This window comes from Medicago sativa, chromosome 6 (assembly GCF_051527215.1).
Source record: "Medicago sativa cultivar Bolivia chromosome 6, Bolivia_mono, whole genome shotgun sequence".
NCBI classification, from domain to species: Eukaryota; Viridiplantae; Streptophyta; class Magnoliopsida; order Fabales; family Fabaceae; genus Medicago; species Medicago sativa.
In genome coordinates, this window is record NC_140754.1 from 76654936 (window position 1) to 76720591 (window position 65656).

General features: G+C 34.2%; 4 protein-coding genes, 1 long non-coding RNA gene and 1 pseudogene across 6 annotated transcripts; 3 read left to right on the forward strand and 3 right to left on the reverse strand.

Moving 5' to 3' along the window:
• Nucleotides 1-9249: 9249 nt before the first annotated feature.
• On the reverse strand, nt 9250-11178 carry LOC146916927 (ENTH/ANTH/VHS superfamily protein). Its single transcript, XM_085718791.1, has one exon. It carries the CDS (start codon nt 10823-10825, stop codon nt 9632-9634), a length of 1194 nt encoding a protein of 397 aa, XP_085574917.1. The 5' UTR covers nt 10826-11178; the 3' UTR covers nt 9250-9631.
• A 5850-nt stretch (nt 11179-17028) lies between these two features.
• LOC146916928 (Class I peptide chain release factor) lies at nt 17029-25014 on the reverse strand. Of its 2 annotated transcripts, none has more exons than XM_085718793.1 (6): nt 24627-25014; nt 23900-23975; nt 23109-23239; nt 22952-23022; nt 22553-22634; nt 17029-17447 (listed from the first exon to the last, which is right to left on the reverse strand). In XM_085718793.1, exons 1-6 carry the CDS (start codon nt 24948-24950, stop codon nt 17427-17429), a joined length of 705 nt encoding a protein of 234 aa, XP_085574919.1. In that variant the 5' UTR covers nt 24951-25014; the 3' UTR covers nt 17029-17426. The 2 variants fall into 2 exon arrangements, with proteins under 2 accessions (XP_085574919.1, XP_085574918.1); XM_085718792.1 differs by lacking the exon at nt 17029-17447 and adding an exon at nt 19718-19946 and having other exon boundaries at nt 24627-24997.
• A 10055-nt stretch (nt 25015-35069) lies between these two features.
• Nucleotides 35070-36346, forward strand: LOC146916929 (protein FAR1-RELATED SEQUENCE 5-like; annotated as a pseudogene).
• Nucleotides 36347-36698: 352 nt separating this feature from the next.
• LOC146916930 (uncharacterized) lies at nt 36699-37441 on the forward strand. Its single transcript, XM_085717154.1, has 2 exons — nt 36699-37176; nt 37311-37441. The coding sequence occupies exons 1-2, from the start codon at nt 36897-36899 to the stop codon at nt 37439-37441; spliced, it is 411 nt and encodes a 136-aa protein (XP_085573280.1). The 5' UTR covers nt 36699-36896.
• An 847-nt stretch (nt 37442-38288) lies between these two features.
• On the reverse strand, nt 38289-39509 carry LOC146916931 (uncharacterized). Its single transcript, XR_015014086.1, has 3 exons — nt 39344-39509; nt 38787-38860; nt 38289-38703 (listed from the first exon to the last, which is right to left on the reverse strand). It is a non-coding gene; the product is annotated as an uncharacterized LOC146916931 (long non-coding RNA).
• A 125-nt stretch (nt 39510-39634) lies between these two features.
• On the forward strand, nt 39635-45209 carry LOC146916932 (oxidoreductase). Its single transcript, XM_085718794.1, has 7 exons — nt 39635-39894; nt 40203-40263; nt 41236-41274; nt 43064-43176; nt 43556-43796; nt 44287-44333; nt 44427-45209. The coding sequence occupies exons 1-7, from the start codon at nt 39775-39777 to the stop codon at nt 44604-44606; spliced, it is 801 nt and encodes a 266-aa protein (XP_085574920.1). The 5' UTR covers nt 39635-39774; the 3' UTR covers nt 44607-45209.
• The last annotated feature ends 20447 nt before the right edge of the window (nt 45210-65656 follow it).

The following is a 65656-nucleotide window of genomic DNA, read 5'->3' on the forward strand; positions in this document are numbered from 1 at the left end:
GAATGTACAAAATATCTATTATTTATATCTAGGGATGGCAAAAAGAGTCAACCCGTCCGTCCCGTCAATAACTTGTCTAAAAAGGGACAGAGCGGGACGGGCCAACTAGAGATGTAAGGTTGAAAATTTCACCCACTCCATTTTATGGCGGATGGGTTGACCTGTCAAAGTTTTTTTTTTAATATTAACAAAAAACTTTACATCAACAATATAAAAATATAAAAATTTAAATTCAATTTAAGGAAATTTAAAAATATAACTAATGACTACATTTTTCTTTCAAAAAAAAAACTAATGACTACATTTAATAAATAAAAAATAATAACTCAAGCATATAAATTACATCATCTAAAAATTTATAATAATTCAATAAGACATTCAAAATAAAAACTCCATGAGTTATCAATGGACTAATTATTAAAATTATGAAGCAGAAAATTGACCGTGACTTGTAAATAAAAGAGAGTTTCCTTTTAAGATATCAACCCAACGAGTCAACCCGCCAAGCTACGTCATCGTCACACTTTTTAGCTAGTTGGATGACGTGGGTACCCTACTAATGGCGGGTTATAAAATATCAACCCACCCCGCTAAAGAGCCGGTTAAACCGGTCAACCCGATGGGTCCAACTAGGACTGAGCACAAATACCAGACCCGCCCGAAACCCGAAAAAACCGAGTGAAAAATGAGTGTTGCGGGCGGGTACGGGCGGGCATCGGGTCTTAAAATGATTAAAAACGAGTTAGAATGGTTTGTCTCGGTCGAGTTCGGTATTTGATCCTGAGACCTAACGGTAACTGTGTCCGACCGACAGTATCTATTATGCTACTTTCTTCACACAGTGATTAGTAATACAATTGTTTTCATCATCATTTATTCCTGTTTTTTCTCTCTCACTCAGTCTGTACATGTCAAACACACTGTCCCACATTTACTTTACTTGCATTGGGAGTAGTTGCATAATAAAAAAAGAGTGAGATAATATGGGAACATTGAGATTTGAGATGGAAATCGTGACCCTACATCAATTAGAATCTTATGTCTTCTTTTTTTTATTATTTTTCTTTATCCAATTCTTTTCGTAATTCTTCAAGGAGCCCCATCTTTTTCTCTTACTAGTGTTTCTTCTTCCTTTCACACCAACAGAACACACAAGACAAAGATAACATTTCTTTCACATACCACACCCAACATTAGCATTTAGCGCATCATCATCATCAACGTAAATCTTTGTTATTCCCTCCATCGCGTATCCCTTACCAACCACCACGCACTATACACGCCCGTAACATCCTCTGTTTTTTTCTTGTTTGTTCAACCAAACAAACCGAACCGCTTAACCCGCGCTCCGCACAAACCGTCAACCGCTTAACCCGCACAGTCTGACGGTCGGAGATGGGCTTGTTGTAACCTTACTCAGTTGTGTTTCGGTTGGGAGGTTTACGGTCCGAACCCGACCGAACCCGACCAGTGCTCACTCCTAGGTCCAACCCATTTTTCTATCCCTATATATACCTATAATTTTAATCAAAATCTAAATAATTTTAACCAAAATTTCATGGAAAATGTTGTTCGTAATTTACATGCATTAGCGCAATAAAAAGAAAGACTTAATAAAAAAAATTCTAGACAGTAGGGGATAAGGTTTATTCGTTGTTCTGAAAGGATCCTTTGGTTGGAAGGTGTATCTTTAGAAGTTAGATATGCTAGGTTGTTTGATCTTGTTGTTAATAAATTTGTCACTGTTGCGGAGATGTTCTATTTGGGATGGGAGGTTAATAGTGAGACGTGGAAGTGAAAAAGGTTGTTTGCATGTGTGAGTGCGTTGAGCAACTTTGACTTGTTGTTTTGTAGGTTGGTGTGATTGATAGGTGGATTTGGAAGCTTAATTCTTCCCAAAAGTACATGGTCAAAAGCGCCAATAATCACTTGAGTAGTTCGGATGTGGCAATTGATGATCGCTGCAATCATCTTCAATGGCTTAGGAAAATTCCACTTAAGGTCAATATTTTTATTTGGCGTTTGTTCCTGAATAGATTTGCAACAAAGGTGATTCTATTAAGGAGAAATATTTTGGATTATAATGATTCTATTTTTTCGGCAGCTTGCGAATTGGTAGAGGATCAAGATCATTTGTTCTTTTCTTGTGGTTTTTATTTTAACCTTTGACTTTTGATATCGGGTTGGTTAGGCATCTCAACGACTCTTCAAGGTTCCTTATTTGGAGGTTTTGAGGGTTTTTCCAGCAAGACTCGTTTGAATTTTAATATAATTTAGAGTTAAGCTCTTTTTACTATTTGGAAGGTTCGCAATATGAGACATTTTCACAATAAATCCGAACATATTCAATCTTTTTTTTTTTTTTGGTTACAAGAGGAAAGAAAAAGCAAAACAACATACATATTCACTCTTTACTCAAAAAGGTTAATCTCCAAGAATTATGATGGCCCAAATCTTATTATGTTATTTTTTATTTTGAGTATTGGTTTTCTCAAAAAAAAAAAAAATTTGAGTATTGGTTTGGATGTTTTCGTTTATTATGTTTTCAGGTTATAGCGTGATTTTATTTTTCTTGCCTACTTTCTGGTAGCTTGTGGATTTTCATTTGTAATTTTTGGATACTTTAACATCCTTTGATACACCTTGTATTAGAGGATTTTGTACTGGTTTTTATTATATTTGTTTAGCTTCTAAAAAAAAAAAATATGAGTGAAGCTATAACAAACCATATGGGAGGCCTGATTTCATATGAACATTGGATTCCAACTAAATATTTTATTTTGATGCATTGTATCTATAGATTTATAAATAAATTTAAACAAAAAAAAAAACTCAATTGAATGATTTCTTTGTTCTTCGAACAAGTCGGTAAGTATATGAAGGTTGGAGTCCTGTATGACCATGATAATTAAAAAAGAATCACTTGTGTAATCTATTTTATAAAGGGTCTTTTAGGTATGTTCCATTAGCACTACAAGAAATCGGCCTTTTAGATATCGAATGTTCGGTCGCTATATTATCAAGATCGGTCACTAACAAATTTAGTGACCAAAATAGTCACAAAAAATAAGACGACTATGCATGCACTAAGGGAGCTATGACCGAAACACAAAGCTTGAGATACAACGAACTGACGCAAATCCGGTGGTTCAGGCGGCGGTTCTGGATCTAGAGGTGAAACTGCAACTTTTTCCGATGGCGATTTGAGATCTGGTGGTTCTGGAGGCGGGGTGAGATTGATATCCCTCGTAACTTTGGGACTCATATGGAGACACCGATCTGATAATTCCAGCAAGGGTTGCGGTGATAAGCTAGTGAACGGTGGATTTGACGAGTACGGTGGCACCGGAGGTGGAGACCGTGGTTGTGGTGTTAAGAACAAACAGAAGACTTTATCCGGAGGTTTTCGCGGCGGTGACGGTGCCGGAGTGACGTTGAATTCTGGTGGTGGTATAGACTGTGTTGGATTTGCGAGCGTTGTTTCTTCCATCGGGCTTTTGATGCTCTTGTGTTGTTGTTGAAGATTCGTAGCTGCAATTGCATCGGTTTCTTCATTTGCAGAAACATATTCTAGGATTTCTGCATCTGCATCTGATTCTTCTTCTTCTTTTAGTGGCTCTTTTGAATCTTCATCAATAAGTGTCTTTTGCAAATTCTCTCTCAATGATTTAAGTGAATCAGAGAGCTTTTGAGATATTTCTTTCAGAGATTGACTTGAAGCTTGGTCTATAACTTTGAAGTCATTTGTTGATTTTGTTGAAGCTTCTAAAAATTCATCCATAGATTTTTGAATAAGCTGTGCTTTTGGAAATTATTCAACAGGTTCTGAATAAGGGTATTGAGGTTGGTCTTTGTAGTTATTGCAGTAGTTTGTGTATGGGTTTGAATATGTGCAGGTGGTGTGTAGTCGTGACTGTATGGGTTAGAAGAAGTTGAATATGGAGGGTAAGGGTTAAGTGGTGATGGAGAAGAAATGGTGTTGGTGTATCCATAAATTTCTGGGTAAAAAGTGGTTGAATAGGAAGGGTTTGGGTTTGGTGATGGTGGTTGCTGTTGAAGAAGGTTGTGGTTGTAGCTGGAATTTCCATACCCGTAAGGATTTGAACAATTTGTGTATGGGTTAGGTGATGGAGTGGAAGATGGCACTGTTGAATAAGATGGATGGGTTGAATATGCATATGGATTGGGATAAGTTGAGTTTGTTGAATATGGGTTGGGTAGGGGAACCGAATATGGTGGTTAAGGTTGGAGAATGGAGTTGTATTCCCAGTGGTTGTGAGGGTCGAGTGATACTGTTGGAGGGAAGGGTAATAAGCCATGGGAGGGTTTTAAGATCAAGAATGAAAGCACCAATTGATAGGAACCTAAAACCTATCACTAACAAACTATGATAAAACTAGAGTTCTAAACTAAAGAGAAGAAGATAAAATTAACTAAGATAAAATAAAATAACAATTTCATTCATTTTTCTTCATTCCTTTCTAATGGGACAATACAATGCTTATATAGGTTGATGCATACACATGGTAAGATAAGTACATCAACCACATAATAACAATACTACCAAACAATACTACCAATTAAACTAATAGAATATGCTTAAAAGATCCCTTCTAGAATAAACTAGAAGATTCATTATTCTAGCAACCTCCATGATCGTATCATTACCGAAGGGTTCACTTGAACCTTGTCCTCAAGGTTCAGAACAAGTCCGGAGGTTTACGAGTTGGGCGAATGTGGGGCGGCTCAATAGGATAATGTTGTCGTGAGAGTTGACACATACATGAATTTTTTTTCCATATAAAAATAGTCCACGCAGGATATTTGACCCATTACTCCTAAGCTTAAATTTAGAGGTCCATTGAAATACTCCTTCTGTACTACTAGCAATTGTGATTTGCACCAACGTGGTGGGACCAAGGAAGTAGTTGTTTGTGGGAATGTTAAGGACAGTGAGTCAAAGTTCAACAACCACATGAAAAGGACCAGACTTCTTGGCCGCTTGCATTTAAATGAATCGAGCACAAATTCAGGAGAATAAATTAGGGACGTGGATGGTGCAGGCACGTGAACAGATACACCATGCAACATATATGATGAAAGAAGCACTTGGCGCGTGAAAGGATAAGGAATGCATGTCGCCATGTGGCGACTTTCTGTTGGTGGGATCAGTTTGGTAGGGATTATGATTCTTTTGAACGACCCTGATGCATTCGTACAATAAGATGTTGATCTAACGGTGCAAATGTTTAAACCCCCATGATGCACTTGTTTAGTTTGGAATAGGGAAGACGTAGCCGGAATCACAGAAACACACCAGAAGCTTTTGATATGTCCGAATACGGAACAATGGCATACGACGGAGAAGGCGACGACTGCGAGCGTTCCACTAGGGTCAAAGACGACTATGCATGTACTAAGGGAGCTATGACCGAAACACAAAGCTTGAGATACAACGAACTGACGCAAATCCGGTGGTTCCGGTGGCGGTTCTGGATCTAGAGGTGAAACTGGAACTTTTTCCGATGGCGATTTGAGATCTGGTGGTTCTGGAGTCGGGGGAGGGAGGGTGAGATTGAGATCCCTCGTAACTTTGGGACTCATATGGAGACGCCGATCTGATGACTCCAGCAAGGGTTGCGGCGATAAGCTAGTGAACGGTGGATTTGACGAGTACGGTGGCGCCGGAGGTGGAGACCGTGGTTGTGGTGTTAAGAACAAACAGAAGACTTTATCCGGAGGTTTTCGCGGCGGTGACGGTGCTGGAGTGACGTTGAATTCTGGTGGTGGTATAAACTGTGTTGGATTTGCGAGCGTTGTTTCTTCCATCGGGCTTTTGATGCTCTTGTGTTGTTGTTGAAGATTCGTAGCTGCAATTGCATCGGTTTCTTCATTTGCAAAAACATATTCTAAGATTTCTGCATCTGCATCTGATTCTTCTTCTTCTTCTTTTAGTGGATCTTTTGAATCTTCATCAACAAGTGTCTTTTGCAAATTCTCTCTCAATGATTTAAGTGAATCAGAGAGCTTTTGAGATATTGCTTTCAGAGATTGACTTGAAGCTTAGTCTATAACTTTGAAGTCATTTGTTGATTTTGTTGAAGCTTCTAAAAATTCATCCATAGATTTCTGAATAAGCTGTGCTTTTGGAAATGATTCAACAGGTTCTGAATAAGGGTATTGAGGTTGGTCTTTGTAGTTGTTGCAGTAGTTTGTGTATGGGTTTGAATATGGAACGGGTGCAGGTGGTGTGTAGCCGTGACTGTATGGGTTAGAAGAAGTTGAATATGGAGGGTAAGGGTTAAGTGGTGATGGAGAAGAAATGGTGTTGGTGTATCCATAAATTTCTGGGTAAAAAGTGGTTGAATAGGAAGGGTTTGGGTTTTGTGATGGTGGTTGCTGTTGAAGAAGGTTGTGGTTGTAGCTGGAATTTCCATACCCATAAGGATTTGAACAATTTGTGTATGGGTTAGGTGATGGAGTGGAAGATGGAATTGTTGAATAAGATGAATGGGTTGAATATGCATATGGATTGGGATAAGTTGAGTTTGTTGAATATGGGTTGGGTAGGGGAACCGAATATGGTGGTTGTGGGTTAGAGAATGGAGTTGTATTCCCAGTGGTTGTGAGGGTCGAGTGATACTGTTGGAGGGAAGGGTAATAAGCCATGGGAGGGTTTTGAGATCAAGAATGAAAGCACCAATTGATAGGAACCTAAAACCTATCACTAACAAACTATGATAAAACTAGAGTTCTAAACTAAAGAGAAGAAGATAAAATTAACTAAGATAAAATAAAATAACAATTTCATTCATTTTTCTTCATTCCTTTCTAATGGGACAATACAATGCTTATATAGGTTGATGCATACACATGGTAAGATAAGTACATCAACCACATAATAACAATACTACCAAACAATACTACCAATTAAACTAATAGAATATGCTTAAAAGATCCCTTCTAGAATAAACTAGAAGATTCATTATTCTAGCAACCTCCATGATCGTATCATGGGGCTAATTTAGTTTGTTGATAGAGAGTTTTATCTATCTATGAGTTTTCTTTCAGGCTTGTTGAATGGTTGTTCGTGGGGGGATTTGTTTGCGGACAGTCTGTTGTTTTTGGCCTACCTTCTATGGCGAAATATAGTTATTTATATGTACGATGTGATCCAGTTGAAATTGTTTCTCTCTAAACCTATTTACTTTATTTGATATGAAATATGAACCTTTAATATTGTTGTTACTTATGTTGAAAGTTGAAATGGCAAAAGGTTGAAACAATTGTTACAAATAGCGGCAGTTACATAAATAGGGAGATATAGTAATTTAGGAGATACACTATTTTCTTTATATGATATGAAATATGAAACTTCATTGTTACTTAGGTTGAAAGTTGATTGTCCTTTTCAAAATACACAACTTCATGATTTTTTTTTTAAGGCTAAATTCAAGTTGCTTGCTAATGATGAAGCTATTACTAAAAAAAAGCTTTAATAGTAGGTGGTCTTTGGCATCGAAAAATGCCTTGTTCAAGTTAAGATAGTTGTATACACCTGTCTTTGGCGTTAAAAGTTGTTGCTATGGAGGTTATGCTTGAAGCATTAACTGTTGAACTTGAGAAGAAAATTATATGACAACATTATATTTTAATATCATGTGATGTTTTGTTGTATGATTGTACTTTCATTTCACTTTTGCAAATTTGATGTTTATCAAAATATAATTTTGACATTCTTGAGAGTTTGATAAACATAACGAATATTATAAACATTATTTTATCACTAAATAGTTAAAATATTGAGGCACAATTTATAATATATATATATATATATATATTATATTGTTTTTAGAGACGGAATTTATAAATTTTGCGACGGAGGTTAGAGATGGATTGTGCTTATTTGAGATGGTGGTTTCAGTCTCTAATTGCGACGGATTTATCTCTTCCTTCATTTAATATTTAGCGAAGGAATTTATAAACTAGAGACGACTTTATTCCGTCTCCATCAAAGACAGAAATTAAAATTTCGTCTTTAAAGGCTTTAGCGACCACGAAAATAATGACGGACCTAGCTCCGTCTCTTATTCCATCTCAGATATGTTTAGAGACAAATTTTTCTTGTTTTAAAGACGGATTTTGCCTGTCTCTATTCCCAATTTTTCTAGTAGTGAAAGTGTGACATATTTCATGTAAGTACATATGAAAAGAAAATTAGAGAAATTGAAGGGAGTGTGTGCATTATAGAGTGTCAAAGGCATGTACTTGATCTTGTATTGTTCCTCATCAAAGTAAAATTTCTATGTACTCTCATATGTGGAATAGGTCTATAAGACTGAACCACATAACACTTCTCATAATTGATAAGAAAAAATTATAATGTTAACTTTCCTTAAAATTTAAACTGATGTACTTATATATTTGAAAATTAAAATGAGTGTTTTCTCAACAAAATAATTTTCTTTAAATCAGATTATAACATCTACTATAGCATTGGAGTTTGCGGCCTCTCATGGTTGGGGGCATCTTTGGTTATAGCTGTGACTCCACTTCTGTTGTGCATGCTTTTCATCATCCAGATGTTATTCCGTTTCGTTTGAGAAATTGTTGGCATAATTGTTTACTTTTGGGAATTAATTCAGTTTGCTCTCTTATTTTCCGTGAGGGAAATTGTTGTCTGGACAAATTAGCAAACTATGGTCACTTTATTTCTCGCACTATTTGGTTGGATTCTTTACCTCGGTTCCTGTTGCAGGACTTCTCCCGACACCGCATAGGTTTACCTAATTATAGATTTCCATAGGTTTTTTTTGCTTCTTTTTGCTTGTCTTTTGAGGGTTTTGGTTTGGTCCCTCCTCTTGTATATATTTTCCCTCCATTTTTTTAATAATATATATGGAGTGAGTGGTAGAGGATGGAGGTTTCCGCGGGGTGGCAACCTAGTTGGGATGTTGTGAATTCCTCTTGATGCCCTCCCTATCTCTTTCCTTATAAAAAGTAATAGAGTAATTAGCTAAAGGATAATTTGAAAAATATAACTAAAATAAAAATCGTTGAAGACTTATTAGCAATAATTTCCTCCATGTAATTATGTTGGATTGCCTAAATTTTGTATACAGAAATTAATTGAAATATGAAAATAATATAACAAAGGCTTAAAAATAACCTATTCTATTTGTGTTTTCTTATAAATGCATAGGTTACCAAATCTATAGTAGCACCATATACTTCCATTGATATATGTTGTAAAACAGAGAAAGTGGTTAACAATACTATTTAATCTACCAAAACTAAATTTTGGTTAATGTTGATTTTTTACTAGTATGACTCTAAGTTAGACTTTATTTACCTCTGAGTCGAACTCTGGAATATTAGGGACTCTTTTCTATTGGAATCGGTTGCTTAAAAACAAAAAACAAACAAAAAAAGCTACCAAAATTATACCGAAAAACTCATCAAAACTTAATTGATTCAACAGCTCATGCCTCACGAGAACATGCATCTAAAATGGATAAGGAAATGCACTTGTCCTACAATATTAACTTTCAACATCACTTTCAAATCAAAAATAAAAATTAAACTTTCTACATCACTTATAGCATAATTAACACTTCCAATTTCCAAGCCTTTATTGTGTTGGAAGCATTTGTGATTTATTAGGAACTTCATCTTCAAATACCACCCAAACCTTGCTAATTTTAGTCTCTAGAGTCCATGAAGAAAGAGTTTGTGTTGTTGAAAAAATTAAATCATCTTTTTCTTCATCTTTTTTTATTTCTTTTGTTGTTACTTCCAACTCTAACTCTGATGATCTATTCAAAAGGCTTGAAATTTGAGGCAACTTTGAGATACTTGATATAGAGACATGTGAAGCTTCAACTTTATTTTCTTGAAAACCAATTTGATCTAATGCCATTACATGATTCATACTAATAATTTGAACAAAAGGGTATTCCAAATTCTTGTTTTCAATCAATTTTTTGCAAGTTTGATACAAATCATGAAGCTTTTGACTTTGAATAGAACCTTTCTTGAGTATTTCACAAGCTAAGCTTTTAGCCGATGATTCCAAGTCAAAGAACATGTTAACAAGAGCTTCAATGCCTTCACAAAATGTCATGTAAACTTGGAAACTTTCTCTCAAAGTATTGCTCATAGCAACATGAGCAAGACTATGATAATTTGACCTCAAAATATCATATGGTGAACATTCCAAAACCTTATCAATAAGAATTTGACATTTAGGTAAAATTCTAAATGCCATATCAAAGGATTTCCCATCATATCTCCTAAATCCTAACCCTTTAGACATAATAGGTTCAAGTTTTCCACCTTGATTTACATGCCAACTCATCCTTTCTTCAAGATAAGATGCATACTTGTGTAAGAAACAAACTAAAGGATCAGAAAAATTCCTTGCAACACAAGCATACCTTATTATGCTGATTTGTAAATGGCCAGAAACATGTGCTTTGCATAATTCTTGTTCAAAAGTTCTGTTTCCACCTCTAAGAAGTCTATGAATCAAGACAAGAGTCTTTAGGGAAACAAGATTGTCTTTAGTTTTGCATAGGCGGCGCGAAATCTTTTCGGCTAGAAAAGGGATTGACCCTTTTGAGTTTGATACATGAAAAAGGATTTCATGCATGTATTTGTTATCAATGGTGCTATTACCATGACTAGTTGCACGAAGAATTGCAATCTCTATGTTGGAAAAGCCTTCATGTTGTTGATGGTTATGCATCATGGCTTTGCCAATTGAAGCTTGATCTTTCATTGTGCCCAGAGCTAAACGAAGTTTGGTTTGTATATCCATACCCATTATTCTTGTTTTAAAGAATTTAAAAGGAGAAGAAATTCACCAATACAAGAAGAGTAATTAATGGAACAATTTTGATGTGTAGAATTAAGGATTTGTAGGAGTATGCACATATAAAGGTGAGTGGGGATAAGTGTGAGAAAAAGATAGGTCTTGATTAAACAATTTGAAGCATAGTACAAACTAACAATAGAATCAAATCTTTCAAATTTTAAACATAAAATCTTTTTTTTCCTCCTCCACACGCCTTATTGTTGGAATTTCAGTGTGGGTGGTTAATCTCACATCGTTTAGGAATATATTAATTGGAGAATAATTAGACTATCGTTGTTCTCGCTCTTCCATACTCTCCAACAAATGGTACCGTATAACCATTTGTGGATGAGTGAGACTGAATATAGATAAAATAGATCGACGTATGTTGTCTTCTTTCTGTGGAGTTAGACTGAATATAGATAAAATAGTTTGACGGAGTTAGACGGAGTTAGACGGAATTGTTGGAATTTCAGTGTGAGTGGACAAGAACATTCATCATGAAAAATATTTTATAAATTGTTGTTTTATTCTGTGACTAATTATTGCTTTGCTGTGTACGAACCATATGCAAACTATTACTATGTGACTAAAATAGTTTATAAATGCTTATGGTATATATCAAAAGGCAATAATACACATGTAAAGTCAACGGGTATAATCAAAAAGCCTATGCTTTTCTTTTGTTCCTTTTGAAGTGACTAGAATTGAAAGATTAATGACAAATGTCAAATTTACTTTTCTAATGGCTCTTTGCCTAACCACATACATGATCACAATGGGAAAAAAGAAAAGAGAAAGAAAGAAAAAAAGCAAAGCATTAGAGGATCAAAGATGCTTACTTGCTAAACTAACAAAACACAAAATATCATTGTAAAACGAGGATTAAACGTGTCATATTCATAAGCAAAAAATAACATTTTAGGTTTATTGAATAACTAATGTATCTGACCTATATATAGATTGGATACTTTAGTTATTCAAGAAACCTAAAAAGTTGTTTTTTGCTAATAAACGTGATCTAAAGGAGTATGTTTTAAATGAATTATGTCAACTAATTAATGTGGGGACTCTTATAAAATACGATGGAGAGAGTACTTGTGCAAACCTCTTCAATAAAATAAATATTAGTGACATTTTTCTTAAAACAAGATATCATAGTGACATTGAAGTCACAAAAAAGTACATAATTGGTGTTTTATTTTGAGTATATTTTGACTTATTACAAAACTAAGATAAGGTGATTTTGTTAAGTTTAAAGTTTTTTTACACACTTAATGTGAAACTTCACTCTTTTGGTCTCCCACAATTATACAAATTGTTCGGTTCGTAACTATCAAACAATATTTTTGTATTTTAAAGGTTTATCGGTATGTAACTATCGAGCTGTTTTTTAAGATTTATAAATAAATCTACCAAAAAAAAAAAGATTTATAAATAAACATGAGAGCCAAAAGAGTAAACTTTCTTAATGTGTGATAGGGACTTATAAACAAGCTAGTAAGAATTAACCCTAGTGCGTATCAAAGGTCAACCAAAATGTTGTGTTTTCGATGCAAATCTTCTGATTTGTTCCCTCTATCTCACGATAAATGAGAAATGATATTTGTACAACCATTTTTAGATAACTTTTAGGACAACTCTCTCTTTCATACTCACTTGATGTTTTCATTCTATCTCTCCTTCTTTCTCTCTCTCTGTTGTTTTTGTCCAATAAAAAAAAGGAAAAATGGTTGTCACAAAAGTTGTTTAAAAATAATTGTCCATGCATCGTTACTCTGATAAGTAAGTGTCACAACCTTTTATTTGTGGCCCATTAATTTTTCAACATTAGATACTATATCTCTTAATGAGAACAATTGGGATCTTGAACAATATTGAGAAGTCGATAGCAATGTCATCATTATGTAGTATGTACTATTATGAATTGAAGAGATTATGCTAAAATAGTTAATATCATGTAGCAATTATTTGAAACAATCCATTGGAGTGGGCATATGCTTGCATATTTAAGAGTATATCCTTCCTATTCGATCAATTTGTGTCAAGATATAAAGGAATTTGTTTTTGCTTTAATTTAATGTTAAGTAACACCACTGATTTAAAGAAGTTCATGACTTGTTGAATTCTTGGATTTGTTTCTTCTCCTTATTCCTTTTTGTGTATATAGTTTTTACCTTTTAAAGAGTATTTTATTTCCTTGATCAGTACCATTTGTGGATGGTACTTGCATGACCCCTTTATCCGTTTTTTTACCCTCCCATGTTTCAAAAAATATCCATTTTCTATTTAAAAATAATAATAATAATAATCATGTAGCAAAATGTTAGATATATTCTAGATTCATTGTAGTGAGTAAATATAGTAGTTTAACGTCCATTAACATATCTGGATCACCAATTTTAAATCAATCTCAACTTGCATTACATTTTTAATACTTGCTTTTGATTATAAGAAAACCCAAAAACAACATAAAAATGAATTAAGTTATTAATTGCGGTGACTTTTTTTAATATTTTTATAAATATATTCTCATAGAAAATTGTGACATATTGAATTACTCAACAAATATTAAAAAGACAAACATTTTATAAATGATAAAAAAAAAATTAAACATTAAATCTATCCTAAAATTTGTGTAATTTTCTTATAATTAAGAATAAAAAAAAAAAAAACTCTTAAAATATTCTCTTATAATAAAGAGAAGAGAGACCGTACTAATTTTATCATTGATTTGATCAAACTCGATAATTTGTGAAGTAGATTCCTTTGGAACTAATTCTCAAAATTTCATAGATAAGCACGAAGTAACTTAGGTTTTGTTTGTGAGTTTGGAGTGGAAGGGAGAGGAGGGTTTTGGAAAGGAATAAAAAGAGCAAGTGGAAGAAATAGAAGACATTGAGAGGAGAGGGCTTTGAGAGGTTCATTGATCTTCATAATACAAAATCATTCTCATTTAGGGGAACTAAAAAATTGTATTAGTGAAGGGTTTGGGGGGAGGGGGTGTGTGTTTGGAGGGTTTATATGAATTCTTCAGTTTTAATCTATGAATCAAAAATATATCAATCATAACATTAATTTATATTCTTTAAAAAAAAAATACTCTTTCAAAAACAAAAACAAAAATATCCATTTTTCCCTATATTTGCCATCCCGCGAAAACCCTATCTTCCCTATAGTAAAATGCACGGCTTTTAGCTAATCAAATCAATAATTGTTATCATGGTATTCATTGTTAAAGATTGAAATGATTGCTATCCAAATCATAACAAGCATGGAATAATAGTTTTTATCTTAGAAGGCTTTCAACTGTCTTTGGGTTCTTGGGTTAGGACTATGGTGCATATTTAGACTAAATTTATTTGTCATTTTATAAGAGTCAACGAGTAAAAAAAAAGTTGAAAAAGTGAAGGATGGTGGAAGGTGAAAAAAGAATCTTATTCTCTAAGAATATGATTCTGTCGTATCTAACTCCCTTGCCATTCGCAACATACAAAATAATTTGACTTTGTGAAATATTTCATCTCATCCACAGGTTCATCAATATAATCATGCAACTTTTTCATATTTCTTTTTGTAGGAGAGAGTTATAAAGCCCTAGCCCCCACCCACTAGCATAGAGATCCTATGGAGAAAAGTTTTGTTGAAATATTCTATTCTACCAATAATAAAATATCTTATAGTATATGTTAATTTCTGCCTCAAGGAATTCTTGGTAGTTAGGACATCCATGCTATAATTTGAATTTGAAGTAAAATCATATGCAATGCAACCTTGAAAACAAATATCCAAGTCAAAGGAAAGAAAATTTAATTATGCCCCCAATTTGTCAAAAACAAAAATTGATGCTCCCTCTGAATCTAACCTTTGGAAGACCTTGAAAGCTAAAGTTACATTATATATACTAGCATAAAATCGGCATTAATGTGCCCGTCTTTCCACTTTTATTAATAAGAAATAATAAAATGATAAAATTAATTAAGCGAAGGATAAAATTGAAGAGAAAGAAAATGTTACACGAAACACGGTAGTTTTTTATGTAATATCAAAATAATGTTTTCATAGTTTCTGATATCATTCCTATTGATGTGGATTGTTGTTCATATTGTTGTAGACTGTTCCTCTTTTAATAGGATTTAACTAATTTTTTAATTGGAAATTTAAATAGAAATTTAAAATTGTTAAAATAGTTTAAATGAATGGGTAAAATTTGAAAGGAAAAATCCAAATCAAAAGGGTGTATTTTTTTATATATACTTGCATAGATATTGAAGGTCTATTACATTTACATCAATTTTTTAATCTAAATCTTCCCTAAAAAAAAAAATCAATTTTTTAATCTAATTTTTGTTTTACTAGCTATTTTTTATACAATTTTTTTTATTATTTATAGTAGCAAATTTTTAAATATACTCATTCTTGACTCTTCCATTTTTTTTGAGTCAAAATTTTTATCTTCATCTTTTTTTTTTCAAGAGTTATATTTGATCTATTCATTTAATCAAAATGAATCAATATTTAATTATAATTTTCTTAAAGGCTAATATTTTTCTCCAAATTCTTTTTAGATAGACAAAATGATAAATAATCGTTGAAACATACACATGTTTTTTTTTGGTAATAACCGTTTAACTTCCTAAAAAAAAAATAACCGTTTAACTTAACTGATTAATTACTACTGCTTGTGCTTCTTTAATTAGACTAATAATTTGGGAGGGGACAAAGCAAATGTTATATATAACATTTGAATTTAGTTAAACTTTCCCATAATTTTAACCATTCCTTTTTTTTATTTTGTAGCATAAAACCATCCAATCAGATACAGTATGTGTGCTATTGGCGACTGGGAATATCCATGGTTGGTTGGTATTTAGAATTCATTGTGTCAATTTCCAACTTGATGCTATGGTGCTAAAACAGCATCTCTGCCATCAATTTCAGATGACAAAGTCCTGACAGAAGAAAGCAATAGCTCAGATATATGAATGTTATACCAATGAAAATAATGTTATCCTACACCATACCACTTTGATAGATGGTCCCCAGCAGACTCATATTTGAAAATCGATTAAAACTCTAACGTTGATAGACGTCATTTTTCGAAAGTAGAAGAGTCAGCTCCGTTCTCCCGAATGAGATGGTGATTTTATTGTTGTAAGTTTGACAAAAACAAGGAAAAACGAATATGTGAGCATCAAAACTCAACTTTTTTGTATTTTTTTTGTTGAAGTAACACTTCTCAGTCGTAACGACGAAATCCGTAAACTTCTACTTTTTCGAGAGACGTCATCAATCATTGTTAAAGTTTTGGAAGATTATTAAATATTGATCCATTGTGGACCAAATATCAAGGTGGTTCACCTTAGAGTTCGTTTGGTGAGTGTCGCTAGTGTGAGAATGTGGAACTTCATTATCACAAGATGGCTATTTGACCATGTGAAAGGTGAAACCATATGGAAGTATGAACCAAGAGTTGGCTCATAGCAAAATCAAAGCAGCTAATAAAAAGAACAAAATAGAAAGAGAGAAAAAAAAAATCAAGGTCTTTCCCCCCATGAAATCTCAATTCATCTTTGCATTACCTACGCACTTGTTTGCTAGAACTCCAACCAAAAAAAAAAATGGAAAATTAATTAAGGGAAAAAACTCAAAGCACCATTAACCAAAACATTACCATTTGCCAAACATATTAAAAAATAAGTGAAAATCACAAAGTGGAGTTAATGAATTCATGGTGTATAGTAGCACCATTGAAAAATTGGAAGAGAAACAGTGCAGGGAATATGATTACATTAAGTGCATGTTTCTTAACCATTAAATTGGGATTATTCATCTTGTTAGTGGATGCCACTAAGTCTTTACATAAAAAAATAATAATAGAATCATGAATTGCAATAGCGTGTTTGGATGAACAGTTTAATTAAGCGTTTATAGCATATGCATTTATGGTATAAGTGTTTATGTATGCTATAAGTTGTTTTCATATAAGCTATAAGTTGTTTTCATAAGCCATCCTATAGAGCCTTTGGAAATAAGCCGAAAAAAACTTATAGACATGTCATAAGTTGGTTTTGTAGACTCTCACAAACACTTTGTCAATTTATTATGTTAGTCTAATAAACTCTCCAGTCAGTCAGTCCAACAAGACCAAAAAATGAAAGGAAGGGAAGCAATTATCTTGTCAAGAATTTGATAAATATAATCTTTATTTGTATAGTCTACAAATATCTGCATCTTGTATTACAATTTGCCAACTTTATGTTCTATAGAAATAATGAAATATAAACAATGTGGAGTGTATAGAGCCAGAGAAATAAAAAAAATACACATAGCTGTATTGTTAAAAAAATATACAGAGAACTGTGGCTTCTATTTTAGGTTACCATCTTGACATTCCTTTAGCACAAACCTTAAAGCACAAGTTTTATCCAACCCTAGTGATTGCGTTCTGGAGAATGAGTTGAGTTATCTCTACAATCCGAAAATTCACCTCACATCCTCACCCTTCAATCTCATCAGCTTCTATATTGTTCACTTTTAACCTCAGCAACTGGGTCAGGTTTTTAGGGTTCTACTTGAGAGGCTTCATACCCTGTTTGAATTCCGAAAAGCAGATTCTCAGTTACTGTTTGTTTGATAAAAAATATATAGATCTTTCTCATGAAGCAGAGAAGTGAGAACAAAATGTATCAGTACTCCACAAAAGCAAGTATTATAGAAGGATTCTTTTGTTTTCTTTATTTTTGTAACAGGAAAACTTGTATCGTATCTAATTCAAATGTAGCTGAACTACAACAGTATAGAATAACGGTATGATCTTGATCATAGAGTTTTACATATTAAATAAAAAATAATGAATTCCATGGGATAATTAAAAATTGGATTCATCTATTTGTAGAGAATCCATACTGTAGGAGGAGGCTAGTAAGCTGCTTTTGGAAATAGCATAGTGCCCACCATATGCATATGGTAGGTAGTTACACCACCTTTCAGTTTTTTCAATTCTGGCCGCATACAATCGCCTGTCGTTGTCAACTGCGGTGACCTTTCAATCAACCAGCCAGACCACTACAACCGCCTCCTCAAAACCGGCCTACCCCAAAGAGATCACTGTCGAAAGTGATCTCATGTGTGCATCGTCCTCTCAAGCGCTGCCTCGGCACACTAGTTTTTTACATGGTCTTGGTGTTCGGTTTTGGTGTACTAATACCGAGATTCTATTAGTGGTGACCTTTCATCCCACCGAAGACGATCAATCTGGTGGTGAATCTTTTCCCATCGATCAATCAAGTGGTGACTCTTTTCCACATATGGATTATATTTTTTTAAACAAGTACGGAAAATTAACATAAAGAGGTAAATCATAATTCTACTGATCAAACGGTCTCTAAGAAGACAAGAGAAATGTTGTAACCCTTGGATATCAACCTTTTATGCAACACTTAAAGTAGCTTAGGAATCTCCTCCATCTCCATGTCGCTCTAGTATTGGTTTGGTGAAGTTTGGATTGGTTAGTCTTTTGATTCATTATAGTATAACGCTTGAGTTCTTCCTTGTAACTAAAACTTGGCATTTGTTATTCACTTCCGGTTTCCCGGATTAATTCCATCAAATAATCTGGAAACTTTGGCATTGTCGGAGAACAGTCATTTTCAATTTCCAGGTGAAGAGTTTATTTCCTATGTTCTTTTATTCGACCGAATACAAGCAGCTTTGAACTCCATTTCATTTTTTATACTTGTCTTTCTTTTACGTTTTCTTGTTTTCAAAAATTTCGCATAATCCATGGAATCATCCAATAATGGGTAATTCTTTAGATTTTGGTGATTTCAATTAAATTATGCGAAAGTTCTGAAAACAAGAAAACATAACAGAAAGGCAGGTATAGGAAATGAAAAGGAGTTCAAAGCTGATTGTATTCAGTCGAATAAAAGAACAGTGCAAAGAAAATCTTCAGCTGAAAATGACTCTTGGCAAACAATGCCAAAGCTAGCAAATTATTCATGGAATTAACCCGGAAAACCAGAAGTGAAAAACAAATGCCAAGTTTTGGTTACGAGGAGGAACTCGAATTTATGCTAAAATGAATCCAAAACTAACCAAACCACTACTAGAGCGACATGGAGTTGGAGGAGAATCCAAAGCTACTTCAAGTGCTCATTAAAAGGCTGATATTCAAGGGTTACAACATTTCTTTTGATTAGAACAATTATGATTTATCTCTTTATTTTGTTAATTTTCCTTTGTTTAAAGAATATGATACTTATGTGGGGAAAAGAGTCATCCTAGGACTGATCGTCGTAAGTGGGAAGAAAACTCGCCACTAATATGAACCATATGTGGAAAGAGTCACGACTGGATTGATCGTCGGTGGGAAGAAAGGTCACCACTAATAGAATTTGGGTATTCGTGCACCGAAACCAAACACTGAGACCAAAATAATTTATCTTGTTTAACCATATGAAGTCTTGGAAACAGCCTCTTGTTTATAAACAGGGTAAAGGATGCGTACAATACACCAAATGGTGGGACCCCTTCCCGGACCCTGCGTATGCGGGAGTGCACTGGGTTGCCCTTTTTTAACCATGTGAAGAATGTATTTGTTTGAATGTTTGTGTGTCTGAGTAGCTTAGTGGCTAGAAATCCACCTTTAAAGAGAATTAGCGGTGTCTAGAGTTCGAATCACAATCCATGCATATAATATGCAATATACCTTACCAACTGAGCTAAGCCGCAGGACAAATTCAAATTGTTTTTATATAAACTATAAGTTGCTTTTGTTAATAATAATTTAGTCAACCAGTATTGATTAGTCTTTATTAGATATTAGTATTAATATTATAATTAACAATATTCATTACGTTATCAAATGTAGTTAATTGATATGAAAATAAATATACTATCAGTGTAGTCACATTATACACACAACTATTCCCACAGAAATACATTCTAAGATGGTATCAGAGCATCCTCCAAGATCCATTTGGCCACATGCTATCAAGTTCCTGAGATCAAACCACCCATCATTTATATCTAAGCATTAACCCATCAGTGGATGTGTTAAAGAGTCGCACATCGGTTGAGATATTACCTGAATAAGTGGGGGGTCAAAAACTGAAAAGACACGATAACATAAAAAACCTAACAACTACAGTGGAAGCCGTGGCAGATCCCAAAGATTACACTGAGAACCACAACAAACACAGCCACTACAACTATAACCTTGAACATTGCTTTAAATAACTTTCTCTATAAAAAATAAGTAAATGGTTATCTATCGTGTAACTTATAGAGAAAGTTACACGATAGCTAGCCATTCATTTATTTTTATAGAGAAAGTTATTTAAAGCAATGGTACGAGCAGTATTGCACAACTACTACTACTACAGATCCACTTCACCGCAAACAGCTTCACTACTTGTACAAAATTAGAATGGCCACATTCGAGATTGAAAGAGCTGATTCTTTACAAGTAAGACAGGTTCTCGATGAAGAAAATCGAATGGTAAAACACTTCTTTACTGGTCATTCTATTATTCTTTATTTATAAAGGGTCATATTTACTCCATTGATTCATTTTGCCAGGTAAGAAACAGGTTCTCGATGAAGAAAATCGAATGGTAAAACACTTCTTTACTGGTCATTCTATTATTCTTTATTTATAAAGGGTCATATTTACTCCATTGATTCATTTTGCCAGGTAAGAAATCCGTCATTAGAAGGGATTTCAGTAGAAGAAAAAACGAATGACAAACTACACTATAAGTTGTGCCATGAAGATAGGACTATGAAGTTCAAGGTTATAGTTGTAGTGGTTGTGTTTGTTGTAGTTCTCATTGTAATCTTTGGGATCTAGCTTCCACTATAGTTGTTAGATTTTTTATGTTATCGTCTCCTGTCACTAGGCTCCTTAAAGGTGAATTTTTAGTCACTAGGCTACTTAGAAACACAGACATTCAAACATAAATACAGTAAACATTTCTTTACTGGTCATTCTATTATTCTTTATTTATAAATGGTCATATTCACTCCATTGATTCATTTTTCCTGGTAAAAATGTCATTAGAAAGGCTTTCAGTCTTTCAGTAGAAGAAAAAATTAATGACAAACTACACTGTAAGTTGTGGCATGAAGATCGGACTACGAACTTCAAGGTTATAGTTGCAGTGGCTGTGTTTGTTGTGGTTCTCAGTGTAATCTTTTGGATGTGTCACGGCTTCCACCGTAGCAGTTAGGTTTTTTAGGTTATCGTGTCCTATCACTAGGTTCTTCAAAGGTGAATTTCTAACCACTAGACAACTTAGAAACAGCAAACATTCAAACATAAATACTTTACTCACATCATCAAACAAGGTAATTATTTTGGTCTTGGTGTTTGGTTTCGGTGCACAAATACCTAGATTCTAGCCTCTGATACCATGTGAAGAATATAATTTTGTTTGAATGTTTGTGTGTCTAATGTGACCACAGCGATAGTATATTTATATTCATAGGAGTTGACTACAATTGATAGCATAATAAATACAGTTAATTATAATTGACTATATTTTTGTTTGAATGTTTGTGTCTAATGTGACCACAGCGATAGTATATCATAGGAGTTGACTACAATTGATAGCATAAAAAAATACAGTTAATTATAATTGACTATATTTTTGTTTGAATGTTAATGTGACCACAGCGATAGTATATTTATATTCATAGAAGTTGACTACAATTGACTGCAATGATAAGCTTGTACATGTTTTTTAGTTCACGACTTTGTTTATGATAAGAGCTAACGGGTTTAAATTTGGTATAATATCTTTCAACTCCTTTTCAGATGGTTTCACGTTAGGAATCTATGATGCATCTGTGGAGTCAAGTGCTACAAATCTGAGGTTAATTTTTCTGCATTATGGAGCCTTATCATTCAGCTCTTGCATTTCGGTTAGTTTAGGAAAACACTGAACCACTGTAATTTTAAGTATGTGCGGAGGAAAACAACCATTATAATGTAGACTAGGCCAATAGTCCTCAAGCTTATGATTATATGCAAGTCTAAAAGAAATTACGAATCTATGAAAGTCTACCAAAGTTAATACAATATTTTATAACCAAGTTAACTCAATTTTGATTTCTAGAATTGTAAACACACATGATCATGGTTCGTCACCAAGTATAAATCAAAGAAATCAAACAACATTATTGGTTGTTATCAGTTATCACTTATTGCACATCCCACCAATATTATAAAAACCAAATTAGTCATGGAACCGACAAGACATCTAGGGTCATAGTTCAACAGTTCAAACTGAGACAAACAGCCAAATAACCGAACTGTAGCGAAGGCAGGTTCACAATTTAACCAGTTGAGTCGTCCGCTTCGATTCAGTTTTTAGAACACTGCATTCACCCATTGTTGATGTTTGTAGAGTGAACGGTAATCCAAAAGTACTTACTTATTTATCGAATTTGTGCCCAGAGACTTTATCAATATATTCCTCTGTTTTGCTGATTTTATAATATTTAAATATTTCTTCTGATCACGTTATTAGAAAATCATTCTAGTATGTATACATTAGTTTAATATTATATTACATAGCACAAAAGAAGTTAAAACACAGGTACTGTCATTAATTAATTTTATGTTATTTATCAGTTGATTAAGCAGTGATGATTTATGGATTAGTTCAGTAAAACATCAGAAGGTTTTACCTTTGATGCTCGCAGATCATTTACTTCCTTTCTAAGCGAATCATCAGATAAGATTAACCGAGACAGTGCTCCAGTAGATAACCTGCAACATAATTAGCAAACACCAAACTAGTTATCGAATTGTTCGATTTGAATAGAAAACAAAAGAATATTGTATGAATGAAAACAAAGAAATTCAAGTAAAATAATAGAAGAAACTCCTTAGCCAAGGAATGAATTTTCAGGCCCCATGGTACACACTTGAGACCATTACCATTACACTGAACATTTTCATGGCCCTAATCATAAATTACAATGCTTAAATGTCATAGTAACAAATGGGGCATCACGTGATCAACCATACCCAAATAAATAAACAATTAAATATTATTCACAATACTTAAATAATATATCAAATACCCGAGATATTTTGCAGCATCTGAGACAGATCCATCAACTGCAAAAATAAGATCCAAAAGAGCTTGCATTCCCTGTTGAAAAATCATAAGTATATTTGGTTAAGTTGCAATTAAGTTTAGAATTTTTCAATAATAGATTATTTTACCATTGAGCATACCATTGCAAATTTTGGGTTATTGGGTCCAATTTGTGAACCAATATCTGACCCTCTAATTGATGACTTCGGAGGAAGGATCTGAAGAAGCTCTCGAGGCGGTGAATAAGCATCAAGGTCTATTGTTTTCCTGACTAAATCAAGAAAGAAAGAGAGAAAAAAAAAACGCTATATCAGACAAAGCTTTGCTTACAATAAGTAATTACTATAAGTAAAGGGACTATTTATCTCTATAAGTATTCACCAATGTAGCACCGACGCTGCAGGTGTGTCGTGTGTCAGACATGTGTCAGAGTTGTGTCCGGCGTCTGTTTTAGTACTTCGTCGAGTATGACTGAACACATATAGAGTATGACCCAAAGATTGAACCGACGTTATATTTTTTATTTATCTATGTATTAGTGATCTATTTCAACCTTTTGAACCATAACCTAAATTTCTCAAGAATTCAATCTTTGGGTCCAATTTTTAAAAGATTGCAACAAAACCAAATTTGTAAATTGCAATGTGACACTTCTAAGGAAACACCAAAGGGAAACAAATGGTTTGTTTGGATTGGCTTATTTGAGTGTATCTACCTGCATTGGGAGAACTTATTACATGTTCTTTATAAGTTGTTTTCAACTTATTTTCATAAGCACTCCAAGATAGCTTATGAAAACAACTTTTAGCCTATGTGAAAACAATTCAACCTTATTATATCTTATACATAAGCCTGCTTATCATGACAAGCACTTAAGCTATAACTTGCAAAATAAGTTGTTTATCGAAACAGATAGTGAAGAAGGAAATACCTTTAAGAGCTATAAGAGAGCGTAGGCGTTTAATTGCTGAAGCACGGTTCATATGCTGAGACCGATCCTCGCCAGCCTAGAAAAATCATAAAAAAAATATTAAAAAAAATTAACAAACCCATGATATTACAATAAAAAGTGTTTGATCCTTCACAATTTTCTTACGGGTCAATTTGGTCCCTTACAAAAACAAAACCCAAAATAGTCTCAACATTTTCATGTCAGTGACAAATTGGTCCCATGTAAGTCGGGACACTGACTGAAGCACGGACACCTCTTGGATTAGTTATGTACCGGTAGTGTCTGACACCTACACAACAGGACACATATGATTACACTGAATTAAGTTATTTACTTATTTTCAAATTATCATCAATGTCAACATGTCAGTATCCGTGTCGTATCCGTGTCGTTTCCACTGTCCATACGTTGTAAGCCGGGACCAATTTGTCCAGGCATATGAAGCATGGACACTCCTCGGATTAGATATGTCCTGTGTCCGACACACGTCAGTGTCGGACACCGACAAGACATTGACACATATAATTACATTGAATCATGTGATTTTCTCAAATAATTATCAGTCTCAGCGTGTCAGTGTCCGTGTGCCTGGACTAAAATGTCAGGGACTATTTGTGTTTAATTTTTATGGGGACTAAAATTGACCTGGCAGTAATAAAAAAAATTAGAAAATTAGAAGAAGAAAAAAAGTAATAAACAGAAAAACCTGAGCGATGATACCAGTAGGTAAATGTTTAAGACGAACAGCAGATTCGCGTTTGTTACGATGCTGACCACCTGGACCAGAGGTTTTGAATGTACCCATTTCGCACTGTCTCATTAGGTCATCGTCGGTTAGGTCTAGGTAACCGCCGTGGTTGGTGGCGGCGGCGGTGGTGGTGGTTGGTGTTGTGGAGTGAAGGGAGATTGGGCGAATTTTGATGTGGAAAAATGGATGATGGAGAAAGTGGTGGTGGGTTTGTGTTGTTGTTGTAAATTGTTGTTTGAGAGTGAGGATGAAGGTTGGTCTGAAGAGGATTTTGTGTGCCATTGTTGTGACTGTTTTGTGAAGGTTCACAATACATTAGAGCATGTTTTGCGTCGATTATTTGTACGATGATTATGGTGTTTATTACTCATGGCTCGTGCCACGTGACGTTTGACGTGGTTATTATATCATGTGGCAAAGATGAATAAAAAAAGTTTGCAAAGACAAAAGCTAAAAATTAAGGAAAAAAAAATTAAGAATTATCTATCTAATCTAATAACCGACTAATTCAAAGGAAAATATTTCATGATCTTAAATATCAACCATTAGATAAACTCTAAATAGGTTATAAAATAATTCAAAAATTAAGAAATTAAAAAATTTAATTTTGGTTCTATGAACTTAGCAGGGATCAGGTTCGAACCCCCAACCACCTTACTTATTCACTTTTAGAAAGATGAATTCTAATCACCAAGTTATTTAACAAAAAAAAGAATTAATTTTGGTGCATTAATGACTCGCATAAGAAATCCAAAACAATTTTTCACACAACCAATCAAAACATTTAAAATTATTAAATATTTTTAAAACAATTAAACTAACTTAAAATATTGAACTCTTTTTTAAAACTATTTTATTTTAAGGAAATGATAACGAATACACTTATATACTTCCTCCGATCACATTTATAAGCAAAAAACAACTTTTTAGATACATTAAATAATTCTCTCAAAAAAAAGATACATTGAATAATTAATATATCCGGTCACATTTATAGGTCATATACATTAATTATTCAATGTACCTAAAAAAACTGTTTTTTGTTTATAAATGTGACCGGATGATTACATGTTTTTTTTTTTGACAAGAAGAAACTTATTGCATTTCATTCATAATAATAGTAGAGATACAAGATGGAATCCTAATATGAATATGGAAACTAGCATGACACAAAGCCACTCTAGCAAAGCTATGAGCGACTTCGTTGGCTTGTCTCCGAATGAACCTAACATCAGAGGTTACTAAATCAGAAGCTAACAGACGTCTACAATCATTAATTACTGCGCTAAAATTAGTGACGCTACTTTTACTACCATAAATACTGTCTACCACAGTTTTAGAGTCAAGCTCAAAGTCCACAATACCTAGATGCAGATCGCGAACCCAGTACATTGCTGATAATAAACCCAAAGCTTCACCCAAATCCACATCAAGGAGCGGAGTCATCCATTCAGTCTTGGCTAAAACAAAACGACCTTCATCATCTCGAATGCAAACACCAATACCAACCCGATTCCGAGCTTGAGAGAAGGATGCATCAACATTACAAGTAAACCTTCCAGGACTTGGTTTGATCCACTTTGAATCATTCGGGGTGTCAGGATTATGAAGGATAGAATGTCTAATATGCTGAGCATTCCTCCAACTAGAAAGAAGAGAATCTGCACGGGCACAAATAGCTTGAGCTGTTTCAGTAATGTTATTCCATACTGTTATACCCTAATTTTGGACCTAAAAATACTTGTTCAAAATTCTCTTTCATCTTTGATATATGTCTATTACTTTTGAAGAATTGCCAATTTGTTATTGTTTACACTGACATTTCACTCTGCTTTATCTCTCAACTTAGCTCTACAAATCTTTTTTAACTGTGTACTTGTCCATGTTTTCTTGCATTTCAAGTCATCCAAGATACTTTTCTTACATTTCAAGTCATTTGAATTTGTCTCTAATCCATTGCATCTTTCTCTGCATTTTATTTCAATGTTATTTGCAAAATTCATGAAAAAGGGTATTTTAGTCATTTCCTGTATCCAAGCTCATTTTAGTCCTAAAAAAAATTGTTTGAGTCTTTTCAATTAGCTTGAATAAGTCTTTATTTCAATTCCATGTCAAAATCCATTTCAAAAATTGCATTTGAAGTCATTTTGAGTCAGTCTAGCCCCTAGGGGCATTTTAGTCTTTTCCAGTGTTAAAGCTCTGGTTAATCTCTTAAAATTGTCTCTGAGTCTTTTGATTTGTTTGCATAAACTCTTGCCTTGATTCTCTGTTAAAAAACCACTTTAGAATTGCATCTGAGTCATTTTGAGTCGTTTTAGTCCCTAGGGGCGTTTTGGTCATTTCACACGAAATTTCGACAGAGAGAGGTTACTTTAAAGTACCTTCGTTTTAGTCCGTTTTGTCATTTTTAATCGTTTCACTTTACGTTATTTTCAGATTACATTTTTTACCAATTTTATTTTAATTACATTTTAGTCCTTTTTTGTCATTTTGCATTTTAGTCCTTTTATTTCAGTTTTTTGCAAATCTGTCCAGAAAGTTTGTTATGAGTCCAAGTCCACATGTCATTATCTTACTGGTCCAGGTCCATACATGTCAGCTATAAATAGCCCAGTCATTGGTCAAAGTCAAGAGAGGAATCATTCTTTGCCAACTCACCAAAAACACATTTCCAATTTCTCTCTCTGATCATCAAAGATCAAACTCCACAAAATTCCAGAAACTGAGATGAATGCTCAAGAACATTCATCCCCTTTCTGAACCCTAACCACCTAAAACCACCGTAACAGAATCCATAACAACTCAAAACCACCACAAACTCATCGCAAACAACCACAATTCTCGTCTCAATTCTGTAAATTCAATCGATTGCTCAACCGAAACAGAATCGATCAAGAACACAGATAAGAAGAACGAATCCGTTCCTCATCTCAACCTCCAACAACACGCAAAGCTTCTTTTTGAACCGCAAAACGTCGAACTGAGACGGGATCAAAGCAAGAAGAGTGGATTCAAGCCGAAACAGGAGAAGAAGAAGCAAATCCAGATCGCAATTTCGCACACCGAAGAAGTGGAAAAAAGACTTCTCCGATTTCATTTGTTGGATCCGAAGGAACTCGTGAGGTTTCCCTCTTCGTTTTTCTTCTCCTGCTCCGAATTCAACAAGAGGTAACATCGTTTTCTTGATCTTTGCTTTCTTTTGGAATTTTTGGATCGGAACTTTAAGCTTAGATCTAGGCTTGCTGGATGTTTATTTTTGAAAAGTGATGCTGGATTCGAATAGAGAAGACGAAGAAGTTTGATTTCCATAAAAAAAGGTTTTAAAAAATATAGGTTGAGCTCTCCGACGCGGTGGCGCCGCCGCCGGAAACCGGCCGGCCGCCGCGTCGGACGTCCTTCTGATCGTCTTCTCCGGTTACTTATTTTCAGAGCCTCTCTCTCTAGGATCATGTTAGAGAGAGAAGTATTTGTTGGTTATGTGTTTGCCTGGCTTTTGTTTGGTTTTTATACCTGCCTCTGATTCCATGTGGTTATGCCTACGTGTTCCTTCGCATGTTTTGACCGTTGGATCTCGGATCTGATCCATTTGGATCGATCCGACGATCCCTGTGCCTCCTGGTGATCCGTTTTCTTCTTATGTATGGGCTTGGGCCTATTTCTTGCAGATCCTGCGTTTCCTCTTATTGTTCTTGCTATTTTACACCTTGTTTTAGCTTTTTACACCTCTGATCATGTCCAAATTTACTTAGAAAATTCTATAAAAATTTGTATGTGTTTCTTGTAATTTTTGTGATGATTTTATGCATTTTGTTTACTGAAAATCTTGATGAAAAATACTAGTGTATGTTCTTGCTTCATTTCTTGTTTTTTTATGTGAAAATTCATGAAAAATTGTTTAGTTCTATCTCAAGTTCTTGATAATTGTTTGTGATACATGTTACTTGAATCTTGTGAGTTTATTGCTACTGTTTGTATATAATTTTGATGCATGTGTGGGAATCTTGGTTAATTACTTGGTTTGCAAGTTATATTTGTGAATAAGTAATGCAAATATGCCTAAGTTTACTCTAAAAATGTCAAGTTTATCATGTTGCTTTAATTCTCATTCCAAAACCTGATTCTAAACCTTTGAAAAATGTGTTAAAATGTGAGGATTATAAGTCATGTGAGCTTTGTATTTTGTGGTGTAATTTTGGCTATACTTTGCATCATTTTTGCTATGTTTTGTGGTAATTTCTTTGCTTTTGTTATAATAACTTTTACTTGCTTTATTTTCTTGATATTATCATGTGCTACTAACTCCTTCATTTCATGTTTCATGCATTCCATAAGGCATCTCATTCTCCATCTTATATTCTTGGGCTCTATCTTTCTCACACTTTAAAATTCATGCAAAAATTAGAATGTAATACTTAGGATTTTTTTTGTACTATACTTTTATGCAATTTTAATTTCTTGCAAGACCATAGAATGTAAACTAGGGCATGATGTAAAGGACAATGGACTCTAATGATGTACACCGACACAAACACCGACACATGCACACACATCACATAGATATATTTTAGATGTATGGCTAGGATATGCATGTTTAGATGTATGTTTAGGATTGAATGCTTTAGATGAATGCCTAGGATTTACACTTAGAAAAATCATTTTCCAAATAAATATGAACAACATCACTCAAGTGATTTTCTAAACAAACCTTGGGATCAAAATCCCATTGCATTTTCTCTTTATTTTCTTAATCAAATTTCAATAAAAATTAATCATACTTGACCTTTTTTGCAAAATAACTAATCAAACCTCACTTTTTTCTTAAATCTCATGCCTTTAAGGCCTCTCTCTCTCTCATCCTTCAAAATTCCATTTTCAAACTTAAAATCAACCAACAAAAACAAAAACATTTTTTGGAAGAGAACTACGGTGGATTTGATCCCTTAAACGGGTACGTAGGCAAGGAATCAAAATTCCTTCAATTCAAATAAAATAAAAATTCAAACGCTTTCTTCTCCCTCCAATTCTTCACTTAGTAAACTCTTAGGTGTAAATATCACTTTTCAAATAGCATTTAAAAATAAAGCGCGCGCGTAGAAAGTAAAGACGGTTCCTATAGGATACTATAGTCGTTATGGGTGCCTAACACCTTCCCGTAGCGAAAACAACTCCCGGACCTCGATTCTCAAGGGTTTTGCTTATTTTTTCCCTTCCCAAGAAAAAATGAGATATCAACGGTTAAAAAGGTTCAAACGTAATCAATGTTTGACACCCGAAAACCAAGATAAAACACATACTTTATTATTTCGATGCTTCCAAATACTCCAAAGGGTCACACTAAAAAAGTGCTTCTGCTGCAGATCTAGGTGAAGAAGGATAGCAAACACATTGGTTGAAAAACTGGCATTAATATCAAACACAGCCATCAACGGGCTCCATAAACCAATACGTTGCCAACAAAGCACACTTTTAGTACACAGAAAAAACAGATGAGTACTATCCTCGCCAGAATCATCACACACTGCACACCTATCAGTACACTGAACTCCCTTAGATTGCAAACGGATTCTTGTGGGCAAGCAATTACGACAAGCTCGCCAAAGGAAATTCTTAACTTTCGGAGGCAATTTTAAACTCCAGATACAATTCCAGTTACCCGGCACACGGTGTTGAACAACTGCCACATCATGATTCAAAATATCCTTATAAGCACTTTTAACTGAGTAAGTACCATCCCTCTCGAACTTCCAAACAGGCACATCATGAATTACCGAAGAAAGCAAAGGAGTGTTAAAAATATTTCTAGCAGTAACATTGTCAAAAAAAGCATTAATGAGCTCCATATTCCACTGTTTCTGGGGTGTAATCAACAAATCAGAAACAATGATAGATGGCCACTCCAATTGATGAGGAGTTGAGGGTAATACTCGTGCAACATTACTAATCCAAGGGTGATCCCAAACTGGTATGTGTTCGCCAGTGCCTATACTCCACTGAAAACCACGCCGAATCACATCTTTAGCGCTCCAAATACTACGCCAAACATAACTAGGATTATGGCCTAAACTAGCTCCAAAATAGTCACTTCGAGGAAAATATTTAACTTTGAGTAATCGAGTGATTAGAGATTCTGGGGAACAAACCAACTTCCACGCCTGCTTACCAACCATAGCCATATTAAATGCCTTAATGCCCTTAACTCCCATACCTCCAAACACCTTTGGAACTGAAAGACGTTCCCAAGATAGCCAGTGCAATCCTCGAGAATTTGCTGAATTATGTCCCCACCAGAAAGAATTTAACATTTTTTCTATCTCATTTATTAGGGATCCCGGAAGAAGGAAAATATTCATCACATAGGAAGGAATAGATTGCAAAACAGACTTAATGAGAACCTCCCTACCAGCCTGCGAGAGACATCTACTACTCCAAGAATTTATTTTGTTCCAGATACGATCCTTAATAAATTTAAAAGTTGCATGTTTGCTACGACCAATCATTGATGGTAGTCCAAGATATTTACCTGTACCCAACACTTGGAGAACACCGAGAGTAGTAGCAATGAGATTCTTTAAATCATCTGGAGTATTACGACTGCAAAATAACTCTGACTTCTGGAGATTAACGGCTTGCCCCGAAGCTTCTTCATAAGTAGTCAAAATATTTTTCATACAAACAACCTCACTTTCACAAGCTCTAAAGAAAAGAAAACAATCGTCTGCAAAGAGGAGGTGAGAAATAATTGGTGCATTTCTGCAAATCGAAGTACCTCTAATATTATTGCAACGTTCAGCTTCACGGATAAGAGAAGAGAGTCCTTCAGCACAAATAATGAATAAATAAGGTGAGAGGGGATCCCCCTGACGGAGACCGCGTCCTGGCACAATAGGACCCACTGAAGCTCCATTAACCAAGACCGAGTAATCAATCGTTTCAACACAAAGCATAATCCAACTAACCCATCGAGATGAGAAACCCATTTGAATCATGATCTCTCGTAGGTAATCCCAATCTAATCTATCATATGCTTTACTAATGTCCAACTTAAGTGCAACATCTCCAATCTTCCCTTTTTCCTTCGCCTTCATGTAGTGAACAATTTCAATAGCCACCATTGCATTGTCTAAGATAGATCGACCCGGGACGAAAGCTGACTGATTTATAGAGATACACTTATCTAGCACCTGTTTGAGCCTATTAGCAAGCACCTTGGCTACTATTTTGTACACAACATTACAGAGAGCAATAGGCCGCCAATCCTTCATCGAAGTCTGAGAATCGCCTTTTGGAATGAGAGTAATATTAGTAGAATTGACATGAGGTGGGAAAGCGCCACTTGCTAACCAATGACACCCTGCCTGATAAACTTCATGACCACAAGTGTCCCAAAAGTGTTGATAAAAACCTGGGTTAAAGCCATCTGGTCCTGGACATTTATCTGCTTGCATGGAGAAAGCTGCCTGTTTGAACTCCTCTAAAGTGAAATTCGCAGTTAACAAATCATTATCATCTCCGGTGATTGAAGTTGGAACCAGGTTGATGACACTTGCACGCAAGCTTGGTGATTTTCGAAAAAGATTCATGAAATAATCACGGGCAATATGCTTCAGACCATCTTCAGACCGACATTCGAAACCATGCTCATCTTCAAGATGCTCAATTCGATTCAACTTCCTTCTAGTACTAGCTGCCGCATGGAAAACTTCGTATTAAGGTCCCCATCACGATACCAAAATGTCTTAGCACGTTGTTTCCAGAACATATCATCTTTAATCAACAGTTTATCCAACCTCTGTCTTAGCATGTTGAAATACCTCACATTAGAGGCATCCACATGTGAACGAATAGCTTCAAGCTTGCGTTGAGTTTTGCGAATCTCTTGTCTGATGTTTTGGTTGGTATTCATACTCCATTTAGAGAGATCCACAACACATTGATTGAGTTTATTCATAAGAGGACGATCACCATAATCTTGCCATCTTTGAGAAACAAAAGGCCTAAACTCGGGTTCAACAAGCCATGCATTCTCAAAACGAAAATGACATTGACTGGAACTAGGCACAGGTTGCGGAGCACAATCTAACAAAAGAGGGTAGTGATCAGAGGACGTGGTAGTAAGACACTCAAGCTTTGCATTAGGAAATTTATCAAACCAACTATCATTTGCCATAGCTCTATCCAAATTCTCCTCCACAGCGCGAGCAGTTCCAAGACTTTTGAACCAAGTGAAAGCATAGCCATCCATATGAATATCAGCGAGTCCAGCATCCAAAACAGCTTGTCGGAATCCTTGAATAAGCCACGGTTGACGATCAGACCTTCCTTTCTTTTCATCAGCTGATAGAATATCATTAAAATCACCAATAATACACCAAGGAAGTTGAGAAAGATTGGATAATTGCCGAAGTAAATTCCAAGACTCTCTTCTCCTCCCTCCTTCTGGCATACCATAGAATCCAGATAACCTCCAATTTCCCCTCAAAGAGTCATTAACTTCCATATCAATATGATTCTGGGAGAAATTCGTGATAGTACAGTTAAAGTTCTTATTCCATAAACATGCCAAACCACCTCCCCTTCCAATACGGTTAACAGAAAAACAGTAATCAAAAGCCAACATATATTTCAATTCTTCAATTTTATTAGACGTTGTCATTGTTTCAGACAGGATTATTGCATCAGGTTTATAGGTCCGGACTAGGTACTTTAAATTAGGAACCGTGCTCGGACTGCCCAAACCCCGACAGTTCCAACTGATAACACTCATTATTAGACACTAACCCTTGGAAACCAAAGCATCAAAAAATATCAAAGAAACCCTCTTCTTATGCTAATTTTCAATCAAAACAATAAAGGGGTAAACGTGCCACATGACAGCAAACAAAATCAAAAGTGGGAAAACAAAGGAAAAGCAAGCGGTGGGGGACAAACACAACATACAATGGTGGAAGCAAAGACTTTTCACACCGCAGCACGGCGGCGAGACAACGAAGGAAACAAACCAGTGAATAGATTGACAGAACAGTACGGTGACGGGTGAGTCTGAAAATCGCAGATTACGATGACGGGTGAGTCTGAAAATCGCAGGTTACGGTGACGGTGGATCCGAACAACAAGCAAACCCGGTTCTTATAATTTTCTGCTCAACAACAATCTGGAAGCTGTCAATACCATGCCCGCAAGCGAGAATCACCGAACCGAACCAACACTCCACATGAATAAATAACAAAACTATTTATTTTAATTTTTTTTACAAAATTTTTTATTAATTTTATGAGCAATGCTATTCATCGCGACAGATATCTTCCCGAAGTTGTCCCGAAACATCTGTAGCCAATGAAACGTGCTTCTTTCCTAAATACATGGATGAATTGATGTAGTTTGAGATATGTTGTGTAGTTGGCCCGGAAAACAAGGTGGCAGTGGGTATGTGTTTTATGTGATATATTGTTGAGTATTTAATTCGGGAATGTTTCGGGAGGAAATCTCTCGCGACATAAAGCAATTTCCTAATTTTATATACGTAATCAATAAAATTTATTTTTATTCGCTCAAAAAAAAATTATTTTTATTTTTATTTATCACTAAACCCATAGTGAGTAAAAAAACTATTTTTTTCCCTTTCTCACAAACCGTATCCCCTCTTATTCGAGAGGCACTTCAGTGCCATAGTCATTTGGTGACATTGTGCCATAGTCCCTATCATATTTTGACACGTGTCAAGGCTTATTAAAATAAAATAAAAAAAAGAAAATGCAAGTTTAAATGAATTAAAAAACAAAACGCATATGCAGAAGGGAAAACACAAACACGATTGCCGCTCTTTCTCTTTGCCATTTCAAAGCAGCAGCGGTGACAAACACGATTGCCGCTCTTTTTCCTTGCCATTTCCGCCTCCGATGACAACCTCTGCTGCGCCGTCGCTTGATAGTCTGGCATCGTAAGGTTCGTTTCTTTCTTCCTTATCTTTTTTTTTCCTTCATCTTTTGAATAGTTATGGTCATGAGAACAAACAAAAACCAAAATCAAAATTAAAATAGGAATAACTACACTTGATTAGGGAAAGAAAACAAAGCTTTTGAACCAATTTCAATTCTGTAGGATTAGATTTTAAGAAATTTAGGGTTTTATTTTAGGATTGAAGTAAACCCATTGCAAGGGGTAAATATGCTCTGTTTTTTAGGAGCAATACATATGCTCTGTTTAATAGCTAAACATTAGATGAATTAGGTTTGTGTAGCTTTTGTTGCGTGTTATCGAGTATGCAGGTTGGAGCTTCATTTTTGGAGCTGTTGTGTTTTTTATTTCTGTTTGTCTGTCATATCAGTGGTGGTGGTTTAAATTTGGTCTGATGTCTGAGTAGGTACCTTCATTTGGATGTATTGTTAACCTGTTTAGTGACACTCCTTGTTCTTACCTCTTTTATTTACCTGTCAGGTACCTTCATTTGGGTATTTGACATGGCTTCTTCAAATGATGATTGGAAGCCAAAACTTGGAATGAAATTTGACACTAGAGAAGAGGCTGAACAATTTTACCTTGCTTATGCTTTACGTGAGGGCTTCGGAGTTAGAGTACGCTTTACAAACAGGAAGAAAGACGGTAGTGTATCGTCATGTAGGTTTGTTTGTTGTAAGGAAGGAATACGGAAGAAAGAGGATAAATGTGCATATGAAGGAAAAATTCGGAGAGGCGAGACTAGAACGAAATGCTTAGCAAGAATTACACTTTCAAGTATAGATGGAAAGTTGGTTATCAATGAGTTTGTAGAAAAACATAACCATGATCTACTAAATCAAGAGACAACGCACATGCTTCGATCACATAGAAAGATAACTGAAGTACAAGCATATGAGATTGATATGGCCGATGACTCTGGATTAAGGCAGAAGGAAGTGTATCAACTTATGAGCACACATGCAGGGCATATCGCTAATGTTGGATTTACAGAGGTGGATGTAAGAAACTACATCACTACAAAAAGACAAAGAAGTATGGTGTATGGTGACGTTGGATATCTTTCACAGTATTTTCAACGACAGTTGTTGGAGAATCCGTCCTTCTTTTATGCATATCAGATGGATATAGATGAACAGATTACAAATGTGTTCTGGTGTGATGCAAATATGATCTTGGATTATGGGTATTTTGGTGATGTTGTTTCATTGGACACCACATATTGTACCAACGATGCCAATAGACCACTTGCTTTTTTTTTCTGGTTTCAACCATTATAGAGGTACGATCATTTTTGGTGCAGCTCTAATGTATGATGAGACAATTCCATCATTTAAATGGTTGTTTGAAACATTCTTACAAGCACACAACAACAAAAACCCAAAGACGATCTTCACTGACCAAAGTCAAGCAATGTCTAGGGCAATTGAAGAAGTGATGCCTGAGACTCACCATGGTTTATGCACATGGCACTTGTTGCAGAATGGAATTAAACATCTTGGAAACAGGATGAAGAAAGGAGCTTCTTTGCTAACAGATTTCAGCAAGTGCATGTATGAAATTGGCATTGAAGCAGATTTTGAGAAAGCTTGGTTGCACTTGGTCAATGAACATAATCTTCATGGTTCATCTTGGATCAAGTCAGTTTATGAAATAAAAAAAAAATGGGCTGCATGTTATATGAAGGAAGCATTAACACTTGGCATGCGAAGTACACAAGTTAGTGAAAGTTTGAATGCTCACTTTAAATGTTGTCTAAAACCGAATTTGGGTATCCTGCAATTCTTGAAACATTTCGAAAGAGTTGTTGGGGAGAAGAGAGAAAAAGAACTGAAATGTGATTATGAATCCTCACATAAGCTTGCAAGGTTAGTGTATGAAACTTCACCATTACTACTCCAAATGGGAGAGATACACACACACACTATATTTGAGTTGTTTCAAAACGAGTTTAAGTTATTCTTGACTTTGTCTGTACCCATTAGACATGAAACTGACTCTCTATGTGAATATGTCATCACTAATGAGAAGCATGAAGGGTCTTTTAGAGTGTCATTTGATCGTGTTTCAACTTCCATTACTTGTAGTTGTAAGAAGTATGATACATTTGGCATACTTTGTTCGCATGCATTAAAAGTATTTGAGCTGAACGATGTTAAGGTGATTCCTGATAGGTATATTTTAAGAAGGTGGACAAGAGAAGCCCGTTGTGGCATTGTGCAAGATTTTAGGGGAAAAGAGGTTGAACAAGATCCTAAGTTATCTAGAAACCGAATGTTCAGACAAGTTGTCTCTAAGTTCATTAGAGCGGCAACTGTAGCAGCATCGCATAGTGAAGAAAGTCTCATGTTTGTTGATAAAAGTGTAGATGAAATGTTCAAGAAAGTAACAGAATGTCCAACACAAGGTAGAGACAATGACAATGATCATCCATCATTTGAGAGTTCTGATGCCATGCAACCAAAGGGATTCAAGAAACAACCCGGCTCAAAGGGAACTAAGCGACATAAAAGTTTCCTTGAGCGTCAGCCCAAGAAAAGAAGTGCTCCTCCAAGTAAACACGCTCAATCTAGCCGTGTTCCACCTCAAAGAAGTTCACAGGTATATAAGTTGATATGTAGATTACTTGTTTTAGTTTTACATGTACTTTCACTTATTTTAATGTTGCATAATCATTTTAGGTTAGAGAATTAACAACTAATATGGTCGATGGAGTATCTTGTTCCGCGCCCCCAACTTATGAGCCCCCGCTAGCACGTGAGGATATGTTTGTTAGTTACACAACTACGTTGATGGTAATTTCATATTTTTTTTCATAACTATTCTTATACTAATTATTTTTCATCACACAATCATGATTTAATTATTTTTTGTTATTAATGTAGGCACCTTTTGATGATACAAATATTGGAGCATTACTTTGACCGATCTCAATCGAAAGAAACGGGGCTGGTTATTTTTTGAATATTATTATGTACAGTTAGTTTGCATCTACAGGGTTGTATTTTGGTTGGAATATACTGTAAAATGCAGTTATAAAAGTGGACTGATGTAGCAAAATAGTGCAAACTAGTTAGTAATTTTGCACTAACAATGCACACTGAGCTCTTGTGGTGTCTGCAGGGTCGTGTTTTTGCAATGTTTCAACAGTGTTTTTGTTAACAGAGCTGTTTTTTCTGCTGTCATATCAGTGCAGCAGCTGCTGCATTTTTTGGAGGCAGTTCAGGCTTGGGTTTTTTGGCAGTTTTTTCACTTGCTTGCTTGCCTGAGGTTAGGGTCTGTGTTGGGGCCAATAGCGGCTTAGCTATGAGACTGAATTTCGGAGCCTATTTCGGATTTCATAGTCATAGCTTACGCCATTTTGGAGTGGCTTGGTGCAGCTGTTTTTTAGTGGTATTCCTTACCTTTTCGGTTGGGATTTTAGTGGTCTGTGTCGGGTGATGTTACGCCTATATGCGGCATCTTTGTACTCTTTTATTTACATGATTAAATGACTTTCATTCAATTTCAAAACATTGTAAGGAAGTTGTTATATCAGTGTACCATTATTCTACAATTGATTCAAAATAGCACCAATACCATTGTTTTCAATCAAGAGTAACCATTGTTATGAAGAAATCATGAGAAAGCATAATACTAACCAAAAAATAAATTGAAGAAATCTGATTTCATTGATGGATAAAACTTAATTTCATATACACATTGAGGTCCAAATTACATAACAGATTACATGACAGAGACTTAATCTAATATACATGTAATCAAAATCTGACTTAATTGAATACACATAACAAGATCTAAGCCTTCTTTAGAGACTTTCCTTCCCAATAGCAGCTGTTTTCTTGTTCAAAATCCTTCAAACTGATCCAACCCTCCTGCGACCCTTCTTTAGAGACTAACGGTGCGGCGGAGGGCGGTGGTTACAGGTCATGCGGCGGCTGGCGAAGAAAACCAGTGGTGGTTACAGGCTCGGGGCGGGGCTTTCTAGAGAGATAGAGACCCATAAAGAGTTCGAGTATGAATCCGACCATATAAGGATCTTCCTCCATGCTGCTTTCTACAATGTTCCTCTTAACAGCTTCTGAAAACACAAGGCATGCATGCATATTGTAAGAAAAATACACACGGTTGATAAAATAAAAAAGAGGGGATCATTTAGGTTACCCATTTTGGCTAGGGAGAGAGACTCAGCTGCTGGAACCGTTCTTTGTTCTTAAAATTCCGATAGAGCACAACAACTAACATGAAAGAAGGAAGAAAAAATCTTAAAAAGCAGCAAACAAATTTGAATAATTCCAGCAATCAATCACAAAAAAATTTAATTGGAAGTGCTTCAATAACAATAGGTCCCAATCTTAAAAGCCCCAATTGAAAAGGTTGTGAACCCTAACCCGAAAAAAGACAAAAGGATTTGAATAATTCCAGCAATCAATCAAAGACAAATTTAATTTGAATTGATTCGATAACAATCAATGGCAAAAATTTAGAATAATTCAAGCAATCAATCAAAGACAAATTTAATTTGAATTGATTTCATAACAATCAGTCGCAATCTGAAAATCCCAAATTGAAAAGTTTTAAACCCTAACTCCGAAAAAGTCCAAAAAATTTGAATAATTCCAGCAATCAATCACAGAAAGGGAATCAAAGACAAGAGACATAGATTATGAACAAGAATTAATTGAAAAAAAAAAGGAAAGAAGAAGAATGAAAATTCATACCTTGAGAGCAAAACAAGAGAAAGAGAGATGTGGAGCGCGCGTAGATGAGATACGGAAAAGACGAGCAAGAGAGAATGGAACCTGGAAAAAGGAAAATAAAGAAAGAATCAACACCATCGCATGGTGAAGAAAGTGGCAAGAAGAAAGAAGCAAAACGATGCGTTTTGTTTTTTAATTCATTTAAACTTGCATTTTCTTTTTTTTATTTTATTTTAATAAGCCTTGACACGTGTCAAAATATGATAGGGACTATGGCACAATGTCACCAAATGACTATGGCACTGAAGTGCCTCCCCTCTTATTCACCCCTCTCTCTCTCTACAACTCTACCGTAATTTCGAACAATAGTCCAACTTCACCACTCTTATCAACCACTTCATCCCAAACAACAAACTCTCATTACATTCCAAACCCTTAATTTTTGCACTATAATGGAAAAAATTGAACCAAAACACCAAAATTTATCTGATTTCAAAGTTGGTTCATTACCAACTTTATTTTATATTCCTAACTTCATCACAGAGAATGATCAAACCCTTCTTCTCAACAATGTAACAGCTACTCTTTAACCTAATGTTTAAAGTATATAATTTTAGTTCCTGTTATTACCGCATTGTTTGCTTTCAGTTTTTAAGTTTTTTGCTTTGTCCTTTCTCTGTTGCTTTTAGTCTCTGACGTTAGCTCAATAAGCCGACGTCAAAGATTAAAAGCAATAGTTTTTTAATTTGCAGGACTGAATCCAAACAAAAAAAAAAGAATTATGGGCTAAAATCATAAACTTTAATTTAAGTATGTTATTGTTTTATTATTATTTTATTTTTTTTGTAAAAATCTGAATTTGTTTATGTTCTGTTGTTAGATTTATGGAGCTCCTTCAGCCAAGTGGAAGTTGTTGAAGAATAGAAGGCTTCAAAATTGGGGTAGGATTCATGATTATTAATTTCTGCACCCCCAGACATAAAATATGTTACCATGTTTGGATAAAAAAACTTAATTTGCAGCTTATGTATAAGCTATTTATATAGCAAAAACTAAAATGAAGTTAAATTGTTTTTGTATAAGTTATAAGTTGTTTTCATAAGCTTTGTTGGAGAATTTATAACAGTAAGCCGAAAACAGCTTATAAACATGTCATAAGTTGTTTTAATAAGTTATCCCAAAGAGTCTTACAAAATTGATATCAGTAGATAAGTTCAAATTAGCCAATTCAAACAAGCCCTATGTAGATATAAATGGTTCTGCAACAATCAAATAGTTTAATTTTTGGAAGGTTGGGGTTGGTAGAGGAGTGAAGAATGATTAAACATTAGAAATTAGGAAACGAACTTACCTTTATAAATATTATCTATGTAGCAGAAGGGGTGTCTAGTATCCAACACTAACACGTGTAGGCACTGGTGTCTGACACCACGAGGTTGCATTCAATTACTTTCATTTTATGTTTTTTTGCAAATTATTATCGGTATCGACTTGTTAGTGTTCGTTTTAGTGTTTGTGCTTCATAGATTATGATTCACAATGAATTCCTCTTTTTTCTTTTTGGGAGGAGGGGTAGTTTGTCAGGATTTCCCATGTCAGAATCCTTATTTTGTTCTGTCGTGGACATAGAATTTGTCTCATCATAGCTTATTTCATATTTACCTCTATGAAAATCGTAGTTGAAATATTGTGATTGAGCGGTCCTTCGTTGCAAAGAGTCGAAATAACATTGTTTTGTTACTTGTAGTGGAAATGTTTTCCTCACATCCTTAAGTAATTTGGAAATGCCCGTGTTAGGAATATCTATTTCTTTTGTGTTTTGAATCAAAGTATTAATGATCACCAATCGTAATTTGAAAGTCTGTCCTTCTTATTAATGTTGATCGGTTATTTCTTGTCATTTTTTAATATAGGTGGTGTCGTCCATGAGAAGGGTCTTCTACCTCAACCTTGTAAGTGAGAATATCTTTACTTGTTTTATAGTCTCAATATTGTATCTGAATCCAACTTCATGATGTTATCGATTACAAGTGAGATGCCACTATGTTCTATGAGTTATTATGGAATATTATGCAAGTCTTTTGTTGAAGATGGAATTCTAGCAAGTAGCAACGCACTTTTTATTATTAGTCCTTTTATTAGTATGGTAAACATTTTTGCCTCGTTAAATAGCAGCTATAGCGGCGCTATAGTGCTATAGCATAGCAGAATTTGTAGTGGCTATAGCAGCGTTGTAGCCCTGTTATCATATAGTGATTCAAATAGCGGCGCTATAGTACTATAGAAAAACATTGTCAAATAGCAGCGTTGTAGCACTGTTTCGTAGGGGAATTTGAACAAACCGTTTTATTCCTCAGTGCACAATTGACAACACGAGAGCCTTCGTAAATTGATTACTTTTACAAAGAGTGTTGGCTTTTATAAAATGGGCCGATCATAATGAGTGTGTTGAAGAGCGTATTGCCAGCATCACTCTTATTGAAATATCGAGATGGTAACTTATGTTTTACACAGCCTCACTCTTATTGAAATAACAAGATTGTAACTTATGTTTTACACATTTTATCTACATGCTGCAAAATGCTAAAATAGTTTGGCGCGCCTGAGATAGCAGAGCGGTTCCTGTAGATTTTGTTGATTTACCAACAATCGTTCAGACTATTTGCTATTAGATACCTTTTTCATTGTAGTTCTGCAAGTGGATGAAATTTGTTTTGCTACTGTCTTTCTATGCATTGACCTTTGAATATGATTGAAGATAACTAGAAATGGGGATTCTTCCCTACCCCATGCACCAAAAATAGATTGGTTTAGAATTTGTAGAAAGTCTTTAAATAATAGATGGTAATAAAATTGGTTTATCTTTGGAAAGAAACTTTTAACGTGAGTTTAAAAGAATTGGTATTGTTTAAATAGTAAAGAAGAATCACTTCTAAGGAGACACTGACTTTTCTCAAAATCAGTTTCACTGTTTCAGTCAAAATGATTCTTCAACCTAAATATAACCAAACATCTTCTTAACCTTACAACCACATTTATTTTCCAGCCAAACAAACCAACTCTACGACATTGTTAATTTGTTATACCTTTGATCTGCACTTCATTGTTTTTCAAACTGACGTAACCGTGAAAATAAGGGTAACATAAAATAAGCATTTATAAAACTAATAATTAAGGTCAGCCTCGTGCCAGTAACTAGTTTAGAGTAAACCGAATTTAGTCCCTAAAATTTGTGTGTGATCGTCACCGGTAAACATAGGTAACTCTACCTTCACCGATTGGTGGCATTCATCATTTGTGACCCCGTTGAGCTTTTGAAGCAGCTTCTTGAACTCCTCATTTGGGGATTCATCCACTTTTTCTTTATTCACCACTGATTACTCATATTATCAATATTCCAAAATTATCCTTGAAATCGAAAATTGTTGATCAAGTTTGTCCCTATGTCAGGATATCATCGAATGCGTCTCTGACATTATTCATTTAGTTTTAAACTGATCCCTGGCATTACCAGCTTAATAGCAATATAGTGTGTGCAGATACCTATTGAGGGACGGATCTGATTAACATTTTGAATTATCAAGAATCGTTTTAGAATATTGATAATGTGGGAAATTAGGTTGATACAGTCCTACAAACTCAAGTACCGAACCAGCTATTTGCTCCTTTAGTTTACTTTACTTTAGTTTTATTTATTTATTGGTTTTTTTTTCCTACTAATGGAATATCTCTCTATTGCAGTGCCTCCATGGTTGACAAATTTCACACAAAAAATATCTGAAGAGTCACGATTATTCCCATCACCAATCAATCATGTTCTCATAAATGAATACCAACCTAACCAAGGAATAATGGTTTGTCCTGGACCTCCACCCTGTTTCTTTCCATTTATTTGCTCACTTTGTTTTTTCCTTTTAGAAGTTAAATGTAGATTGTTTTAACTTTTAACATTTCATGTTTGTTGTCAGTCCTTTATATTTGTTTGATAATAATCACGATTCATGAGCAAGGTCTAGAGTATTGATATGCAGCACTGACACTTCACATTGAAGGCGTCTCCGACACCGACAGATATAGTGACATTCAATTTTCTCACATTATTATTATCTGTGTCGACGTGCAATGTCGGACCCGGTGTCTGTATCTGTGTCAGTGCTTCATAGGTCTAGAGTGCATTTTGATGCATATTGCTACTTGCTAGTTTTTAATGGAGGATGTTGTTTTATTTTGCAGCCACACCAGGATGGACCTTCCTATTTTCCAGTTGTAGCTATTCTATCACTTGGATCTCCTGTTGTCATGGACTTCACTCCCCATGCCAAATTAAAATTGGATTCACAAGAAGTTACTGACAAAGAATCAGATGGAGAAACTTTTGAGATTGGGAAAGATAAGTGGCTTGATGATCACCGTCCATTCTCTGTTATATTGATGCCTCGCAGTTTACTGATATTCAAAGATGAGGCATACTCAGGTTATTTTTCTCTATTACTATAATAAATCATTGTATTTGGTAATGGGGATATAGGGGCGTCTAGGAGAGTTTATTTGGTCCTGTCTTATTTATGGAATCATTGCGAGTTTGATGCTATCACGGGTCCGGCATCGTTATTTTGTTGAAGCTCCAAAGTACCATATAACTTCTGCCAAAATGATTGCAGCTACCGTGATTTTGTTAAACTCACCGTTAATCCAAACATACACATACAAAAGCTCTTATATGATAACATCAATTGAATTGTCTCCAAAGTAATAGGCCAATTGTTTCGGTTGGGAGTTGGGACTAAAAAATTAATTATATGCAGGAGGTTTAGAATTCAACCCCTGCTACTAAAATTTGAGTATAAAGAGAATTTATTGAATAAGCACTTAATTATGTTTTATATCCAATGCCCCCAAAACTTGAAGTTGTAAACTCTTGGTCTTACTAAAATTTTAGTGACATTCTGCATGTAATTTTACAGATTACTTGCATGGTATAAAAGATTGTGCATTACATGGCTATGACGGGGTAAGGCTACACATATATACTAAACTTTTATGCCATAAATATATCGATTGCATTTCTAATTATTTCTCATGCTTCGAACTTTATCCTTTTCAGGCTGTAAATGAAATTGAAGCTTTGAAACAAAATGAATCAGATAAACACCTTTTTGGCTCACAGGATGCTCTGGAAGCAATAGGAAAAGAAGAATATAAGAATATATCAAGAACTTCCAATAGAGTTTCATTGACATGCCGATTGGTTCCAAAAGTTCACAAGAATTTGTTTAGGTTTTAAAATTATGTCACATTCCATTTAATCAAAAGTTCAACTGTCACCTTATTTTTAGTTTTGTTTTTAGCTTTACTTTTTCAGTACGCCTCTATAGGTAATTTTATGCTCTTTTTTCCCTACAACATCTATGGTCTGGCGGTGAAGAAGCATTTCTTGTTACATAAATGCTAGCTTCCAAACCGCCAAGGATGGCTCCAGATCATAGTTTAAATTTGTAGTTTGCATAAATGGTGGCGTTGTGAGCAAGAAAAGTTCAGAGTAGATGACAATCGACGATTATGTTACAGAGATCGAGTATATTGTTGCCTCCATTACCACAAATGAGGTCATTTGGATTCGGAGTTTATTAATGAACTTGGTATTGTTCTTAGGTGTTGACCCAGTCGATCTCTATTGTTGTAACTATGGAGGAATCGTGCAAACCAAGCAGCCTAGATCTTACTAGTAATCCATGGTATCATCACACTAGAAAATGTTCCAAAACCATTGACAAAACCACTTACTCAACAAAAGTTGGACTGTCACACACACTAGATTAACAGATATTAAGATTATTCTTTATTGTCTCTTGTATTTCTATCATGATGGTTGTGGTTTATGTTTCTATGAATATAGTTATGAGATGTTTATTTATTATGTTTTATTTGTGACATAATAAAGCTCACAAATAGCCAAGTTGTTCAATAAAACATAAAGTTTATGCCTTGATTTGAAGGTCTGTTAAACAATGGAGCATTATTTTTAAGATTAAATGATATTTGTACAACAATTTTGGACAATCTTTTTTTCCTCTTGTTTTGGGACAAAGACAATATAGAGAGATGGAGAGAGCAAGAACACAATATGAGTATGAAAGATAATTGTTCCAAAATAGTTGTACAAATATCATTTCTTTATTTTTTAAATAGTTATAGTAAAATATTATTTTCTATTGGGATGATAATAATACATGGGATTATTATATGAGTAGATAAATGATCACATCTCACAAATTATACATATTAGATATCAATTCTTTTACACTTCGTTTAAATTATTTTATTATTTTTATACTCCTATTTGAATTATCAGTTAAAAAATTAGTCTCTTAGATAAGAATTACACTTCATCCTCATCAGAAAGAATCTCTTTGGCATGAAACATATTTTAGGTTCATCTTTCTTCTCTTTAGAGCCGGACCCTTTGGCATCACTGTTTCTTCTAAGAAACATTTTCTTCTCATACAGATGTTGAAGTCTCTTAGACAATAATCTCAGTTTATCCTCATCAGAGACTTCTACAGTCTCATCTTCTAGAGTGTCTTCTTCAGAATCTACAACTTGATGCGCTTTGACTTATTTCTCTTTTGACTTGAGCGCAATAGACTTGCTTTTTCTGGAAGGACTATCCTCTAATAACTCCATTTCATGACTATTCAGAGAACTTATTAGAGTTTTCAGACCCAAATTGTTCAAGTCTTTAGCTTCTTGAATAGTTATTACCTATGATCTCCATCTGACAGGAAGACTTCTCATAATCTTCTTTACATGATCTGATGTGGTGTAGCTCTTGTTCAAAACTTGCATAACATAAACTGGGGTTTGAAACCATAAAAACAAAGTTTCAATATCTTCATCATCCTTCATTTTAAATAGTCCATATTGTCGGATAATAAGATTTTCCTTGGCTTCCTTCACTTGATGATTTCCCTCATATATGGCATAAAGGGGATCATATATACTCTTAGTAGTAGATTTGTAAACAATCTTAGTATACTCAGGGAAGGAAAGAGTAATCACCTTGGATACTTCTTGCATTATGACGTTTCTTGCAAAGGTTTTTTTGCTCATCTGTGAAGCGTTTCCTGTTTAGAGTAGCTCCATCTGCATTAACTGAGATATTGGTGCCATCTTCAATGACATCACATAGTTCTTAAGCAATAGATGTGACATGACTATACAACTTGTTTTTTCATCAGGAAAATTGCTCAGCATCACCACTGAAAGGTAGGAGGGTCTAGACAAATAAGAATCAAATTTAGAATTGGATTCTAAAATAGTATTAGAAGTGTTGTTGTATTCATGAGGAGGAGGAATAACAAACATTGTTTTCTTAGGATCTTTTATTTGTTACATGGTTGAGTGTTAAATCAACAGACCAGGCGATCTAGTACCAATTGAAGGTGAGAAAAACACATGAACGGGAGGTTGGCTTTTTTTGAAAAAAAAAATCTAAGTTAAAAGCTGATTAAAGGATGCAAGAGATAAACAAAGAAGATGGAAGAGATTGACAAAGATATTTATCATAGTTCACCCCACAATCTGGGATTAAAAAGAGAGACTTGTGTACCATGCACTCTTGTGAAAAAGATTGCACTTTGATGGTATGTTAAAAAATTAAATTCTCCTTCTATGTTATTAGTTGTGTGATTTTAATATTTGACATATCAAAATTGATCACGAACAAGTGTTTAAATTTTAAAACTTGAGTAACTTGGACTTAATTCCAAAGTTATATAATTAAACAATTTTATTTATTGCAGTCAAGATATATGAATCAAAAGTTCATATAAATTAGAATTTAGAGGATATGAATCTCTAAACATAATGATATGTGTTAATTTGATGACACATAAATTAGAAATGATAAAATGATATTTTTATCATATTTATTGATGACTGTGAACTTTGGGAAAATAAAATTGATATGCTTAAATGTTCAATTTTTTATAACGAAAATTGAAATTTATAGAATACCCAAGTCTAAGAACAAAAATTCTAATTAAGAAATTTTTGAAGAAAAGACAATCCAACTTGTCTTATTTTTGAACTTGGGATTGTCTGAACTATACTTAGATTCTGGACCCCAAGAGAGTTGAACTCACTAGTAGAGCCTATGAATATGTATTCATCGGGTATGCGATAAATAACGAAACATATAGGTTTTATGACCTAAATGTTAAAGTGATCATAGAATTTAAAAGATGTCGAATTCTATGTAAATATTTACCCCTTTAACTAAAGAATAGTGGGGGCACTAGTGGGGGCTCTAATGGGAGCACGACATTAGTGGGGGCAAAATAAATTTCCCTTTGACTATATCTAATCACATTCATGTAATTAGAAATAGTTATGAAAACATCATACAAGATGTTATAGAACCTCAAGGAGATAAGAAAGCTAAAATTGCTAAAGAGTATGAACTTGGTTTATACATTGGAAGAAGATTCATTAAGCCTTAAAAAAGTTATATCCTTAATGGATGCTGAATTATGGCAAGGAACAATAAATGATGAAATGGATTTTCTAGAGTCTAACAAAACATGAAACTTAGTTGACTTGTCTCATAGTTGCAAAACCAATCGGTTGTATTTGGATTTTTGAAAAAAAAGGAACTAAAACCTGATGGTATGGTTGATGAATACAAGGCTTTCCTTGTAGTCAAAGGTTTTAGACAAAGAGAAAAATATAGACTTCTTCGACATTCATTCACCTATCACGAAAATCATATCCATAAGAGTACTAGTCCCTTTAGCCGCCATTTATAACTCGATAGTACTCCAAATGGATGTGAAAGTTGTCTTTTTATGGTGAACTAGAAGAACAAGTCTATATGGAACAACCTGAAAAATTTTGCAATTCATGGACAAGGAAACAAGGTCTGTAAGTTAGATAATTATTTGAATGGTCTAAAATAAACTCCTGAGGAATGCATGAAAAATTTGACATTCTAATGTTATCGAATGAGTATAAAGTGAATGAAAGTGACAAATAATATTTGCACGATCATATGTCTCTATGAAGACGACTTGCTCATATTTGATTTAAAGATTCATGTTATGAATTATGTGAAATCATTGTTTATCAACAACATTGATAAGAAAGACCTAAATAAAAATTGAAGTAATTCTTGGTTTCAAGATTACTAGATCAGAAAAGATAACTTTTTTGATAAATCTCACAAAGTTGAGAAGATCTTAAAGAAATGTAATTATTTCACCGTAAACTTGCAATCACATATTATGATCCAAGTGTAAGAACACTTGAGATGGAAAAACATAATATACGAGCATCATTGGCAGCACTTAGGTATGCCACAGAATGTATTAGATCCGACATTGTCGATGTCGTGAAACTCTTGTGCAAGTTTACTAGTAGACGGATGGGAAGCATTGCCATGCTATAGAAAGAGTCATGAGGTGTCTTAAGAAGACTATGACTCTAAGATTACTTCACTAGGAGTAACATATTGTACTTAAATGGTACAAGATATATAATTGAACATCTTTCAGATGAATATTTAGTGACTAGTGTTTGCACATTGAGCATCACTAGAGGAGTTGTTTGTTAAAACAAATGATATTGACTCAGTCCACTATGGAATGAATCTGAGATGAGAACACTAGAGAAAACTAGTGAAGAAGCAAGTTGGCTAAGATCCTTGCTAGCTGAAATCCCTTTATGGGAGAAACCGTTACCAGCTGTGTTAATTCATTGTGATAGTGCCGCGGCTATTGCAAAGATTAAGAATCGTTATTACAATGGTAAGAGACGACAGATAAGGCGAAAACATAGCACGATTAGAGAGTGTATCTCTAAATGGAGCGGTTAGAGTTGATTTTGTACGTACGAATGAAAACTTAGCTGATCCTTTGACGAAAGGACTTAATAGAGAGAAAGTCCAAGAAACATCCAGTAGGATGGGACTAATGCCTATAGCCCACAAGTGATGGTAACCCGACCTACATGACTGGAGATCCCAAGAAATAGGTTCAATGGGTAAAAACAAGTCATGAAGTGGTAGAACATGCTATGAGAAAAAGAATTTAGAAAGCATGATCCTGCAGCGAAAGAAGGATGAGATAATAATAACTCTTAATGAGATCTATACTCTATGTTGAGTGGGGTACACAGCTACAGGAGTACCCTTGATAGACTCACCTATACGAATGTGGAACTTAGGCCGATCCTATGGAATTTCGAGGCAGAATTCCTAGAGCATTCGTTAAAACCGGGATACACGTGCAGGGCCTTAAAACGCACGGGCTTTTAGAATACACCTATGAAAAGGTTTGTGTGTGGATTCTATGTCTGAGATAGAGTTCAATGCTGTAAGCAACTCTTGTTAAATCAGAATACCTTCCACTATGCAAAGGTTCAAGTTGTTGGCGACACCTTTGTATATTAGCAAATCTTATGGAAACGTTTTACGTTATTTCTCGAAACCATTTTGAAGTCAAGTGGGGGATTGTTGGAACACTAGTTAATTCTAGTGAAGAAAATTGGAAAGAAAAACACTATGGAAAAAACTAGTGTGTGGGTGTGACTTAAAAATGTCCCACATTGAACGGTCACCCCAACTAGTAAGTGTTTATATATGGGAAAAGTGACCTCCAAGGGTGTGCCCTTGGGGTACCCAATTTTGTGAAAGGGTGAACGCTTAAAAAAAAATTAAAAAATTTAATATATATTTTTTTGTCACTTGAAAATGCTAAATTAATTAATTAATTTAATCATTATCCGTAAGCGCTACGCGTAACAAATAAATTTGTTACGACCCGACCCGATCCAAAAGCATATCCAGAAACTTCCGGATATATCCAATTAAGAAACAAAACGCGTTTGCTTAAGGATTAAGCAGACTTAATCCCCAAGTCACTCGTTTTTTGTTACAAACTCTCCCTATAAAAAGGAGAGCTCGCCCCATTTGATTCTTTACACCGAAAATTCACAGTCGATGCTTCCTGTGTTTTTTCCTCTCTTCTCCCTCCGACTTGTTTTTAACAAGTTTCTTCTGCTTCTACTCCTTTCTGTCCCTTCGGTATTAAGAGTGTTCTTAAGACCATAGTCCCTTGGTCTTAAGTTCATAGTCCCTTCGATAATATATGATTCTTCGGAATATAGAGTACTATTAAGATCATATTAAAGAATGATCTTAACAGTATATATATATTATTTTAAAGAGAAATGGTGGTATCACCATATTTGAGTGGTCGTAGTGCCATATTCATGTTTTGGAGAAGTTAGAATGGTGGTAACACCATATTTGAGTGGTCTCAGCACCATAATAGAATGGTAATAATACCATATTAATTTGAACGGTTTCGAATAGAGCGGTTACGTACCGTATCGAGTGGCTTCGATCAAACGATTGAGCCATATTTTGAGGGTGTAATTCTCGAACGATTTTTCTACAGTGCAGTAGTTAATCGAACAGTTGTAGCTGGGCTTGTTTTATCCTGGAGGCGGCGTGGTTGATAGTCTACCTTGCACAACTTTGGGTAGTGCCACGAAACGTCTTAAAGAGAGCGACCTGGTCGTGACTCAACCTAGTAACAACTTCGGTAGATGATAGAATTTGGAAATTCAAATTTAACAGTTTGGAAATCCAAAAAACAACAATTTTAAGACGTTTCTATATGCTATGTCTACCGAAGAAGTTACATATTGAGGTTAAGTTGTCCCTAAATACATTAAGGATAAATCAAGCTATAGATTTACATCTTTCGAATGAAACGATGAAGTGATTGTTGTTTCAATCAACAACACTAAAAAATTTATTTGATGAAAACAATAATTTGTTACAAAACAAATTATTAGTTACTAAAAATTTATTTGATGAAAACAATAATTTGTTACAAAACAAATTATTTGTTACAGAACAAACAAATTTAGTTTGTTACAAAACATAAAAAAATTGTTTGGAGCAGAAAATAAAATAATGCATAAGGCTGTTATTTTGTTTTGGTGAATTCTAAAAGTGTTTTGTTTAAACATTGATATCACGTACTGGTTTTCAAATCTTTAACAAGAATTGATAAACATATGCATCGATCGCTTTAAATAATCCAAACTTATAAATATGCAATAAGGAAAATAAATGGAATTGTGAAATTCTATTTATGTTTAAGAAAGAATCTGAATTTCAGATTTCTATTGAATAAGACTGAGTTGACTCAGACTTAAAGAGAGACTTGTGTACCATGCACTCTTGTGAAAAAGATTGCACTTTGATGGTATGTTAAAAAATTAAATTCTCCTTCTATGTTATTAGTTGTGTGATTTTAATATTTGACATATCAAAATTGATCACGAACAAGTGTTTAAATTTTAAAACTTGAGTAACTTGGACTTAATTCCAAAGTTATATAATTAAACAATTTTATTTATTGCAGTCAAGATATATGAATCAAAAGTTCATATAAATTAGAATTTAGAGGATATGAATCTCTAAACATAATGATATGTGTTAATTTGATGACACATAAATTAGAAATGATAAAATGATATTTTTATCATATTTATTGATGACTGTGAGCTTTGGGAAAATAAAATTGATATGCTTAAATGTTCAATTTTTTATAACGAAAATTGAAATTTATAGAATACCCAAGTCTAAGAACAAAAATTCTAATTAAGAAATTTTTGAAGAAAAGACAATCCAACTTGTCTTATTTTTGAACTTGGGATTGTCTGAACTATACTTAGATTCTGGACCCCAAGAGAGTTGAACTCACTAGTAGAGCCTATGAATATGTATTCATCGGGTATGCGATAAATAACGAAACATATAGGTTTTATGACCTAAATGTTAAAGTGATCATAGAATTTAAAAGATGTCGAATTCTATGTAAATATTTACCCCTTTAACTAAAGAATAGTGGGGGCACTAGTGGGGGCTCTAATGGGAGCACGACATTAGTGGGGGCAAAATAAATTTCCCTTTGACTATATCTAATCACATTCATGTAATTAGAAATAGTTATGAAAACATCATACAAGATGTTATAGAACCTCAAGGAGGTAAGAAAGCTAAAATTGCTAAAGAGTATGAACTTGGTTTATACATTGGAAGAAGATTCATTAAGCCTTAAAAAAGTTATATCCTTAATGGATGCTGAATTATGGCAAGGAACAATAAATGATGAAATGGATTTTCTAGAGTCTAACAAAACATGAAACTTAGTTGACTTGTCTCATAGTTGCAAAACCAATCGGTTGTATTTGGATTTTTGAAAAAAAAGGAACTAAAACCTGATGGTATGGTTGATGAATACAAGGCTTTCCTTGTAGTCAAAGGTTTTAGACAAAGAGAAAAATATAGACTTCTTCGACATTCATTCACCTATCACGAAAATCATATCCATAAGAGTACTAGTCCCTTTAGCCGCCATTTATAACTCGATAGTACTCCAAATGGATGTGAAAGTTGTCTTTTTATGGTGAACTAGAAGAACAAGTCTATATGGAACAACCTGAAAAATTTTGCAATTCATGGACAAGGAAACAAGGTCTGTAAGTTAGATAATTATTTGAATGGTCTAAAATAAACTCCTGAGGAATGCATGAAAAATTTGACATTCTAATGTTATCGAATGAGTATAAAGTGAATGAAAGTGACAAATAATATTTGCACGATCATATGTCTCTATGAAGACGACTTGCTCATATTTGATTTAAAGATTCATGTTATGAATTATGTGAAATCATTGTTTATCAACAACATTGATAAGAAAGACCTAAATAAAAATTGAAGTAATTCTTGGTTTCAAGATTACTAGATCAGAAAAGATAACTTTTTTGATAAATCTCACAAAGTTGAGAAGATCTTAAAGAAATGTAATTATTTCACCGTAAACTTGCAATCACATATTATGATCCAAGTGTAAGAACACTTGAGATGGAAAAACATAATATACGAGCATCATTGGCAGCACTTAGGTATGCCACAGAATGTATTAGATCCGACATTGTCGATGTCGTGAAACTCTTGTGCAAGTTTACTAGTAGACGGATGGGAAGCATTGCCATGCTATAGAAAGAGTCATGAGGTGTCTTAAGAAGACTATGACTCTAAGATTACTTCACTAGGAGTAACATATTGTACTTAAATGGTACAAGATATATAATTGAACATCTTTCAGATGAATATTTAGTGACTAGTGTTTGCACATTGAGCATCACTAGAGGAGTTGTTTGTTAAAACAAATGATATTGACTCAGTCCACTATGGAATGAATCTGAGATGAGAACACTAGAGAAAACTAGTGAAGAAGCAAGTTGGCTAAGATCCTTGCTAGCTGAAATCCCTTTATGGGAGAAACCGTTACCAGCTGTGTTAATTCATTGTGATAGTACCGCGGCTATTGCAAAGATTAAGAATCGTTATTACAATGGTAAGAGACGACAGATAAGGCGAAAACATAGCACGATTAGAGAGTGTATCTCTAAATGGAGCGGTTAGAGTTGATTTTGTACGTACGAATGAAAACTTAGCTGATCCTTTGACGAAAGGACTTAATAGAGAGAAAGTCCAAGAAACATCCAGTAGGATGGGACTAATGCCTATAGCCCACAAGTGATGGTAACCCGACCTACATGACTGGAGATCCCAAGAAATAGGTTCAATGGGTAAAAACAAGTCATGAAGTGGTAGAACATGCTATGAGAAAAAGAATTTAGAAAGCATGATCCTGCAGCGAAAGAAGGATGAGGTAATAATAACTCTTAATGAGATCTATACTCTATGTTGAGTGGGGTACACAGCTACAGGAGTACCCTTGATAGACTCACCTATACGAATGTGGAACTTAGGCCGATCCTATGGAATTTCGAGGCAGAATTCCTAGAGCATTCGTTAAAACCGGGATACACGTGCAGGGCCTTAAAACGCACGGGCTTTTAGAATACACCTATGAAAAGGTTTGTGTGTGGATTCTATGTCTGAGATAGAGTTCAATGCTGTAAGCAACTCTTGTTAAATCAGAATACCTTCCACTATGCAAAGGTTCAAGTTGTTGGCGACACCTTTGTATATTAGCAAATCTTATGGAAACGTTTTACGTTATTTCTCGAAACCATTTTGAAGTCAAGTGGGGGATTGTTGGAACACTAGTTAATTCTAGTGAAGAAAATTGGAAAGAAAAACACTATGGAAAAAAACTAGTGTGTGGGTGTGACTTAAAAATGTCCCACATTGAACGGTCACCCCAACTAGTAAGTGTTTATATATGGGAAAAGTGACCTCCAAGGGTGTGCCCTTGGGGTACCCAATTTTGTGAAAGGGTGAACGCTTAAAAAAAAATTAAAAAATTTAATATATATTTTTTTGTCACTTGAAAATGTTAAATTAATTAATTAATTTAATCATTATCCGTAAGCGCTACGCGTAACAAATAAATTTGTTACGACCCGACCCGATCCAAAAGCATATCCAGAAACTTCCGGATATATCCAATTAAGAAACAAAACGCGTTTGCTTAAGGATTAAGCAGACTTAATCCCCAAGTCACTCGTTTTTTGTTACAAACTCTCCCTATAAAAAGGAGAGCTCGCCCCATTTGATTCTTTACACCGAAAATTCACAGTCGATGCTTCCTGTGTTTTTTCCTCTCTTCTCTCTCCGACTTGTTTTTAACAAGTTTCTTCTGCTTCTACTCCTTTCTGTCCCTTCGGTATTAAGAGTGTTCTTAAGACCATAGTCCCTTGGTCTTAAGTTCATAGTCCCTTCGATAATATATGATTCTTCGGAATATAGAGTACTATTAAGATCATATTAAAGAATGATCTTAACAGTATATATATATTATTTTAAAGAGAAATGGTGGTATCACCATATTTGAGTGGTCGTAGTGCCATATTCATGTTTTGGAGAAGTTAGAATGGTGGTAACACCATATTTGAGTGGTCTCAGCACCATAATAGAATGGTAATAATACCATATTAATTTGAACGGTTTCGAATAGAGCGGTTACGTACCGTATCGAGTGGCTTCGATCAAACGATTGAGCCATATTTTGAGGGTGTAATTCTCGAACGATTTTTCTACAGTGCAGTAGTTAATCGAACAGTTGTAGCTGGGCTTGTTTTATCCTGGAGGCGGCGTGGTTGATAGTCTACCTTGCACAACTTTGGGTAGTGCCACGAAACGTCTTAAAGAGAGCGACCTGGTCGTGACTCAACCTAGTAACAACTTCGGTAGATGATAGAATTTGGAAATTCAAATTTAACAGTTTGGAAATCCAAAAAACAACAATTTTAAGACGTTTCTATATGCTATGTCTACCGAAGAAGTTACATATTGAGGTTAAGTTGTCCCTAAATACATTAAGGATAAATCAAGCTATAGATTTACATCTTTCGAATGAAACGATGAAGTGATTGTTGTTTCAATCAACAACACTAAAAAATTTATTTGATGAAAACAATAATTTGTTACAAAACAAATTATTAGTTACTAAAAATTTATTTGATGAAAACAATAATTTGTTACAAAACAAATTATTTGTTACAGAACAAACAAATTTAGTTTGTTACAAAACATAAAAAAATTGTTTGGAGCAGAAAATAAAATAATGCATAAGGCTGTTATTTTGTTTTGGTGAATTCTAAAAGTGTTTTGTTTAAACATTGATATCACGTACTGGTTTTCAAATCTTTAACAAGAATTGATAAACATATGCATCGATCGCTTTAAATAATCCAAACTTATAAATATGCAATAAGGAAAATAAATGGAATTGTGAAATTCTATTTATGTTTAAGAAAGAATCTGAATTTCAGATTTCTATTGAATAAGACTGAGTTGACTCAGACTTAAAGAGAGACTTGTGTACCATGCACTCTTGTGAAAAAGATTGCACTTTGATGGTATGTTAAAAAATTAAATTCTCCTTCTATGTTATTAGTTGTGTGATTTTAATATTTGACATATCAAAATTGATCACGAACAAGTGTTTAAATTTTAAAACTTGAGTAACTTGGACTTAATTCCAAAGTTATATAATTAAACAATTTTATTTATTGCAGTCAAGATATATGAATCAAAAGTTCATATAAATTAGAATTTAGAGGATATGAATCTCTAAACATAATGATATGTGTTAATTTGATGACACATAAATTAGAAATGATAAAATGATATTTTTATCATATTTATTGATGACTGTGAACTTTGGGAAAATAAAATTGATATGCTTAAATGTTCAATTTTTTATAACGAAAATTGAAATTTATAGAATACCCAAGTCTAAGAACAAAAATTCTAATTAAGAAATTTTTGAAGAAAAGACAATCCAACTTGTCTTATTTTTGAACTTGGGATTGTCTGAATTATACTTAGATTCTGGACCCCAAGAGAGTTGAACTCACTAGTAGAGCCTATGAATATGTATTCATCGGGTATGCGATAAATAACGAAACATATAGGTTTTATGACCTAAATGTTAAAGTGATCATAGAATTTAAAAGATGTCGAATTCTATGTAAATATTTACCCCTTTAACTAAAGAATAGTGGGGGCACTAGTGGGGGCTCTAATGGGAGCACGACATTAGTGGGGGCAAAATAAATTTCCCTTTGACTATATCTAATCACATTCATGTAATTAGAAATAGTTATGAAAACATCATACAAGATGTTATAGAACCTCAAGGAGGTAAGAAAGCTAAAATTGCTAAAGAGTATGAACTTGGTTTATACATTGGAAGAAGATTCATTAAGCCTTAAAAAAGTTATATCCTTAATGGATGCTGAATTATGGCAAGGAACAATAAATGATGAAATGGATTTTCTAGAGTCTAACAAAACATGAAACTTAGTTGACTTGTCTCATAGTTGCAAAACCAATCGGTTGTATTTGGATTTTTGAAAAAAAAGGAACTAAAACCTGATGGTATGGTTGATGAATACAAGGCTTTCCTTGTAGTCAAAGGTTTTAGACAAAGAGAAAAATATAGACTTCTTCGACATTCATTCACCTATCACGAAAATCATATCCATAAGAGTACTAGTCCCTTTAGCCGCCATTTATAACTCGATAGTACTCCAAATGGATGTGAAAGTTGTCTTTTTATGGTGAACTAGAAGAACAAGTCTATATGGAACAACCTGAAAAATTTTGCAATTCATGGACAAGGAAACAAGGTCTGTAAGTTAGATAATTATTTGAATGGTCTAAAATAAACTCCTGAGGAATGCATGAAAAATTTGACATTCTAATGTTATCGAATGAGTATAAAGTGAATGAAAGTGACAAATAATATTTGCACGATCATATGTCTCTATGAAGACGACTTGCTCATATTTGATTTAAAGATTCATGTTATGAATTATGTGAAATCATTGTTTATCAACAACATTGATAAGAAAGACCTAAATAAAAATTGAAGTAATTCTTGGTTTCAAGATTACTAGATCAGAAAAGATAACTTTTTTGATAAATCTCACAAAGTTGAGAAGATCTTAAAGAAATGTAATTATTTCACCGTAAACTTGCAATCACATATTATGATCCAAGTGTAAGAACACTTGAGATGGAAAAACATAATATACGAGCATCATTGGCAGCACTTAGGTATGCCACAGAATGTATTAGATCCGACATTGTCGATGTCGTGAAACTCTTGTGCAAGTTTACTAGTAGACGGATGGGAAGCATTGCCATGCTATAGAAAGAGTCATGAGGTGTCTTAAGAAGACTATGACTCTAAGATTACTTCACTAGGAGTAACATATTGTACTTAAATGGTACAAGATATATAATTGAACATCTTTCAGATGAATATTTAGTGACTAGTGTTTGCACATTGAGCATCACTAGAGGAGTTGTTTGTTAAAACAAATGATATTGACTCAGTCCACTATGGAATGAATCTGAGATGAGAACACTAGAGAAAACTAGTGAAGAAGCAAGTTGGCTAAGATCCTTGCTAGCTGAAATCCCTTTATGGGAGAAACCGTTACCAGCTGTGTTAATTCATTGTGATAGTGCCGCGGCTATTGCAAAGATTAAGAATCGTTATTACAATGGTAAGAGACGACAGATAAGGCGAAAACATAGCACGATTAGAGAGTGTATCTCTAAATGGAGCGGTTAGAGTTGATTTTGTACGTACGAATGAAAACTTAGCTGATCCTTTGACGAAAGGACTTAATAGAGAGAAAGTCCAAGAAACATCCAGTAGGATGGGACTAATGCCTATAGCCCACAAGTGATGGTAACCCGACCTACATGACTGGAGATCCCAAGAAATAGGTTCAATGGGTAAAAACAAGTCATGAAGTGGTAGAACATGCTATGAGAAAAAGAATTTAGAAAGCATGATCCTGCAGCGAAAGAAGGATGAGGTAATAATAACTCTTAATGAGATTTATACTCTATGTTGAGTGGGGTACACAGCTACAGGAGTACCCTTGATAGACTCACCTATACGAATGTGGAACTTAGGCCGATCCTATGGAATTTCGAGGCAGAATTCCTAGAGCATTCGTTAAAACCGGGATACACGTGCAGGGCTTTAAAACGCACGGGCTTTTAGAATACACCTATGAAAAGGTTTGTGTGTGGATTCTATGTCTGAGATAGAGTTCAATGCTGTAAGCAACTCTTGTTAAATCAGAATACCTTCCACTATGCAAAGGTTCAAGTTGTTGGCGACACCTTTGTATATTAGCAAATCTTATGGAAACGTTTTACGTTATTTCTCGAAACCATTTTGAAGTCAAGTGGGGGATTGTTGGAACACTAGTTAATTCTAGTGAAGAAAATTGGAAAGAAAAACACTATGGAAAAAACTAGTGTGTGGGTGTGACTTAAAAATGTCCCACATTGAACGGTCACCCCAACTAGTAAGTGTTTATATATGGGAAAAGTGACCTCCAAGGGTGTGCCCTTGGGGTACCCAATTTTGTGAAAGGGTGAACGCTTAAAAAAAAATTAAAAAATTTAATATATATTTTTTTGTCACTTGAAAATGTTAAATTAATTAATTAATTTAATCATTATCCGTAAGCGCTACGCGTAACAAATAAATTTGTTACGACCCGACCCGATCCAAAAGCATATCCAGAAACTTCCGGATATATCCAATTAAGAAACAAAACGCGTTTGCTTAAGGATTAAGCAGACTTAATCCCCAAGTCACTCGTTTTTTGTTACAAACTCTCCCTATAAAAAGGAGAGCTCGCCCCATTTGATTCTTTACACCGAAAATTCACAGTCGATGCTTCCTGTGTTTTTTCCTCTCTTCTCCCTCCGACTTGTTTTTAACAAGTTTCTTCTGCTTCTACTCCTTTCTGTCCCTTCGGTATTAAGAGTGTTCTTAAGACCATAGTCCCTTGGTCTTAAGTTCATAGTCCCTTCGATAATATATGATTCTTCGGAATATAGAGTACTATTAAGATCATATTAAAGAATGATCTTAACAGTATATATATATTATTTTAAAGAGAAATGGTGGTATCACCATATTTGAGTGGTCGTAGTGCCATATTCATGTTTTGGAGAAGTTAGAATGGTGGTAACACCATATTTGAGTGGTCTCAGCACCATAATAGAATGGTAATAATACCATATTAATTTGAACGGTTTCGAATAGAGCGGTTACGTACCGTATCGAGTGGCTTCGATCAAACGATTGAGCCATATTTTGAGGGTGTAATTCTCGAACGATTTTTCTACAGTGCAGTAGTTAATCGAACAGTTGTAGCTGGGCTTGTTTTATCCTGGAGGCGGCGTGGTTGATAGTCTACCTTGCACAACTTTGGGTAGTGCCACGAAACGTCTTAAAGAGAGCGACCTGGTCGTGACTCAACCTAGTAACAACTTCGGTAGATGATAGAATTTGGAAATTCAAATTTAACAGTTTGGAAATCCAAAAAACAACAATTTTAAGACGTTTCTATATGCTATGTCTACCGAAGAAGTTACATATTGAGGTTAAGTTGTCCCTAAATACATTAAGGATAAATCAAGCTATAGATTTACATCTTTCGAATGAAACGATGAAGTGATTGTTGTTTCAATCAACAACACTAAAAAATTTATTTGATGAAAACAATAATTTGTTACAAAACAAATTATTAGTTACTAAAAATTTATTTGATGAAAACAATAATTTGTTACAAAACAAATTATTTGTTACAGAACAAACAAATTTAGTTTGTTACAAAACATAAAAAAATTGTTTGGAGCAGAAAATAAAATAATGCATAAGGCTGTTATTTTGTTTTGGTGAATTCTAAAAGTGTTTTGTTTAAACATTGATATCACGTACTGGTTTTCAAATCTTTAACAAGAATTGATAAACATATGCATCGATCGCTTTAAATAATCCAAACTTATAAATATGCAATAAGGAAAGTAAATGGAATTGTGAAATTCTATTTATGTTTAAGAAAGAATCTGAATTTCAGATTTCTATTGAATAAGACTGAGTTGACTCAGACTTAAAGAGAGACTTGTGTATCATGCACTCTTGTGAAAAAGATTGCACTTTGATGGTATGTTAAAAAATTAAATTCTCCTTCTATGTTATTAGTTGTGTGATTTTAATATTTGACATATCAAAATTGATCACGAACAAGTGTTTAAATTTTAAAACTTGAGTAACTTGGACTTAATTCCAAAGTTATATAATTAAACAATTTTATTTATTGCAGTCAAGATATATGAATCAAAAGTTCATATAAATTAGAATTTAGAGGATATGAATCTCTAAACATAATGATATGTGTTAATTTGATGACACATAAATTAGAAATGATAAAATGATATTTTTATCATATTTATTGATGACTGTGAACTTTGGGAAAATAAAATTGATATGCTTAAATGTTCAATTTTTTATAACGAAAATTGAAATTTATAGAATACCCAAGTCTAAGAACAAAAATTCTAATTAAGAAATTTTTGAAGAAAAGACAATCCAACTTGTCTTATTTTTGAACTTGGGATTGTCTGAACTATACTTAGATTCTGGACCCCAAGAGAGTTGAACTCACTAGTAGAGCCTATGAATATGTATTCATCGGGTATGCGATAAATAACGAAACATATAGGTTTTATGACCTAAATGTTAAAGTGATCATAGAATTTAAAAGATGTCGAATTCTATGTAAATATTTACCCCTTTAACTAAAGAATAGTGGGGGCACTAGTGGGGGCTCTAATGGGAGCACGACATTAGTGGGGGCAAAATAAATTTCCCTTTGACTATATCTAATCACATTCATGTAATTAGAAATAGTTATGAAAACATCATACAAGATGTTATAGAACCTCAAGGAGGTAAGAAAGCTAAAATTGCTAAAGAGTATGAACTTGGTTTATACATTGGAAGAAGATTCATTAAGCCTTAAAAAAGTTATATCCTTAATGGATGCTGAATTATGGCAAGGAACAATAAATGATGAAATGGATTTTCTAGAGTCTAACAAAACATGAAACTTAGTTGACTTGTCTCATAGTTGCAAAACCAATCGGTTGTATTTGGATTTTTGAAAAAAAAGGAACTAAAACCTGATGGTATGGTTGATGAATACAAGGCTTTCCTTGTAGTCAAAGGTTTTAGACAAAGAGAAAAATATAGACTTCTTCGACATTCATTCACCTATCACGAAAATCATATCCATAAGAGTACTAGTCCCTTTAGCCGCCATTTATAACTCGATAGTACTCCAAATGGATGTGAAAGTTGTCTTTTTATGGTGAACTAGAAGAACAAGTCTATATGGAACAACCTGAAAAATTTTGCAATTCATGGACAAGGAAACAAGGTCTGTAAGTTAGATAATTATTTGAATGGTCTAAAATAAACTCCTGAGGAATGCATGAAAAATTTGACATTCTAATGTTATCGAATGAGTATAAAGTGAATGAAAGTGACAAATAATATTTGCACGATCATATGTCTCTATGAAGACGACTTGCTCATATTTGATTTAAAGATTCATGTTATGAATTATGTGAAATCATTGTTTATCAACAACATTGATAAGAAAGACCTAAATAAAAATTGAAGTAATTCTTGGTTTCAAGATTACTAGATCAGAAAAGATAACTTTTTTGATAAATCTCACAAAGTTGAGAAGATCTTAAAGAAATGTAATTATTTCACCGTAAACTTGCAATCACATATTATGATCCAAGTGTAAGAACACTTGAGATGGAAAAACATAATATACGAGCATCATTGGCAGCACTTAGGTATGCCACAGAATGTATTAGATCCGACATTGTCGATGTCGTGAAACTCTTGTGCAAGTTTACTAGTAGACGGATGGGAAGCATTGCCATGCTATAGAAAGAGTCATGAGGTGTCTTAAGAAGACTATGACTCTAAGATTACTTCACTAGGAGTAACATATTGTACTTAAATGGTACAAGATATATAATTGAACATCTTTCAGATGAATATTTAGTGACTAGTGTTTGCACATTGAGCATCACTAGAGGAGTTGTTTGTTAAAACAAATGATATTGACTCAGTCCACTATGGAATGAATCTGAGATGAGAACACTAGAGAAAACTAGTGAAGAAGCAAGTTGGCTAAGATCCTTGCTAGCTGAAATCCCTTTATGGGAGAAACCGTTACCAGCTGTGTTAATTCATTGTGATAGTACCGCGGCTATTGCAAAGATTAAGAATCGTTATTACAATGGTAAGAGACGACAGATAAGGCGAAAACATAGCACGATTAGAGAGTGTATCTCTAAATGGAGCGGTTAGAGTTGATTTTGTACGTACGAATGAAAACTTAGCTGATCCTTTGACGAAAGGACTTAATAGAGAGAAAGTCCAAGAAACATCCAGTAGGATGGGACTAATGCCTATAGCCCACAAGTGATGGTAACCCGACCTACATGACTGGAGATCCCAAGAAATAGGTTCAATGGGTAAAAACAAGTCATGAAGTGGTAGAACATGCTATGAGAAAAAGAATTTAGAAAGCATGATCCTGCAGCGAAAGAAGGATGAGGTAATAATAACTCTTAATGAGATCTATACTCTATGTTGAGTGGGGTACACAGCTACAGGAGTACCCTTGATAGACTCACCTATACGAATGTGGAACTTAGGCCGATCCTATGGAATTTCGAGGCAGAATTCCTAGAGCATTCGTTAAAACCGGGATACACGTGCAGGGCCTTAAAACGCACGGGCTTTTAGAATACACCTATGAAAAGGTTTGTGTGTGGATTCTATGTCTGAGATAGAGTTCAATGCTGTAAGCAACTCTTGTTAAATCAGAATACCTTCCACTATGCAAAGGTTCAAGTTGTTGGCGACACCTTTGTATATTAGCAAATCTTATGGAAACGTTTTACGTTATTTCTCGAAACCATTTTGAAGTCAAGTGGGGGATTGTTGGAACACTAGTTAATTCTAGTGAAGAAAATTGGAAAGAAAAACACTATGGAAAAAACTAGTGTGTGGGTGTGACTTAAAAATGTCCCACATTGAACGGTCACCCCAACTAGTAAGTGTTTATATATGGGAAAAGTGACCTCCAAGGGTGTGCCCTTGGGGTACCCAATTTTGTGAAAGGGTGAACGCTTAAAAAAAAATTAAAAAATTTAATATATATTTTTTTGTCACTTGAAAATGTTAAATTAATTAATTAATTTAATCATTATCCGTAAGCGCTACGCGTAACAAATAAATTTGTTACGACCCGACCCGATCCAAAAGCATATCCAGAAACTTCCGGATATATCCAATTAAGAAACAAAACGCGTTTGCTTAAGGATTAAGCAGACTTAATCCCCAAGTCACTCGTTTTTTGTTACAAACTCTCCCTATAAAAAGGAGAGCTCGCCCCATTTGATTTTTTACACCGAAAATTCACAGTCGATGCTTCCTGTGTTTTTTCCTCTCTTCTCCCTCCGACTTGTTTTTAACAAGTTTCTTCTGCTTCTACTCCTTTCTGTCCCTTCGGTATTAAGAGTGTTCTTAAGACCATAGTCCCTTGGTCTTAAGTTCATAGTCCCTTCGATAATATATGATTCTTCGGAATATAGAGTACTATTAAGATCATATTAAAGAATGATCTTAACAGTATATATATATTATTTTAAAGAGAAATGGTGGTATCACCATATTTGAGTGGTCGTAGTGCCATATTCATGTTTTGGAGAAGTTAGAATGGTGGTAACACCATATTTGAGTGGTCTCAGCACCATAATAGAATGGTAATAATACCATATTAATTTGAACGGTTTCGAATAGAGCGGTTACGTACCGTATCGAGTGGCTTCGATCAAACGATTGAGCCATATTTTGAGGGTGTAATTCTCGAACGATTTTTCTACAGTGCAGTAGTTAATCGAACAGTTGTAGCTGGGCTTGTTTTATCCTGGAGGCGGCGTGGTTGATAGTCTACCTTGCACAACTTTGGGTAGTGCCACGAAACGTCTTAAAGAGAGCGACCTGGTCGTGACTCAACCTAGTAACAACTTCGATAGATGATAGAATTTGGAAATTCAAATTTAACAGTTTGGAAATCCAAAAAACAACAATGTATAAATTGGATAAGTTAGGTCACACTGTTCATGATCATGTTTGTACCAACATAGTTGTAAATTGTAATGTCAGATATTTCATAATGATGCATTTGCATGCTCTTTTGTTTCTTTGACACTTTTTTTTTTTTTTTTAAATGTATTATAGCGTTTGAATATTTAAAAAATTATTCGTAAGAAATAGTAAAGGGGTGCAACATGAATCTTCAGATCTTGTCAAAAAAAAAAAAAAAAACAAGAATACTTCAGATCATCCATTGTAACCACTCTCGTTCAAGCACGGTAAATTTTCAGTGATATTTTTTTCATTAGTATATATAGATAATATTATACGAATTCTTTCAAAAAAAAAGATAAAATTATACGAATTAAAAAAAAAGTGTTCAAAACCTTGATACAAATATTTTTAAAACAATAAAAAAAGAAATATTTTAAATTTACAAATTTTCATTTAAACACAAAAAATTGATAAAAAAATCTTTATTTAATTTTTCTCAAATCAATTAATATTTGAATTTTTCACAGTTGACTTTATTCTTTCTTTTGACTAAATTGAATAAAGATGTTATTAGAATAACATATTTATTCTAATATATTTTGTTGTAATTATTTTTAATAAAAAGTTTGATAGCAGTGAGTTGATCATTCAAAACAACTTTACACACACAACTAATCAAAATATTTAAAATCATCATATCAATTAATGTTTTTAATTTACGTGTCAATCCAAAATGTTTTGATTGACTGTGAATGAACAACAATATAATTTTTTT

Bases quoted from the DNA above. Each gene is read 5' to 3' on its own strand.
- LOC146916927 (XM_085718791.1), bottom strand. From the start codon at position 10,825: ATGGGTATGGATATACAAACCAAACTTCGTTTAGCTCTGGGCACAATG.
- LOC146916928 (XM_085718792.1), bottom strand. From the start codon at position 24,950: ATGGCACACAAAATCCTCTTCAGACCAACCTTCATCCTCACTCTCAAA. The intron at 23,240-23,899 runs GTATTTCCTTCT...TTCTTGATTTAG, and splicing joins CTCTCTTATAGCTCTTAAAG to TCAGGAAAACAATAGACCTT. The intron at 22,635-22,951 runs GTATTTGATATA...ATTATGTTGCAG, and splicing joins GATGCTGCAAAATATCTCGG to GTTATCTACTGGAGCACTGT.
- LOC146916932 (XM_085718794.1), top strand. From the start codon at position 39,775: ATGGAAAAAATTGAACCAAAACACCAAAATTTATCTGATTTCAAAGTT. The intron at 39,895-40,202 runs GTAACAGCTACT...TTCTGTTGTTAG, and splicing joins AAACCCTTCTTCTCAACAAT to ATTTATGGAGCTCCTTCAGC. The intron at 41,275-43,063 runs GTAAGTGAGAAT...TCTCTATTGCAG, and splicing joins GGGTCTTCTACCTCAACCTT to TGCCTCCATGGTTGACAAAT.
- LOC146916930 (XM_085717154.1), top strand. From the start codon at position 36,897: ATGTTCAGACAAGTTGTCTCTAAGTTCATTAGAGCGGCAACTGTAGCA. The intron at 37,177-37,310 runs GTAAACACGCTC...TTTAGGTTAGAG, and splicing joins GAAAAGAAGTGCTCCTCCAA to AATTAACAACTAATATGGTC.